Source organism: Haematobia irritans, chromosome 2 (assembly GCF_050003625.1).
Source record: "Haematobia irritans isolate KBUSLIRL chromosome 2, ASM5000362v1, whole genome shotgun sequence".
Taxonomy (NCBI): Eukaryota; Metazoa; Arthropoda; class Insecta; order Diptera; family Muscidae; genus Haematobia; species Haematobia irritans.
Genome location: NC_134398.1, coordinates 198188135 through 198260223, shown reverse-complemented (window position 1 = coordinate 198260223; position 72089 = coordinate 198188135). Strand labels below are relative to the sequence as shown.

At 32.4% G+C, this 72089-nt stretch overlaps 4 protein-coding genes across 4 annotated transcripts; 1 reads left to right on the top strand and 3 right to left on the bottom strand.

The window, feature by feature from the left end:
- The first annotated feature begins 30889 nt into the window (after positions 1 to 30889).
- Positions 30890 to 34926, top strand: LOC142225229 (trypsin-3-like). Its single transcript, XM_075295005.1, has 3 exons — positions 30890 to 31169; positions 31234 to 31507; positions 34558 to 34926. Exons 1-3 carry the CDS (start codon positions 30943 to 30945, stop codon positions 34924 to 34926), a joined length of 870 nt encoding a protein of 289 aa, XP_075151120.1. The 5' UTR covers positions 30890 to 30942.
- A 7913-nt stretch (positions 34927 to 42839) lies between these two features.
- LOC142224528 (uncharacterized) lies at positions 42840 to 51740 on the bottom strand. The gene is made up of 2 exons (XM_075294309.1): positions 51369 to 51740; positions 42840 to 43765 (listed from the first exon to the last, which is right to left on the bottom strand). Exon 2 carries the CDS (start codon positions 43756 to 43758, stop codon positions 42859 to 42861), a length of 900 nt encoding a protein of 299 aa, XP_075150424.1. The 5' UTR covers positions 43759 to 43765; positions 51369 to 51740; the 3' UTR covers positions 42840 to 42858.
- On the bottom strand, positions 43835 to 46957 carry LOC142225228 (uncharacterized). The gene has a single exon (XM_075295004.1). The coding sequence runs from the start codon at positions 46955 to 46957 to the stop codon at positions 43835 to 43837; it is 3123 nt and encodes a 1040-aa protein (XP_075151119.1).
- LOC142225227 (uncharacterized) lies at positions 47129 to 49102 on the bottom strand. Its single transcript, XM_075295003.1, has one exon. It carries the CDS (start codon positions 49100 to 49102, stop codon positions 47129 to 47131), a length of 1974 nt encoding a protein of 657 aa, XP_075151118.1.
- Positions 51741 to 72089: the final 20349 nt, after the last annotated feature.

Genomic DNA, 72089 nt, shown 5'->3' with positions numbered 1-72089 from the left:
TCCTGCTGAAACCACATATCGTCCACATCCATATCTTCCAATTCGGGACATAAAAAGTTCGTTATCATCTCACGATAGCGAACACCATTCACAGTAACTGCCTGACCGGCCTCATTTTGGAAAAAATACGGCCAGATGATGCCGCCAGCCCATAAACCGCACCAAACAGTCTCTCTTTGTGGGTGCATTGGTTTTTCGACAATCACTCTTGGATTCTCATTCGCCCAAATGCGGCAATTCTTTTTATTGACGAATCCACTGAGGTGAAAATGTGCCTCATCACTGAAGATGATTTTCTTCAAAAATTGATCATCCACTGTTGCAATTTCTTGGAACCATTCTGTCCATTCACAACGTCCATGGTGCAAATTGAGTAAGTCTGAAATAGAGAAATGTTAAATAAAATTCGGAAAAAACTTGGCGTTTAGGTGTGGTTCACATTCAACATCGGCCCTTACAATTTAACCATCCTTTATAAAGGAATCGCATTATCACGCTTGAATGGAATGCAAAGATCAAAATGCGTTAGTAAACTTCTAAACAATAAAATAAATTATAGCAGGACTAATTGTGTATGCTTTCAGAGAGCTACTTAGAAATGAAGTTGATTGCAATACACATCAACCAATTGAATGACCTTTATACATCGCTCTTCAACTTCCACTTCTACTTATACATGGAACTCCATTATGCTTCCGAATTCCTAATATTTGTAGATGTACATATATAAGACATCCAAGAGTACATGACATTAAATGATCAACTTCTTCTCTAATACAATGTATCCAAAATATAAAATTCCTTCAATTCCATTAAAGAGTAAGGTTTGTTGCTTTTCATTTTGGAAAATAAGCCAGCAACTGCTGCCATTGTAATTCCCATAAAATGGGAAAAAATGCATTTTAATTTTCTTGTTGCATGCAATATAAACGGACACTAGACAACAAACACATAGGGTCGACTATTTTGCCATTCTTCCACCATCTGTGGATATGTGTTACAATGTGTGTGTGAGTGTTTTTTTTACTCATGGATCAGTACTGGAATTTTCTTGTTGTTTTGCCTGAGTATTGAGTGTAACCTTTAAAAATCCACAAAGTTTTTCTATTATTAAAGTTCCAAACAGCGAATTGTTTCGTTTGTTGCTTTACAAAAAAAGTTTTTGAATTCGTTTGTTTACCTGGAATTGTGGCTCTTTTTGCCGTTACCAACTTGTTTTCCTGCTGTTTTTCCAGTTTTATGCGAAGCAAAAATAAGTTCATCTTTTGTGTTGTTTGATTCGCATCGTTTTCCCTTCTTTTATGTTGCAATAAAAATCTACAAAGGAAACTTTACACTACTCAAAATTGTCTTGCTATCGGCTTGGTGGATGAACTGTGGTATTCCGGGGCGAAGAGAATTAAATGTTCTATTGTTTTATTTTTAAAAAGCTCAAATTTCAATGAATTTTGAAGTATCCTAAACCACATAGTGATCATGGTATACAAAAATTTGAATTATATTTTAAAGAAGCTCAAATTTCAATGAATTTTGAAGTATCCTAAACTACATAGTGATCATGGTATACTAGCTTGAACATTCAGGAAAATGTGTCTATCAGATATATTAATTTAAGACCCCATGAAATATATGCCGATCAACTCAAAATTACCCCGTGAGCCAATGTATCTCGTAGTGTCGGGAGCATCCGTGGTGCAATGGTTAGCATGCCCGCCTTGTATACACAAGGTCGTGGGTTCGATTTCTGCTTCGACGGAACACCAAACAGTTTTTCAGCGGTGGATTATCCTACCTCAGTAATGCTGGTGACATTTCTGAAGGTTTCTAAGCTTCTCTAAGTGGTTTCAATGCAATGTGGAACACCGTTCGAACTCGGCTATAAAAAGAAGGTCCCTTGTCATTGAGCTTAACATGTAATCGGCCAGCACTCAGTAATACGAGAGAAGTTCACCAATGTGGTAACACAATGAACTGAATAGTCTAAATGAATCTGTTACATCGGGCTGCCACCTAACCTATCCTATATCGTAGTGTCTGTCGATGTATTTGTATTTCAAAACGATCTACTCATTTCCTGAGTTGCATGTCCTGAGCGTTTTTTTTTTTTTTTTCTATAACAAGTATATACGACCGTAAGTTCGACCAGGCCGAATCTTATGTACCCTCCACCATGGATTGCGTAGAAACTTCTACGAAAGTATGTCGTCCACAAATTTCAACTCACATTAATGTTAAATATCATATACTACCACCACGTACCAAATTTCAACCAGATCGGATGAATTTTGCTTCTCCAAAAGGCACCGGAGGTCAAATCTGGGGATCGGTTTATATGGGAGCTATATATGATTATGGACTGATAGGAATCAACTCCTGCATGGTTGTTGGGTACCCTATACTAACATCACGTACCAAATTTCAACCGAATGGGAAGAATTTTGCTCTTCCAAGGTGCTCCGGAGGTCAAATCTGGGAATCGGTTTATATGGGGCCTATATATAATTATGGACCGATATGGACTAATTTTTGTATGGGTGTTTGAGGCAATATATTAACATCACGTACCAAATTTCAACTGAATCAGATGAATTTTGGTCTTCCAAGAGGATCCGGAGTTCAAATCTGGTGATCAGTTTATATGGGGGCTATATATAATTATGGACCGATATGGACCAATTTTTGCATGGTTGTCAGAGACCATATACTAACATCATGTATCAAATTTCAGCAGGATCGGATGAAATTTGTTTCTTAGAGGCCTCGCAAGCCAAATTGGGGGTCCGTTTTTATGGGGGCTATACGTAAAAAGGGACCGATATGGCCCAATAGCAATACCATTCGACTTACATCAATAACAACTACTTGTGCCAAGTTTCAAGGCGATAGCTGGTTCCGTTCGGAAGTTAGCGTGATTTCAACAGACGGACGGACGGACGGACATGCTCAGATCGACTCAGAATTTCACCACGACCCAGAATGTATATACTTTATGGGGTCTTAGAGCAATATTTCGATGTGTCACAAATGGAATGTCAAAGTTAATATACTCCCATCCTATGGTGGAGGCTATACAAATATTGTCAATATTTTATTTCTATAGAAAATGTTGTCAACATTTTATTTCTATAGAATTTTTTGTCAAAATATAGAAAAATTTTGTAAAAAATTTATTACTATATCTATAGGGCTCTGCCCAAATAAATTTGACAAACATTCTTTTCCTCTGTTGGTTAAGCTACACTTGTAGTTTAGTCAATGCATGGTTTTAAGCTGAAATAAAAAAAATAAAAAAACAATTTTATTACTGTAGAAAATTTGTCAAGATATTACGAGTATTTCTACAGAAAATTTTGTGAAAATTTTATTTCTAAGAAAATTTTGTGAAAATTTTATTTAAAAAAAATTTTTGTGAAAATTTCATTTCTATAGAAAATTTTATGAAAATTTTATTTTTTTAGATAATTTTGCAAACATTATATTTCTATAGAAAATTTCGTGAAAATTTTCTTTCTATAGAAAATTTTGTGAAAATTTATTTGTTTCGAAAATTTAGTGAACATATTATTTCTATAGAACGTTTTGTCAAAATTTTTTCAAAGTTTTATTTCTACAGAAAGTTTCGTCAAAATGTAAGAAAAAATTTTGTACAAATGTTATTTCAGTAGAAAATTTTGTCGAAATATTATTTCTATAGAAAATTTCGTGAAAGTGTTATTTCTATTTTGTCGAAACATTATTTCTATAGAAATTTTGAAAATTTAGTAAACATTTTATTTCTATAGAAGGTTTTGTTAAAATTTTATTTCTATAGAAAGTTTTGTCAAAATGTAAAAAATAAAATTTGTAAAAATGTTACTTCAGTAGAAAATTTTGTTGAAACATTATTTCTATGGAACATTTTGTATTTTTTTTTCTGTAGAAAAATTTGTGAAAATTATTTTTTTTTCGAACATTTAATGAACATTTTATTTCTATAGAACGTTTTGTCAAAATTTTATTTCTATACAAAGTTTTCTCAAAATGTAAAAAAAATTGTAAAAATGTTATTTCAGTAGAAAATTCTGTATTTCTACAGAAAATTTTGTGAAAATTTTATTTCTAAGAAAATTTTGTGAAAATTTTATTTCTAAGAAAATTTTGTGAAAATTTTATTTAATAAAAATTTTTGTGAAAATTTCATTCCTATAGAAAATTTTGTGAATTTTTTTTTTTAGATAATTTTGCTAAAATTATATTTCTATAGAAAATTTCGTGAAAATTTTCTTTCTATAGAAAATTTTGTGAAATTTTTATTTCTGTAGAAAAATTTGTGAAAATTTATTTGTTTCGAAAATTTAGTGAACATATTATTTCTATAGAACGTTTTGTCAAAATTTTATTCCTATAGAAAATTTTTTCAAAGTTTTATTTCTACAGATAGTTTTGTCAACATGTAAGAAAAAATTTTGTACAAATGTTATTTCAGTAGAAAATTTTTTCAAAATATTATTTCTATAGAAAATTTTGTGATTTTTTTTCTGTAGAAAAATTCGTGAAAATTTAGTGAACATTTTATTTCTATAGAAAATTTTGTCAAAGTTTTATTTCTATAGAAAATTGTGTTAAAATGTAAAAAAAAATTTTAAAAATTTTATTTCAGTAGAAAATTTTGTCGAAACGTTATTTCAACAGAAATACAAATTTTTTTACAGAAATACAAAATTTTGTGAAAATTGTATTTCTGTAAAAAATTTATATTATTACTATAGAAAATTTTGTAAAAATTTTACTTCTGTAGAAAATTTTGTGAATTAAAAAAAAAAAAACTAACAAAAAAAATTGTGAAAATTTTATTTCTATAAAAAAATTTTGCCGAAATCTTATTTCTATAAGAAATTTTGTCAAAATTTTATTTCTATAGAAAGTTTTGTCAAAATTTTATTTAATATAAAATTTTGTCAAAATTTTATTTCAATAGAAAATTTATTGAAAATTTTATTTATATGGAAAATTGAGTGAAAATTTTATTTCTATAAAAAATTTTGTGAAAATTTTATTTCTATATGAAATTTCGTGAATATTTTTTTTCCATATGAAATTTCGTGAAAAATTTATTTCTATAGAAAATTTTGTTAAAATTTTATCATATCAGTCAAATTTGGCAGAATGTAATATTCTATAGTTCTAACTATAAATGCAAAAATCATCCAAATCTGTTCAGATTTTCCTAATTTTGGCATAGCACCCTTATTCATTTTAATAAAATTATTTGTGTTTTAATAAATCTGCTTAATTCTTTGTCGGTTTTATGTGGTATTTTACTTTTCCAGAAAGTAAAGATAGTATTTGTATTTTTGTTTTTTTCTTTTCAGCCAAAATGAAGAAAATTCGCTATTTTTATGTTCACTATTTCTAGAAAAAAAAATTAAATTTATTTTCGAATGGGCAAGTATGGGCAGAAAAACTTTTAAGCACCTAAAAGTATACATGCTCACGAACAAAAACAAACAAAGGTTTTGATTACCAATTGTTATAAACTCTAGTTCCATTCCTCGCAAATTTACGCACGTACTAAAATTTTCGCAAATACAAGTTCAAAAACAAAACAAAAATATTTTTTAATGTAATTGCAACATTTTGAACAACTTATCTTTCCTCTTAGAACCCCAATTTAAAAGTTTCCCTTATTCACTTTTATTGCGAAAAAATTAAGCCCGAAATTTTTAAATGTTTGCCTTCCTTGATTTCATGCAAATTATATATATTTTGGTAAGTATTTACAGGCTTTTGCCTATGAACAGGTTTGCCAAGTTTTGAATTTTTGTTTTTTTTTTTTTAATTTCCAAGATGTTGTAAAGTAATTTTAATTGGAACATAAGCTTTCATTTTGAAAATTTGAGCTGGTTTACAATTTCCACCCGAATTTCGAGTGCACTGAATTTGGAATTCAACCGATTTCAAATAAAGTGCTTTTCAATTCACTGTCTCATTAAATGCACTTTTTCTCTCTATCCTTCGACAAGCGTATGTATTTTTTTAACTTGGAATATGTGAATAAAAATGAAAACTAACAGAACATCCTTACACATTTTTATCGTCTTCGCATAGAGTATCATTTTCTATATTATTTTTTTCATACCCTATATCACTTTGTGGTCAGCATAAGTTTGTACAAAATTTGTCAAGCAAAGAATAGATCGAAGTGGATCCTGAGTGTGATTAGCAAACCTTTGCAATATCGGTTTCTGCTTCCAAATTTACAATTTAAACACAATTTAAAACCAAATTTATATTGTAAAGATCAATTTTGAAGTCAAGAGGACATAAAAAGAGCCTCTGGATCTACATGGATTGATTTATGTCGAGAATTTCAAATATTTAAAATTTTGTTGATATGGGTTCATTAGAAGATTATGTATCTTTTTGGTATATGTTATTTCCATTAAGTACTATGAGCGTCAAAAGTGTATCAACACCCACAAAGATTTTGCTTTTCGTAAGATTATACATATATAGGTTTTATTCAACCAAATATAAAGTTTTATTCAGCCTTATGAGGATGAAATTTGCTTTTCTTAGAGGATCCGCAAACCAAATCGATGGATCGGTTTATATGGAGGCTATATATAATTATGGACCGATATGGACCAATTTTTGCATGGTTGTTAGAGACCATATATTAACACCATGTACCAAATTTCAACCGGATCGGATGAAATTTGCTCCTCCAAGAGGCTACCAAAAGTGGACCGATATTGCCCATATGCAATACCATCCGACCTACATCAGTAACAACTACTTGTGCCAAGTTTCAAGTCGATAGCTTGTTTCGTTCGGAAGTTAGCGTGATTTCAACAGACGGACGGATGGACGGACATGCTCAGATCGACTCAGAATTTCACCACGACCGCAAATATATACTTTATGGGGTCTTCGAGCAATATTTCGATATGTTCCAAACGGAATGACAAAGTTAATATACCCCCCGTCCTATGGTGGAGGGTACAAAAAAAAATTCTATAGAAATAAAATATTGAAAAGCTTTTGTGTAGAAATAAAATTTTGACAAAATTTTCTATAGAAATAAAATGTTGACAAAATTTTCTATAGAAATAAAATGTTGACAAAATTTTCTATAGAAATAAAATTTTGACAAAATTTTCTATAGAAATAAAATTTTGACAAAATTTCCTACAGGAATAAAATTTTGACAAAATTTTCTATAGAAAAAGAATTTTGAGAAAATTTTCTATAGAAATAAAATTTTGACAAAATTTTCTATAGAAATAAAATTTTGACAAAATTTTCTATAGAAATAAAATTTTGAAAAGATTTTCCATAGAAATAAAATTTTGACAAAATTTTCTATAGAAATAAAATTTTGACAAAATTTTCTATAAAATAAAATGTTGACAAAATTTTCTATAGAAATAAAATGTTGACAAAATTTTCTATAGAAATAAAATTTTGACAAAATTTCCTACAAGAATAAAATTTTGACAACATTTTCTATAGAAATGAAATTTTGACAAAATTTTCTATAGAAATAAAATTTTGATAAAATTTTCCATGGAAATAAAATTTTGACAAAATTTTCTATAGAAATAAAATTTTGACAAAATATTCTATAGAAATAAAATTTTGACAAAATATTCTATAGAAATAAAATTTTGACAAAATTTTCTATAAAATAAAATGTTGACAAAATTTTCTATAGAAATGAAATTTTGACAAAATTTTCTATAGAAATTAAATTTTGACAAAATTTTCTATAGAAATAAAATTTTGATAAAATTTTCCATGGAAATAAAATTTTGACAAAATTTTCTATAGAAATAAAAATTTGAAAAAATTTTCTAAAGAAATAAAATGTTGACAAAATTTTCTATAAAATAAAATGTTGACAAAATTTTCTATAGAAATAAAATGTTGACAAAATTTTCTATAGAAATAAAATGTTGACAAAATTTTCTATAGAAACAAAATTTTAACAAAATTTCCTACAAGAATAAAATTTTGACAACATTTTCTATAGAAATGAAATTTTGACAAAATTTTCTATAGAAATGAAATTTTGACAAAATTTTCTATAGAAATAAAATTTTCCATGGAAATAAAACTTTGACAAAATTTTCTATAGAAATAAAATTTTGAAAAAATTTTCTAAAGAAATAAAATGTTGACAAAATTTTTAATAGGATTTGTGGTAAGATTTTCTTAAAATGTTGGTAGATTTTTTTGGCACGAGTGGTAACCTTGTTAAAGATCAAGCATGGTCGGCTTCTAATTTTCTCCCCTAGACCCACCAAAATATTAAAATTATTGAAAATTGTGTTGAGTGCAAAAGTCCCTACGTCGCTACAAGACGCTAAACATTAGAAAAAAACCTACATGCAGGAAATTTCTCCTACTTCTGGCAACATTGATGTATGTTTTTTTTTCCAGTGTATTTTAAATTTTTGCATAGTGTTCAGTGGTCGTAAATACATTGTTCTGCAAGTTTCGACGTCTTTTTATACAAGAGTGGTCCCCTAATAAATAAGACTCACACGTAATATGATGTAGGGTATAACACAGTCTTCACCATTCATATATAAATTTTTCTTACTGATTTAACTTTTTGCCATGCATCTCACCATGATGAAGAAAAGTATTCCCTGAGTATTTGCAAGGAAACCTTAGAGCTCATAGAGCAATTGCTCCATTGCGATGTGCATGGTTTAGTTTGTTCAACAATAAATTTTGAATTGCGGTTTAATTTGAAAGAAAAATTGCTTTGTTATTTATTTAAAATACTTATTCGAACACAGATTACATTTTGCCAAGGCTTGCAAAAGGACCAACAACGACCATCAACTGAATATTGAATGTTTATGTGAGTGTGTGTGTGTGTGTATGTTTGTGTTTGTTGACTTACGAAACGGAATAATTCCAAGCTTAGATGGACCACAGGAATTAACAATTGCGAAATGTGTTTCTCTATGGTTGAGACCGAGGGGTCATAAATTTATAAATAACAAATAAAGACATATGCCAAGTGCAAAGGCAATGCAATAGAATTTCCTATCTCTCTGGCTCTCTCTCTCTGTCTCTGAGAAACATTTGAAAGTAACTGCAAGTGGATGGAATTATTTAAACATTTATTACTGTTCCCTTTTGAATTAGAATTGTTATTTGCTTTAGACCACAGCTCGTAAATCTAGTTAAGTGTGAAAAACTGTCAAGTGATGTATTGGGACAGAAGAACAATTGCAATCAGACTGATATTAAGTTAAAATGACTTCAATTGTTTGTACATGGGCTATGGTAAAAAAAATATGTATATTATATATAGGTTCTTAAAGAAAGAGGTACAAAATATAAAATCGATTAGCTAAGCAAATTAGTCTAATAATTTAAAAATCGAATTTGGCGAGAAAACTAAGAGGCTTATAAAACGAACGAATATAAAACGAACTGCCTCATATCTCGAAAAATCTAGAATTTATTATATATAATATATTGCATTTTCCTAGTATCTCCTTAACCCTCTAATGCCCAATCCCGCCTTTAGGCGGGCTTCTTTAAATCAGGAAGCTTTTCGTAAAACACACTTTAAGACAACAAAAATGGGTAAAATAAATGATTTAGAGGCTTTGCACCATATACTGAATTTAACATATATATTTTTATACCCTCCACCATAGGATGGGGGTATATTAACTTTGTCATTCCGTTTGTAACACATCGAAATATTGCTCTAAGACCCCATGGTTAGGTTAGGTTAGATGGCAGACCGATGTGTCAGGCTCACTTAGACTATTCAGTGCATTGTGATACCACATTGGTGAACTTCTCTCTTATCCATTGGCGTAGCTAGGGGGGTGCTGGGGGGGGCTATGCCCCCCCCAGAATAGTTCTTGCCCCCCCCCCAGAATAATCAAAGCTACAGTTGATTTATATTTTAATTCAAGCTTTGCGATGTGTTTAATCCAATTAAGATTGTGGCAGAGAGAGTATGTTAAGCATATTTTTTAGTATTGATATTTACATTACAACTAAAAACACGTAATAAAAACACTAAAAGGAAACTTGAGACGCACATTTTCAAAAATAGTCAATTTATAACTACGTTGATTAAAATCATAAATCGTCACATGCCCAATTTACCATCTAAAATCGTCAAAATCACGAAAAATCCACAGAGTTGGCACCGCTGCTCTCGACAGTTGCTTCGTTGTATTCTGTTCTCAGAGAATTTCTAAAAACTAATCGAAGATAGAAGTTTTATAATATTCAATTTATTTTTTGCCTTTTATTTAATTTTTTATTCTTAGTATTTTTTATACACGATGAATATATTAAGTTTATGTTTTGCTTTATGATGTCTAGTCCTGTTTTAAAACACACATTTTAAATAAAATTTAAAAATCATATGTTTGTTGTCTTGAATTAAAAATAAATTACAAACAATATTTTTCAAACACATACTTAAAGCAATGCTTTAATTTTTTGTTATATTAAATAATGGTAAGTTGCTATTTGATTATTTATAGCGGCGTCGTGGAACCGGCTCCCACATACAATAAAATATTTTTTGTCTTCAACCATGAAATTAATTGATCTAATTAATTATACCCTTCACCACTACTGTGGTACAGGGTATAATAAGTTTGTGCATTTGTATATAACGCCAAGAAATAGTGGTCATAGACCCATCTTTTAGTATACCGATCGGGTAAGAATTAAAATCTGAGTCGATTTAGCGATGTCCGTCTGTCTGTCTGTCTGTCCGTCCGTCTGTCTGTATATGTAATTTTGTGCACAAAGTACAGCTCGCAATTTAAGTCCGATCGTCCTCAAATTTGGCATAGGGCCGTTTCTTGAGACAGAGACAATTGCTATTGGTTTTGGAAAAAATCGGTTCAGATTTAGATATAGCTGCCATATATATTTATCCCCGATCTGGTCATAATTGGCGTGTTTATCAACCGATGTTCTTCAAATTCAGTACATCCGAATATTTTATGAGTCTCAAAAAACTTGCAAAATATCAGCAAAATCAGTTCAGATTTAGATATAGCTCCCATATATATCTTTCGTCCGATTTAGACTCATATGACCACATAGGCCAAAGGTTACTACCGATTTTCGTGAAATTTTGCATAAAGAGTAGAATTGACATTCTACCAATGCTTGGTACACTTGATTGAAATCGGTTCAAATTTAGATATAGCTCCCATATATATCTTTCGTCCGATTTGAACTTATATGGCCACAAAAGCCAGAGATTTGCCGTGATTTGCTTCAAATTTTGCACAAGGGGTACGTTTAATAGTATCGTTAAGTGTGTCAAATTTTGTTAAAATCGGTTCAGATTTAGATATAGCTCCCATATATATCTTTCGTCCGATTGAACTTATATGGCCTCAAAATCCAGGGTTTTGCCGTGATTTGCTTCAAATTTCGCACAAGGAGTACGTTTAGTAGTATAGGTAATTGTGCCAAATTTGGTTGAAATCGATTCAGATTTAGATATGGCTCCCATATATATCTCCCGTCCGATTTGCACTCATATGACCAGGGGGGCCAAAGTTATACTCCCATTTACGTGAAATTTCGCATAGATAGCAGAATTATTATTCTAACTATACATGTCAAATTTATTCAAAATCGGTTCAGATTGTATATAGCTCCCATATATACGTACACCAGAGTTGGGGAAATATGGTCGACTGTTTCATATTTTAGACCCATTTTCAATGGGATTTTCCTCCAATTGACTGGATAGTTTCCACAGAGAATACAAATATGGCCAAAATTCTCACAGTTTACACAAAATTCTGTGATGATTTCCCCATATCCTACACACTGCAATGCCAAAATTTCCACAGAACGGATGAGTTTTAAATAAGGCTCCAAGTCGCCCTACACATATCTTGGCGAGATCTAACCAATATCCTTGTAAAATCGCCACTGCTGAGTAGCAAAAATTGTAAATATTACTCTAATTGTCCTATATCTCGAATACATATGCATCGCCTGAAAAATTAAAAATCTCTTTTGTACAATTGCATTAAAATTTCTCTCGCTTCATATTTCCCATATTTTTTACTAACATTGTGTATCATCCCAGGGCGTTAGCCGATTTAAATTTTAATTCTAGAGTTTTTGTAGAAGTACAAAAAATTGTTTCCATTAAAAGTATTTGTATCTGGAAATGCAAACCTTTATATAGCTCCCAGCAAATTTTAAGTAGTTGAGATGGTAACACAAATGTTTGTCTACATAGTGGTGAAGGGTATAATATAGTCGGCTCCGCCCGACTTTAGATTTTACTTACTTGTTTTTAATTGAAATGTATTCAATCAAAAAAAATGATAGTATCAATCATGTATAGTTTTATCAATAGGGGTAATTTATCGCTTCGGAAATTTCGACAAAATTTTGAAGGATGTCTGGGGGGGCATAGCCCCCCCCAGAGAAAATTTCTAGCTCCGCCAATGCTCTTATCACTGAGTGCTGCCCGATTCCATGTTAAGCACAATGACAAGGGACCTCCTTTTTATAGCCGAGTCCGAACGGCGTTCCACATTGCAGTGACACCACTTAGAGAAGCTTTGAAACCCTCAGAAATATCACCAGCATTACTGAGGTAAGATAATCCACCGCTGAAAAAATTTTTGGTGTTCGGTCGAAGCAGGAATCGAGGAATATGCAAGGTGGGCATGCTAACAATTGCACCACGGTGACTCCCCATAAAGTATTTATATTCTGGGTCGTAGTGAATTTCTGAGTCGATCTGAGCATGTCCGTCCGTCTGTTGAAATCACTCTAGATTCCGAGTGAAGAAAGCTATCGACTTGAAACTTGGCACAAGTAGTTGTTATTGATGTAGGTCGGATGGTATTGCAAATGGGCCATAACGGTTCACTTTTACGTACAGCCCCCATATAAACACATCCCCCGATTTGGCGCCTCTAAGAGAAGCAAATTTCATCCGATCTGGTTGAAAATTGGTACATGATGTCGGCATATGATCTATAACAACCATGCAAAAATTGGTCCACATCGGTTCATAATTATATATAGCCCTCATATAAACCGATCGCCCCGATTTTGCTTGCGGAGCCTCTTGGAAGACCAAAATTCATCTGATTCAGTTGAAATTTACTACGTGGTGTTAATATATGGCCTCAAACACCAATGCAAAAATTGGTCGAAATCGGTTCATAATTTTATATAGTCCCCATATAAACCGATCCCCAGATTTGACCTCCGGAGCCCCTTGGAAGAGCAAAATTCATCCGATTCAGTTGAAATTTGGTATGTGATGCTAGTATATGGTATCCAACAATCATGCAGGTATTGGTTCATATCGGTCCATAATTATATATAGCCCCCATATCCCCAGATTTGACCTCCGGTGCCTTTCGAAGAAGCAAAATTCATCCGATCCAGTTGAAATTTGGTACGTGGTAGTAGTATATGATATTTAATAACCATACCAAAAGTGGTCCATATCAGTCCATAAACATATATAGCCGCCATATAAACCGATTTCGAGATTTGGTTTTGGAGCCACTTGGAGGAGCAAATTTCTTCCGAGTCAGTTGAAATTTGGTACATTGTGCTAGGACCTAGTTAGGCCGTTAACAACCATGCCTAACTAGGTCCTTATTGGTCTATAGTTATATATAACCCTCAGATAAATCGATCCCCAATCACACAAAAATTGCTCCGTATCAAGTTCATAATTGTATATAGCTAACACATAAGCGACCCCCATATTTCAATTCTGGCTCTCTACGTATCGTGCAAAAGTCCATATCGATTCGTAATTATTTGTAGACCTATCTATACATACCTTTTTAGTCTAATATATACCACGTATGGACTAACTAACAATTTAGAAAACGATGTTAAGAAGTTTTAAGATACCACAACCCAATTAATTCGATTGTGGATGACAGTTGTTCGATTGTGGATGACAGTCTTTCGTGGAGGGTACATAAGCTTCGACCGGTCGTATATACTTGTTGTGGTCTTACATACTTAAGTAAGCATCCTAGGTCCTTGAACAGAATCTAAATTGATGACCAAATCCACAAAGTTTGAAATCCTATAAAAATGTTCAAAAGTTTTTAAATTTAAATGAAAAGCTATTTATATTTTCTTTAAATAGGCATTCATGGACTAACAGGGGCTAAATTCGTTACCACTCCATATGCTTCAATGTGCCATAGAATGATTAAATAAAACGAAAAAAAATATATAAAGGGTGATTCTTTTGAGGTTAGGATTTTCATGCATTAGTATTTGACAGATCACGTGGGATTTCAGACATGGTGTCAAAGAGAAAGATGCTCAGTATGCTTTGACATTTCATCATGAATAGACTTACTAACGAGCCACAACGTCGAATTTTCAGTGAATGGGCCCTAGAAAAGTTGGCAGAAAATCCGCTTTTTTATCGACAAATTTTGTTCAGCGATGAGGCTCATTTCTGGTTGAATGGCTACGTAAATAAGCAAAATTGCCGCATTTGGAGTGAAGAGCAACCAGAAGCCGTTCAAGAACTGCCCATGCATCCCGAAAAATGCACTGTTTTGTGTGGTTTGTACGCTGGTGGAATCATTGGACCGTATTTTTTCAAAGATGCTGTTGGACGCAACGTTACGGTGAATGGCGGTCGCTATCGTTCGATGCTAACAAACTTTTTGTTGCCAAAAATGGAAGAACTGAACTTGGTTGACATGTGGTTTCAACAAGATGGCGCTACATGCCACACAGCTCGCGATTCTATGGCCATTTTGAGGGAAAACTTCGGAGAACAATTCATCTCAAGAAATGGACCGGTAAGTTGGCCACCAAGATCATGCGATTTGACGCCTTTAGACTATTTTTTGTGGGGCTACGTCAAGTCTAAAGTCTACAGAAATAAGCCAGCAACTATTCCAGCTTTGGAAGACAACATTTCCGAAGAAATTCGGGCTATTCCGGCCGAAATGCTCGAAAAAGTTGCCCAAAATTGGACTTTCCGAATGGACCACCTAAGACGCAGCCGCGGTCAACATTTAAATGAAATTATCTTCAAAAAGTAAATGTCATGGACCAATCTAACGTTTCAAATAAAGAACCGATGAGATTTTGCAAATTTTATGCGTTTTTTTTTAAAAAAAAGTTATCAAGCTCTTAACAAATCACCCTTTATATAAAAATAGTAAAGTAGTAAAAAACAAACTAAGAAACGCTACAGAAATATACCAGAAATTATTTGCATAACAGACCAAAGGAAAAAAAGAACAGGACTTTTGAGCATATATTATGAGATCAACTCTAGAAGAATAGCAGGAAAGAAACTTACCGCATGAAACGGCATATTCTTTTTCTCTTCAAAACTCTTAAAATACTTGAGAGTCCCAATGGATTCCTTAGAAAAGATTTACTATGAAGTAAAACATATTTCTTTGTTCGTAAATTTCAACCGTGTAGCTTTTGCCAACACATACACACACAGAAATAAAATAAAAATGCAGACATTACTGTAGAGAAAAGAAACACAGAGAAAGGTAATAATAAATATTTTAAGGGTAATATAATCAGTCACAAACAGTGGACACTCTCCAATGTGGATTGAACTTTCAAGAAATTAAAAATCAAAAATCAATCAAAAAAAAAACAAGTATGTACGGCCGTAAGTTCGGCCAGGCCGAACCTTATGTACCTACGAACCTCCACCATGGATTGCGTAGGAACTTCTACTAAAGACGGTCATCCACAATTAAATTACTTGGGTTGCGGCTGATGGCAAGGCATATTAAATCTTCTTAACATCATCTTCTAAATTGTAAGTTAGTCCATGAGGGATATATAGTAGACAAAAGAAAATTCGAATAAATACGTATATATTCACTTCTTGACCGGTATATATAGGGAAGAAATAATTACGAACCGATATGAACTTTTGTGTGGTAATTATAGAGCCAGAATTGAAATATCGGGGTCGCTTTATATGGGGGCTATATACAATTATGAACACGAGTCTACCAAAAATGGCAGATTTTTTACTGTTTGGTAGATTGGTAGAATTCTTGATGTTTTGTAAGATTTTGCAAAATATTCCCCACCAACTAAAAGGTGCTTCATAAATTTTCTACAGAAATAAAATTTTGACAAATTTTTCTACAGAAATAAGATACTGTAGAAATAAAATTTTGACAAAATGTTCTAAAGAAATAAATTTTTGTAGAAACTATATTTTGACAAAATTTCCTAAAGACATAAAATGTTGACAAAATTTTCTATAGAAATAAAATTTTGACAAAATTTTCTATAGAAATAAAATTTTGACAAAATTTTCTATAGAAATAAAATTTTGACAACATTTTCTATAGAAATAAAATTTTGACAAAATTTTCCATAGAAATAAAATTTTGACAAAATTTTCTATAGAAATAAAATTTTGACAAAATTTTCTATAGAAATAAAATTTTGACAAAATTTTCTATAGAAATAAAATTTTGACAAAATTTTCTATAGAAATAAAATTTTGACAAAATTTTCTATAGAAATAAAATTTTGACAAAATTTTCTATAGAAATAAAATTTTGACAAAATTTTCTATAGAAATAAAATTTTGACAAAATATTCCATAGAAATAAAATTTTGACAAAATTTTCTATAGAAACATAGAATTTTGATAAAATTTTCTATGGCACTACCATTTTGGTAGACTTTTTTTGACTCGAGTGGAAATCGTGATTTTTCTGTGATTGACGATCGATTTATTTGGGGGCTATATATAATATAGATCGATACAGACCAATTTTGGCATGGTGGTTATCGGCCATATCCTAGCGAAATGTACCAAATTTCAACCGGATCGGATGAATTTTGCTCCTACAAGAGGCTTAAGAGGTTAAAATCTGGGGATCGGTTTATATGGGGTCTATATATAATTATGGACTCATATGAACCAATTCCGGCATGGTTGTTGGAGACCATATAGTAACACCACTTACCAAATTTCAGCCAGATCCGATGAAATCTGCTTCTCTTTGAGGCTCGGCAAGCCAAGTGAGCGTGATTTCAATAAAAGGACGGACGGACAACCCAGAATAACATATATATACTTTATAGGGTCTTAGAGCAATATCTCGATGTGTTACAAACGGAATGACAAACAGTCCCCATATATTAACTTGTTCAAAGACTATTCTACTTACTTCCCCATACTTCCGATATTAGAACTCGCAAATAGCGAAATTTTCGTTCGGCAAATTGAAATTTGATTGAAGTCCATCTCGAGTCGGGACTGTGTTTAATTCTTTAAATTAAGTTCCCACTGTTTTCTTTCATTGTAAATTTATGTTCATTGAATATTCATAAAGGTAGACATTCTTAGTTTAATTAGTTGTTGTGTTTTTTTATTTTTTTTTTTGTGATTTATTTTACTGTATCTCTTTCTTTTTTGTAAAAGGCAGCTATTTTTTAGTGGCACAGCATTTTAATTTGTTTCGTTAGTTTGCATTTTTTCCGAAATTATTTTAAATTTTTAATGCAGCTGCCGAGTAATAAAAATGCTTTTAATATTGCGAAATTTTTGTTGGAGGGTTAGTTGACATTAAAAAGTTTGGCAACAACTTTGAAATATGTTCAAGTGCATTAATGCAGGGTACAAAGGGGAGTTTTGTATATGGTTTTGTCATTTATTTTAGCGCTTCTGTAAGTTTCATTGGACTTTTTGTTTAACCACCCAAGTGTCACTCTAGAGGTTATTCCAAAGGACCACCAAAAAGGACCAAAAATTCTTTGCATAATGGTATGTACGAAAGTCAGCTCGATTTGCTGTAGTAAGAGTTTAGAAATTTTACTTCATTGGTCTTGGGTTGGTAATGGAGAGGGTGTCAAGAAACTTTTATTGACAAGTTCGTATTTTAAAGAATTTTTTCTAAAATGTACTTTTTTAGAAAAACCGATATCAAATTTCTATGTAATAAATTATGAGATAACGAGTTGTTTATGTGTAATGCGACAAAGTAAAGCGCTATATTTTTTCATTCCTTTTTATTCCCCCAACCATAGAATAATTAGAATAGGTTTGTAGCCACGGTTGCCACAGTTGGTAGAATTCTAGGAAAAATGGTAGATTTTTTACTGTTTGGTAGATTGGTAGAATTCTTGATCTTTAAGTAGATCTCTCTCCACTTAAGAGGCAATTCAATTTTCTATACAAATGGAATTTTCTATAAAAATAAAATTTTAAGAAAATTTTCTAAAGAAAATTTTCATAAAAATACAATTTTGGCAAAATTTCTATAGAAATAACATTTTGAGAAAATTTTCCAAAGAAATAAAATTTTAAAAAATTGTTCCATAAAACTAAAATTTTGAAAATATTTTGTATAGAAATAAAATTTTGAGAAATTTTTCTAGAGAAATAAAATTTTGAAAAAATTTTCGATAGGAATAAAATTTTAAGAAAATCTTCAATAGAAATAAAACTTAGAAAAATTTTTCTATAGAAATAAAATTTTGAGAAATGTTTCCATAGTAATGACATTTTGAGAAAATTTTCTATAGAAATAAAATTTTTAGAAATTTTTTTATGGAAATAAAATTTTACAAAATTTTCTATAGAAATAAAATTTTGAGTAAAATTTTGATAGGAATAAAATTTTAAGAAAATCTTCAATAGAAATAAACTTTTGAAAAAAGTTTCTATAGAAATGAAATTTTGAGAAAATTGTTATTAAAATAAAACATTGAGTAAATTTTCTATAGAAATAGAAGTTTGAAAACGTTTTCTATAGTAATAAATCTTTGAGAAAAATTTCTATAGGTATACAATTTTGAGAAATATTTCTATGGAAATACAATTTTTAAAAAATTTTCTATAGAAATAAAATTTTGAGAAAATTTTCTACCGACATAACTTTTTTTAATTTTTCTATGGAAACAATATTTTTAGAAAATTTTATATAGAAGTAAAACCTTGAGTAAATTTTCCATAGAAATAAAAGTTTGAATTAGTAATAATTTTTTGAGAAAACTTTCTATGGGAATAAAATTCTGAAAATTTTTTTATAATTCATTAGCTTTAATAATGTTCGTGTTATTTTATTCTATCAAAGTCCATTGTGAGTACGTTTTCCTTTTTTGTAGAAGTAGCAATTTTCACTTGATGTTGCAAGCCAAAATCGTTAAGAAAATCGTTATTGCTAATGTTAGGTATCATTCATTCATTCGAAGAAAAAAAAATTATTTCATACTAACCACAAAGATTTTATGAAAATTTTCAAAATAAGACTTTTTAATTTGGTAACTTGTGGTAATTTTTTTTTTCTCAAATATTGGCAGATTATTTTCGGCACGAGTGGCAACCGCGCCCAGGTGCCGATCCTGAGCATAATTGCCAAGGACACCATGTGCCCATCTCGTCTCCTTCTGAGTATTGCAAACATATGCTCTAACTTATAATGCCTTGTTCCACAGTTTGGCGCAGAGTATAAAAATCAGAATAATGCTCGAAAACATTATTTGAGTCACGGTTGCACAGTTGGTAGAATTCTACCAAAAATGGTAGATTTTTTACTGTTTGGTAGATTGGTAGAATTCTTGATGTATTGTTAGATTATGCAAATTATTCGTCCCAAACTGAGAGGTATTTCACGTAATAATAAAATTTTGTCAAAAATGTCTATAAAAACAAAATTTTGACAAAATTTGCTATAGAAATAAAATTTTGACAAAATTTTCTATAGAAATAAAATTTTGGCAAAATTTTCTATAGAAATAAAATCTTGACAAAATTTTCTATAGAAATAAAATTTAGACAAAATTTTCTATAGTAATAAAATTTTGACAAAATTTTCCATGGAAATAAAATTTTGACAAAATTTTCTATAGAAATAAAATATTGACAAAATTTTCTATAGAAATAAAATTTTGACAAAATTTTCTATAGTAATAACATTTTGACAAAATTTTCCATGGAAATAAAATTTTGACAAAATTTTCTATAGAAATTAAATTTTGACAAAATTTTCTATAGAAATTAAATTTTGACAAAATTTTCTATAGAAATAAAATTTTGACAAAATTTTCTATAGAAATAAAATATTGACAAAATTTTCTATAGAAATAAAATTTTGACAAAATTTTCTATAGACATAAAATTTTGACAAAATTGTCTATAGAAATAAAAAATTTAGACAAAATTTATATAGTAGTAAAATTTTGAAAAAATTTTCTATAGAAATAAAATTTTGAAAAAATTTTCCATAGAAATAAAATTTTGACAAAATTTTCTATAGAAATAAAATTTTGACAAAATTTTCTATAGAAATAAAATTTTGACAAAATTTTCTATAGAAATAAAATTTTGACAAAATTTTCTATAGAAATAAAATCTTGACAAAATTTTCTATAGGAATAAAATTTAGACAAAATTTTCCATGGAAATAAAATTTTGACAAAATTTTATAGAAATAAAATTTTGACAAAATTTTCTATAGAAATAAAATTTGTACAAAATTTTCTATAGAAATAAAATTTTTACAAAATTTTCTATATAAATAAAATTTTGACAAAATTTTCTATAGAAATAAAATTTTGACAAAATTTTCTATAGAAATACAATTTTGACAAAATTTTCTATACAAATAAAATTTTGATAAAATTTTCTATAGAAATAAAATTTTTAAAAAATTTTCTATAGAAATAAAATTTTGACAAAATTTTCTATAGAAATAAAATTTTGACAAAATTTTCTATAGAAATAAAATTTTAAAAAAATTTTCTATAGAAATAAAATTTTGACAAAATTTTCTATAGAAATAAAATTTTGACAAAATTTTCTATAGAAATACAATTTTGACAAAATTTTCTATACAAATAAAATTTTGACAAAATTTTCCATAGAAATAAAATTTTGACAAAATTTTCTATAGAAATAAAATTTTGACAAAATTTTCTATAGAAATAAAATTTTGACAAAATTTTCTATAGAAATAAAATTTTGACAAAATTTTCTATAGAAATAAAATTTTGAAAAAATTTTCTATAGAAATAAAATCTTGACAAAATTTTCTATAGAACTAAAATTTAGACAAAATTTTCTATAGTAATAAAATTTTGACAAAATTTTCCATGGAAATAAAATTTTGACAAAATTTTCTATAGAAATAAAATTTTGACAAAATTTTCTCTAGAAATAAAATTTTGACAAAATTTTCTATAGAAATAAAATTTTGACAAAATTTTCTATAGAAATAAAAAATTTAGACAAAATTTTCTATAGAAATAAAATTTTGACAAAATTTTCTATAGAAATACAATTTTGACAAAATTTTCTATGGAAATACAATTTTGACAAAATTTTCTATAGAAATACAATTTTGACAAAATTTTCTACAGAAATACAATTTTGACAAAATTTTCTATAGAAATACAATTTTGACAAAATTTTCTATACAAATAAAATTTTGACAAAATTTTCCATAGAAATAAAATTTTGACAAAATTTTCTATAGAAATAAAATTTTGACAAAATTTTCTATAGAAATAAAATTTTTAAAAAATTTTCTATAGAAATAAAATTTAGACAAAATTTTATATAGTAGTAAAATTTTGAAAAAAATTTCCATGGAAATAAAATTTTGACAAAATTTTCTATAGAAATAAAATTTAGACAAAATTTTATATAGTAGTTTTCCATGGAAATAAAATTTTGACAAAATTTTCTATAGAAATAAAATTTTGACAAAATTTTCTATAGAAATAAAATTTTGACAAAATTTTCTATAGAAATAAAATTTAGACAAAATTTTATATAGTAGTAAAATTTTGAAAAAATTTTCTATAGAAATAAAATTTTGAAAAAATTTTATATAGTAGTAAAATTTTGAAAAAATTTTCTATAGAAAAAAAATTTTGACAAAATTTTCCATAGAACTAAAATTTAGACATAGAACTAAAATTTAGACAAAATTTTCTATAGTAATAAAATTTTGACAAAATTTTCCATGGAAATAAAATTTTGACAAAATTTTCTATAGAAATAAAATTTTGACAAAATTTTCTATAGAAATAAAATTTTGACAAAATTTTCTATAGAAATAAAATTTTGACAAAATTTTCTATAGAAATAAAAAATTTAGACAAAATTTTCTATAGAAATAAAATTTTGACAAAATTTTCTATAGAAATACAATTTTGACAAAATTTTCTATAGAAATACAATTTTGACAAAATTTTCTATAGAAATACAATTTTGACAAAATTTTCTACAGAAATACAATTTTGACAAAATTTTCTATAGAAATACAATTTTGACAAAATTTTCTATACAAATAAAATTTTGACAAAATTTTCCATAGAAATAAAATTTTGACAAAATTTTCTATAGAAATAAAATTTTGACAAAATTTTCTATAGAAATAAAATTTAGACAAAATTTTATATAGTAGTAAAATTTTGAAAAAAATTTCCATGGAAATAAAATTTTGACAAAATTTTCTATAGAAATAAAATTTAGACAAAATTTTATATAGTAGTTTTCCATGGAAATAAAATTTTGACAAAATTTTCTATAGAAATAAAATTTTGACAAAATTTTCTATAGAAATAAAATTTTGACAAAATTTTCTATAGAAATAAAATTTAGACAAAATTGTATATAGTAGTAAAATTTTGAAAAAATTTTCTATAGAAATAAAATTTTGAAAAAATTTTATATAGTAGTAAAATTTTGAAAAAATTTTCTATAGAAAAAAAATTTTGACAAAATTTTCCATAGAAATAAAATTTTGACAAAATTGTCTATAGAAATAAGATTTTGACAAAATTTTCTATAGAAATAAAATTTTGACAAGATTTTCTGTAAAAGTAAAATGTTGACAAAATTTTCTATAGAAGTTAAATGTTGACCAAATTTTATTTGGAAAAAAAAAATGGAAAAATGAGATTTTTTGTTTGGTGGTATTTTGGTAAAATGTTCTTCAATTTTTGGTAGATTATTTTGGCGTCAAGTGACAACCGTGAGCTAGTCCCTATATTTTCATGTTTGAATTTCATGTCATATTTCACATATTGACCGTGACATCGCCTCAAATTTTCCATCCGCTTAGTCCAATTTTGACATACCATTGCCATAATATCGGCCCATACCTCACAAATGTTGTCTTCCAATGTGTCAATTGAAGTGGAATTGTCTGCATAGGAATGAGCTTCACAAATTTATCAAGCATGTAAAACTTTTGCATTTTGGATAAAAAAAAGTTGGATATCGTCTCGAGCTAGCGCTCACCATTCACTACTACGATTCGCTTAATCTTTGAAGAAGTACTGTTCAAGGATACCGTTCAAGGATCTTGTCAGAATGCTTTGGCAGCTTCCGCAATACTTCTGGCTGATGATGTTCACTCCAAAAATGAAAATTCTGCTTATTTACGTACCCGTTCAACCAAAAATGACGTTCGCTGCTGAACACAAGAAGAGCGCGATGAAATTTCTTAACTGAGCACGCATTCAGATAATGAAATTCAATAGTTTGCAAGCGCCGTTCGTTTGTAAGACTGCATGACTATATTATAGACCAAACTGAAGATGTTTGCCAGTGAAGCAAAACACGAAAATAGATAATATTTAAAAAATCACCCTTTGCCATTCATTGAAGTCACAATTTTCACCCAACTTGCCAGAAATGTCTCATATAGATAAGCATAGGATTTCATACAAATAGTCTTCACGTCTTGAATATAGGATTGTCACCCGATTTTTTTGTAGGTTGGTTCTTGCTGAGTCTGATATTTTCCTGTCAATTTCTTTAGTTAACGCTCACTTTAAAATTCTAAATTCACAACATTTTCAGCCAAATTCACTTGAACAATGTCCATAATAACAATCGTGTTGTGGCAGTATGGATGAGTGGTAAATATGTCTGTCCTTTGGCTCTTAAGTCATGTAACAACTGCTATGGATGTCAACTAAAGGCAATATTTGCGAATATTGTCAAAAAAGAACTAACGAACGAGCACAAAGAGTCATGAGCCATGCCATGGGCCTTCGTACACAAATTCTCACAAATGCAAACATACGGTGGCATTTAAAAATAGCCCTTGTGGTAAGGATTTCAAATGAAAAATAGTCGACAAACAAATAACGTTCCAAATAAACTTCAGTCGACCTCCAATGCCACAATCATCCAACAAACCATTTTACATATCCCCACTGGCCCCATCACCACTCTCCGCACTGAATGCAAAATTTAAGCAAGAACAAATAAAAAGGCCAACAGGGAAACGACAACGCCAACATTCTACACTTCTTTGCTCCCACAAGCAAGAGGAGGAGGACAACGACGACAAAAGAAAGAAATAAAAAAAAACAACTGAAAGGATATCAGTGTGATATTTGGAATTTCGCGGATAGGCCTTAAAAACGTTACGCGGTCAATGCTTCAATGAGTTTATGGTGCGTGGGGGCGGAGCAAATATCACAGGCATGGCTATTGTTTAGCCGAAAATGTATTGGGACTATTTGTTATTGGGGATTTGAGAATGAAAAGGAATTTGAAGAATGCAAATATTTCATTGAGGGTATTATTGGAGGAGTTATTTACAAAAGGTCATTACAATTATATATATTTGTTGTTGTTGTTATACTAAATCCCTTAAAGCAAATTCAATTAAAAGAGAAGATGAAAAAAAATGTTATGCGAATCCACTTTTAATGGGCTCAAATTACCACAACATTTTGGACTGATATAAATAAAACGACTAAAATTTATCAAATGAACAAGAAAGAGAGGTACTTTCTGCCGAACTAATTAATGCCAAGTAAATGATAAACTAAAAAATCGACCAAAAATTACTTTCATTTATTTTGCTCATATTTAATTAAATATGCATCGTAGAGCGAAACATAGGTTCTTAAAAAAATATCAATTGTTTTACGAAAAACTTATTTTATATAACTTCCAAAATATGCGTCCCAAATTGAAAAGGACCTTAACTCGTGGGCCCAAAAATCAAAATTTTGATTAAATTTCCCGAAAAATTGAACTTTTTATATGAAAAATTTATTTTGGTCATATCTCCTTAAATACGCGTCCTGTTGAGAAAAGGACCTTAATTCGTGACAACCTCTAAAAAAATCAAAATTTTGATTAAAATTCCCAAAAAAATCAAATTTTTATATGGAAAACTTACTATGGCCATATATCCTTAAATATGCGTCCTACAGCGAAAAGGACCTTAATTCGTGACCAGCTCCAAAAAATCAAAATATCAATGAAAATCCATGAAGAATTAAAATTTTTATATGAAAAACTTATTACGGCAATATCTCATTAAATATGCGTCCTAGGGCGAAAAGGGCGATAATTCGTAGCCACTCCCAAAAAACTAAAATTTCCATGAAAATTCTCGAAAAATTCAAATTTTTATATGAAAAATTTATGTTGGCCATATGCGCCCTAGAGCTAAAAGTAAGTTAATTGGTGAACACCCCCAAAACTCAAAATTTTGATGAAAATCCTTAAAAAAATTAAATTTTAAAAATTTAAATATGCGTCCTAACGCGAAAAGGGCGATAATTCGTGGCCACTCCCAAAAACTCAAAATTTCGATGCAAATCTTCAAAAAATAAAAATTTTTATGAAAATTTGATTTTGGCCATATCTGCTTAAACATGCGCCCTAGAGCTAAAAGGAAGTTAATTGGTGAACACCCCCAAAAACCAAAATTTTTATGAAAATCCTCAAAAAATTTATTTTGGCCATATCAACTTAAATATGCGTCCTAGAGCGAAAATGTCGATAATTCGTGACGAATTTTGATGAAAATCCTCAAAAAAAAAAAAAAAAATTTATATGAAAACTTATTTTGGCCATATCTCCTTAAATATGAGTCCTAAAGCGAAAAGGACGATAATTCGTGATCACCCCTCATAAATCAAAATTTTGATGAAAATCCTTGAAAAATTGAAATTTTTATATGAAGAACTTATGTTGGCCATATCTCCTTAAATATGCATCCTACAGCGAAAAGGATGATAATTCGTGACCACCCCTCAAAAATTAAAATTTTGATGAAATACCTCAAAAAATGAAAAATTTATTTTGGCCATATCTCCTTAAATATGCGTCCTAGAGCGAAAATGACGACAATTCGTGACCAGCCCTCACAAATCAAAATTTTGAAGAAAATCCTCAAAAAAAAAATAAAATTTTTATATGAAAACTTATTTTGGCCATATCTCCTAGAACGAAAAGGACGATTATTCGTGACCACCCCTCAAAAATTAAAATTTTGGTGAAAATACTTGAGAAATTGAAAATTTTATATGAAAAACTTATTTTGGCCATAATCCTTGAAGAACTAATATGCGTCCTAGAGCGAAAAGGATGATAATTCGTTACCACCCCTCAAAAATCAAAATTTTGATGAAAATCCTCAAAAAATTTAATTTTTATATGAAAAACTGATTTTGGCCATATCTCCTTAAATATGCGTCCTAGAGCGAAATTGACGTTAATACGAGACCACCTGCAAAAATCAAAATATTGATTAAAATCTTAAAAAATTTAAATTTTTATATGAAAATCTTACGTTGGCCATATCTCCTTAAATATGCGTCCTAGAGCGGAAAGAACCTGAATTCGTGACCATCGTCCAAAAAATACAATTTTGGTGAGAATCCTAAAAACTTCAATTGTTTATATTAAAAACGTATTTTCGCCACATTTCTTTAAATACGCATTTTAAAGCGAAAAAGGCCTTAATTCATGACCACCTGACGTGACAAAAAATTAACATTTCCACGAAAAAACAATTTTTTTATATAAAAACATATGTAGGCCGTACCTCCTTAAATATTAGTCCTAGAGCGAATATGACGTTAATTCGTTACCAATCCCCAAAAATATAAAATTTTGATGAAAATCCTTGAAAAATTGAAATTTTTATATGAAAAATTTATTTTGGCCATATCTACTTAAATATGCGTCCTAGAGCGAAAATGACTTTAATTGGTGACCACCCTCTAAAAAAATAAAATTTTGTGAGAATCCTAAAAAAAATCCTAAAACTAATTTTATAATATATAATATAAAACAAGTAAGGAAAGTCTAAAGTCGGGCGGGGCCGACTATATTATACCCTGCACCACTTTGTAGATCTAAATTTTCGATACCATATCACATCCGTCAATGCTAATTCTACTCCCTGTGCAAAATTTCAACTAAATCGGAGCAAAAAATTGGCCTCTGTGGTCATATGAGTGTAAATCGGCCGAAAGCTATATACTGGAGCTATATCTAAATCTGAACCGATTTCAACCAACTTTGGCACGCATAGCTACAATGCTAATTCTACTCCCTGTGCAAAATTTCAACTAAATCGGAGTTAAAAATTGGCCTCTGTGGTCATATGAGTGTAAATCGGGCGAAAGATATATATGGGAGCTATATCTAAATCTGAACCGATTTCAATCAAATTTTGTACACTTGACTATACTACTAATTGTACTCCGAGTGCAAAATTTCAACCAAATTCGGCCAAAAATCTGGCTTCTGAGGCCATATAAGTCCATATCGGGCGAAAGATATATATGGGAGCTATATCTAAATCTGTACCGATTTCAATCAAATTTTGCACACTTGACTATATATATATATATATATATATATATATATATATATATATATATATATATATATATATATATATATATATATATATATATATATATATATATATATATATATATATATATATATATATATATATATATATATATATATATATATATATATATATATATATATATATATATATATATATATATATATATATATATATATATATATATATATATATATATATATATATATATATATATATATATATATATATATATATATATATATATATATATATATATATATATATATACCTTTCGCCCCATATGCACTAATATGGACCCAGCAGCCGGAGTTTTATACCGATTTGCTTGAAATTTTGTTCAAACAGAACACTTAGTCCTATAGTCAAGTGTGCAAAATTTGATTGAAATCGGTTCAGATTTACATATAGCTCCCATATATATCTTTCGCCCCATATATATCTTTGGCGACATTTTGCATTTTGGGTCATTTTGAGTTTTTAATACCAATTGTTGTTTTTAGGTACATTTGAACAAGCTCTTCACTTGTATGTTAACATTTTTGCATTTTACACAAGGACTATTCAGAAAATTACGAAATAAAACAGACAAAAATTCCACATCTCCATTTGAATTTGCATGACAGTGTTACCACATTGACAATTATGTACTTTGCCTGAGTTCACTGCACTGGTAATACTAAACTACTGTTGCGTACATGTGGCATTGTTTCATTAAAATATTGAATACAGGGTGCTTCATAATAAATTAATTGTATTTTCTGATGGCGGTAAAATTCTATACTGGATGTATCATAACAGTACGATTATTTCAATCGTTAGACGTCACTGCGTTGGCTCAGTCGTTGGTGCAGTGTGCTAAGGCGAACGCTAATACGTGTAAAACAGAATACTCGGGTTCAAGTCATGGTGGAGAAAATAATTTTAGATAAATAAATGATTATTTTGTATTTTAAATTTATTGTAAAAATTAAAACATGTAAAATAGTGTGCACAACATGATTACTGTGAAGAGTTTACAAAAACGAAATTTATTTTATTTTTATACCCTCCACCATAGGGTGTATTAACTTTGTCATTCCGTTGGTAACACATCGAAATATTGCTCTAAGACCCCATAAAGTATATATATTCTGGGTTGTGGTGAAATTCTGAGTCGATCAAAGAATTCCCGTCCGTCTGTTGAAATCACGCTAACTTCCGAACGAAACAAGCTATCGTCTTGAAACTTTTCACAAGTAGTTGTTATTGATGTAGGTCGGATGGTATTGAAAATGGCCATATCGGACCACTTTTACGTATAGCCCCCATATCAACGAATCCCCAGATTTGACCTCCGGAGCCTAGGAGGAGCAAAAATCAACCGATTAGTTTGGAATTTGGTACGTGGTGTTAAAAACCATGCAAAAATTGGTCTATATCGGTCCATATTATATATAGCCCCCATATAAACCGACCCTCAGATTTGATCTCCAGAACCTCTTGAAGGATCAAAATACATCCGGTCCACAATTACATATAGCCGCCATATAGATCGATCCCCAGATTTGACATCCGGAAACTCTTGGAGGAGCACAATTCGTTTGAAATTTGGTACATTGTGTTAGTATATGGCCGCTAAAAGCTATGCAAAAATTGGTCCTTATCGGTGTTCAGTTATATATAGCCGATGGCCAATCACACAAAAATTGGTCCATATCGCTAAAAATAATCTACCAAAACTTTATTTCTATAGAAAATTATGTCAAAATTTTTTACTATAGAAAATTTTTTAAAAATTGTATACTATAGAAAGTTGTCAAAATTTTATTTCCATAGAAAACTTTGTCAAAATTTTATTTCTATAGAAAATTTTGTCAACATGTTATTTATATAGAAAATTTTGTCAAAATTTTATTTCTATACATTTTTTTCCAAGTTTTATTTCTATAGAAAATTTTGTCCAAGTTTTATTTCTATAGGAAATTTTGTCAATATTGTATTTCTATAGAATATTTTATCAAAATTTTATTACTATAGAAAGTTTTGTCAAAATTTTATTTCTATAGAAATTTTTGTCAAAATTTTGTTTCTCTAGAAAATTTTGTCAAAATGTTATTTATATAGAAAATTTTGTCAAAATTTTATTTCTATAAATTTTTTTTCCAAGTTTTCTTTCTATAAGAAATTTTGCCCAAGTTTTATTTCTATAAGAAATTTTTTTTCAAAATTTTATTTCTATAGAAAACTTTGTCAAAATTTTATTTCTATAGAAAACTTTGTCAAAATTTTATTTCTATAGAAAATTTTGTCAAAATTTTATTTCTACAGAAAATGTTGTCAAGATTTTATTTCTATAGAAAATGTTGTCAAAATTTTATTACTATAGAAAGTTTTGTCAAAATTTTATTTCTATAGAAAACTTTGTCAAAATTTTATTTCTACAGAAAATGTTGTCAAAATTTTATTTCTATAGAAAATTTTGTCAAAATTTTATTACTATAGAAAGTTTTGTCAAAATTTTATTTCTATAGAAAACTTTGTCAAAATTATATTTCTACAGAAAATTTTGTCTCTCTCTCTCTCTCTCTATATATATATATATATATATATATATATATATATATATATATATATATATATATATATATATATATATATATATATATATATATATATATATATATATATATATATATATATATATATATATATATATATATATATATATATATATATATATATATATATATATATATATATATATATATATATATATATATATATATATATATATATATATATATATATATATATATATATATATATATATATCTAGCTATATCTAAATCTGAACCGATTTCTTCCAAAATCAATAGAGCAAAAATGACGTTAATTCGTGACCACTCCTTAAAAATAGAAATTTGCTAGATACGGCAATGTTTAATTGACAGTAGTGACTAATAATATAATAAAAACTCAAAATAAAATTATTTTATACCAAAAATTTTGAAATATTGAATTTCTTTTAAACTTATGACAGAAAAGTGTCGAAACAAATGGTCCTCAATTGATGGTAAGAATTACTTGAATTATCTTTGCAAACCGTAACACATTTCCTCACATTTAAAATCATACATAATAACTACCTTACTAAATATGCCTTCATACACAAACATATATTTCAAATGTCAATTTTGTGTATTTATAAGTTCCAAACAAAAAAAGTCAAACAATAATGTCATTAATTTTTAAATCGGCAATATTGTGTTCATTTTTATATTTAGTTTGTTGCTTTGCTAGAATTTACAATAACATGTCGTTGGATGATATGTTGCAATTTGAAATGGATGATCCTGAAACAGAATTCACCTTCCTAATAGTGGGTGGAATGCGAAATCCAATAGTAATAAAAAAATATCTACCATATATGGTATCAATCAGATCGAGAAATCCACAAAAGTATTTTGGTGATAATCATTTTTGTGCCGGCACCATATTTGCCAAGGATATGGTGTTGACCACGGCACATTGTGTTATGGAGTAAGAATGAAATGAAGTTTTTAAATATGAAGACAAAAGAAATAATAGAAATATTTAATTCTAGTAAACGCCGAGTGTTAACCAAACCTCGTCGCCTGCTTTTGGTTGCAGGTACTCCAAATCGTATTGAACCTTCCAACACCACGATGCAATATCCAGTTCGATCTCTTACGGCGAATACAAATTTTGTTCGTAAAAATCAAAATGATATAGCGATTATAAGACTGAAAGGTGAAATACCAGAAAATAGTGAACATATTAAAGCCATCAAGCTACCCAATGGACCTCCTCCCTATGGGGAATATTGTATCATTCTGGGATGGGGTAGATTGTGTAGGGTAAGTTAAATAGCTTGGAAATATTGCTAAATAGCAAAATTTATTTCTGCAATTCATTCTAAGATTTTGCTCTGCCCAATTTTGTTTCGTGAGTGTGCGTGAGCGTGATTAACAAACCAAATATCGTGCGTGAGTGTGAGTCACGAAAATAGTTTATTCGTGAGTAACGAATTTCGGAAAAATACGCTCATGAAAATAATCGCGCACACGAACATAAAACGCTTACGAGTTGAATTAAATTACAATTTTATTGACTCCTGGGATGATAAGAGTTTAATAACGCTCTCGAATTTAATCATGCTCATGTTTTCAGACACGTCGCTAAGGTAAATTACTCATAAAATTATTCGTAAGTCACGGCATCCTGCGTGAGTCACGGTATTTTTAGTGGGTCACGACATTTTCGTGAGTGAGTATGCGTGAGTACAAAATTTCCTTTCGTGAGTGTGCGTGAGCGTGATTCCTGCCAAACAATATCGTGTGAGAGTGTACGTGAGTAAGACTTTCCGTCGTGAGTGGGCGTGAGTAAAATACTACTCACGTGCACACCTCTAATTTATTTTGACGGTCGATGAGCCACCGTGGTGCAATGGTGAGCATACCCTCCTTGCATACACAAGGTCGTGGGTTCGATTCCTGCTTCGACCGAACACCAAAAAGTTTTTCATCGGTGGATTATCCCACCTCAGTAATGGTGGTGACATTTCTGAGGTTTTCAAAGCTTCCCTAAGTGGTTTCACTGCAATGTGGAACACCGTTCGGACTCGGCTATAAAAAGGAGGTCCCTTGTCATTGAGCTTAACATGGAATCGGGCTGCACTCAGTGATAAGAGAGAAGTTCACCAATGTGGTATAACAATGGACTGAATAGTCTAAGTGAGCCCGATACATCGGGCTGCCACCTAACCTAACCTATGACCATATGCAAGGAGCGATCACGGTTGCCATCGAGCCCAAAATAATCTACCAAAATTTGAGGACAATTTTAACAAAAGAAGTACTCAACAAAAAGCTTTAGGTTAGGTTAGGTTAGGTTAAAGTGGCAGCCCGATTAAGATTCAGGCTCACTTAGACTATTCAGTCCATTGACTGAATAGTCTAACTAAAAGTACCTATTACATATGGGCACTTCTAGTTTTAACCGCTGAACCTTCTTGATTATTTTTCTTTGTTGAACCAACCAGATTGTTCCAAAAATATTAGCAGACTGCTTAAGTTAACGTTTTGCAGATCCGCCAGTAATCTGAAGCTATATGCTCCTAAAAGTTGCTTGCGCTTTACACAAAATGCAGGACACTCACACAAGAGGTGTTTAATTGATTCTTTTTCCTCCGCATCATGACAGCTCATACAAAAAGCTTTACTTCTATAGATAATTTTATCCAAATTTTATTTCTATAGAAAATTTTGCCCAAATTTTATTTTTATTGAAAATTTTGTCAACATTTTATTTCTATAGAAAATGTTGTCAAAATTTTATTTCTATAGAAAATTTTTTATTTCTATAGAAAATTTTGTCAAAATTTTATTTTGATCGAAAATTTTTGTCAAAAATTTATTTCTACAGAAAATTTTTGAAAATTTTATTTTGATAGAAAATTTCGTCAAAATTTTATCTACATAGCAAATTTTGTCAAAATTTTAGTTCTATACAAGATTTTGTCAACATTTAATTTGTATAGAAAATTTTGTTGAAATTTTATTTCAGTAGAAATTTTTTTTGAAATGTTATTTCTACAGAAAATTTTGTCAATATTTTCTTTCTATAAAAAATTTCGTCAAGATTTTATTTCTATAGAAAATTTTGTTAAAATTTTATTTCTGTAGCAAATTTTGTCAAAATTCTATTTCTAGAGAAAATTTTGTCAAAGTTTTATTTCTATAGAAAATTTTTTCAAAATTTTATCTCTATAGAAAATCTTGTTAAAATATTACTTCTATAGAAAATTTTGTCAAAATTTTATTCCTATAGAAAATTTTGTCAACATTTTATTTCTATAGAAAATTTTGTCAACATTTTATTTGTGTAGAAAATTTTGTTGAAATTTTATTTCAGTAGATTTTTTTTTTTTTGAAATATTATTTCTAGAGAAAATTTTGTCAATATTTTATTTCTATAAAAAATTTCGTCAATATTTTATTTCTATAGAAAATTTTATCAAAATTTTATTTCTATAGAAAATTTTATCAAAATTTTATCTCTATAGAAAATTTTGTCAATGTTTTATTTCTATAGAAAATTTTTTCAAAATTTTATCTCTATAGAAAACTTTGTTTAAATATTTTTTCTATAGAAAATTTTCTCAAAATTTTATTTCCATAGAAAATTTTGTCAAAATTTTATTTCCATAGAAAATTTTGTCAAAATTGTATTTCTATAGAAAATTTTCTAAAAATTTTATTCCCATAAAAAATTTTGTTTAAATTTTATTTCTATACAAAATTTTATCAAAATTTTATTTTTAAGAAAATTTTGTCAATTTTTTTTATGGAAATATTTGTTAAAATTCTATTTCTAAGGCTCTACCGGTAGCTTTTTTTTGATTTTTCTGCCATATATAAAGCAGTCAGACTTCGACGCTTGAATTCAGTTAAGAATGACTTCAAATCTGAATCCATTAGATCAAAATTCTTTAATAAGCATGTAAACAATAAAATCGCTGGAATAAATTTGTCGGTAGTCGGACAAACGGTTTGGCAATGATAGGAAGTTTGTTTTAATACATATCAGCCATCCTGTATATTCTTGTTCGTTGTGATATGCTGAGTCGATCTAGCGATGTGCGTCCATCCGTCAATCCGTCCGTCCGTCAGAAATAATTGTAACTCCAATTATTGATGGATGGATTATTCTCTAATCCCTATTGAAATCGATCCCACCATTTGAATAGAGCATCCGGAAGCCAACGTTGGCAACCGATTTGGTTGAAGCTCGATATCCAATTTCTAAAACCTTTTGTTGTGTTTGTAATTTTTTCTCTCAAAATTGTTTAAGTCTAATATATGCTAGGAATTTTTATGTTGGCTCTCTGTATTTTATTTTCCTTTAGGATGGTCCTTTATCAGGAATGCCAACTCATCTCAGAGTAAAATTATATACTCCTGAGGAATGTAAACAAAAGTTGCCGGATCATTATAGAGAAGGAATGCTTTGTGCTGGCGAGGATAGACCTTTTAAACAGGATCCATGTCGTGGCGATAGCGGCGGTCCTTTGATTTGTAATCATACCCTTACTGGAATCATATCGTGGACTATAGGATGTGGAAGTATTTATACGGCAAGTTTGTATACAGATGTCTGGTATAATCGTCAATGGATTGATGAACATATGCGCGATGCGGCCAATTATTTACAGGCTTCTAATTATTCTATTGGATACGTTTTAATTTTATGGATATTAAAAAGTGTTTTGTTTTGAAAAAGAAAATATTTGGTTTATATTGTAAGTTTCAAAATGCATACAAATCCCATAATCATATGTCATGTAGTGGGTATTCGTAAAAGTCTGTCCTATGAATACAAAGTCTAAATTCGACCTTTCCACTAATCGACGTTTTGTCAAATAAAAGTCGAGCCTTTTGAAATCGTCAAAATTTTATATATCATAATTTAATTTTTGCATTTAATCTCTCTTTACCTTCATGTACCATATGATAGAATTGTTATAAAAGCCAAACAAATTTACTTCATTACAAAAACGAAATGCTATCACAATCATCATCAACTGCAACTGCAACAGTAACAATAACGAGACCAATGTCACCGCTATCACCATTGCCATTTTCAGTGGTGATACAATTTTCTCTTTGACTGTCCAATCCGTCTGTCCATAGACAATAAATTGCAATGAGTCCAATCCGCAATTGTCTACCCAATAGTATCTCTTTGACGGGTATTGCTATTTTGTCTATTGCAAAAACGAGGAAATAGGGGAATCCAGTAAATATACATTAGGGAGGGGCTTCTTTTAAGAATACATGGTTAATTTTTATACCCTCCACCATAGGATGGGGGTATATTATCTTTGTCATTCCGTTTGTAACACATCGAAATATTGCTCTAAGACCCCACAAAGTATATATATTCTGTGTCGTGGTGAAATTCTGAGTCGATCTGAGCATGTCCATCCGTCCGTCTGTTAAAATTACGCTAACTTCGGAACGAAACAAGCTATCGACATGAAACTTGGCGCAAGTAGTTGTTATTGATGTAGGTCGGATGGTATTGCAAATTGGCCATACCCCCAAATTTGGCTTGCGATTGCTCTAAGAGAAGCAAAATTCATCCGATCCGGCTGAAATTTGGTACTGGTGTAAGTATATGGTCTGTAACAACCATGCAAAAATTGGTTAACATCGGTCCATAATTATATATAGCCCCCATATAAACCGATCCCCCGATTTGGCTTGCGGAGCCTCTAAGAGAAGCAAATTTCATCCGATCCGGCTGAAATTTGGTACATGGTGTTAATATATGGTCTCTAACAATCATGCAAAAATTGATGCACATCGGTCCATAATTACATATAGACCCCATATAAATCGATCCCCCGATTTGACATCCGGAGCCTCTTGGAAGACCAAAATTCATCTCATTCAGTTGAAATTTTAGTACTAGGTGTTAATATATGGCTTCAAACACCCATGCAAAAATTGGTCGAAATCGGTCAATAATTATATATAGACCTCATATAAACCGATCCCCAGATTTGACCTCCGGGGCCCCTTGGAAGAGCAAAATTCATCCGATTCGGTTGAAATTTGGTACGTGATGTTAATATATGGTATCCAACAACCATGCAGGAATTGGTTCATATCAGTATATAATTATATATAGCCCCCATATAAACCGATCCCCAGACTTGACCTCTGGTGCCTTTTGGAGAAGCAAAATTCATCCGATCTGGTTGAAATTTGGTACGTGGTGGTAGTATATGATGTTTAACAACCATGCCCAAAGTGGCCCATATCTGTCCATAATCAGATATAGCCCCCATATAAACCGATCCCGAGATTTGGTTTTGGAGCCTCTTGGAGGAGCACATTTGATCCGAGGCAGTTGAAATTTGGTACATTGTGCGAGTATATGGCCGTTAACTACCATGTCTAACTAGGTCCATATCGGTATATAGTTATATATAATCCTCAGATAAATCGATCCCCGATCACACAAAAATTGGTCCATATCAAATTCATAATTGTATATAGCCCCCATATAAGCGACCCTCATATTTAAATTCTGGCTCTCTACGTATCGTGCAAAAAGTCCTCATCGATTACTTGTAGACTTACCTATACATAACTTTTTTGTCTAATATATACCACTTATGGACTAACTCACAATTTAGAAAACCATGTTAAGAAGTTTTAAGATATCACAACCCAAGTAATTCGATTGTGGATGACAGTCTTTCGTAGAAGTTTCTACGCAATCCATGGTGGAGAGTACATAAGTTTCGGCCTGGCCGAGCTTACGGCTGTATACACTTGTTAGTATTTTTATACCCTCCATCATAGGATGGGGGTATATTAACTTTGTCATTCCGCTTGTAACACATCGAAATATTGCTCTAAGACCCCATAAAGTATATATATTCTGGGTCGTGGTGAAATTCTGAGTCGATCTAAGCATGTCCGTCCGTCCATCTGTTGAAATCACGCTAACTTCCGAACGAAACAAGCTATCGACTTGAAACTTTACACAAGTAGTTGTTATCGATGGATGGTATTGAAAATGGGCCATATCGGTCCACTTTTACGTATAGCCCCCATATAAAGGGACCCTCAGATTTGGCTTGTGGAGCTTCTAACAGAAGCATATTTCATCCGATCCGGCTGAAATTTTGTATATGGTGTTGGTATATGGTCTTTAACAACCACGCAAAAATTGGTCCACATCGGTCCATAATTATATATAGCCCCCATATAAACCGATCCCCAGATTTGGCTTGCGGAGCCTCAAAGAGAAGCAAATTTCATCCGATCCGGCTGACATTTTGTACATGATGTTGGTATATGGTCTCTAACAACCGTGCAAAAATTGGTCCACATCGGTCCATAATTATATATAGACCCCATATAAACCGATCTCCAGATTTGTCTTGCGAAGCCTCAAAGAGGAGCAAATTGCATCCGATCCGGCTGAAATTTGGTACATGCTATTGGTATATGGTCTCTAACAATCATGCAAAAATTGGTCCACATCGGTCCATAATTATATATGGCGCCCATATAAACCGATCTCCAGATTTGTCTTGCGAAGCCTCAAAGAGGAGCATATTGCATCCGATCCGGCTGAAATTTGGTACATGGTATTGGTATATGGTCTCTAACAATCATGCAAAAATTGGTTCACATCGGTTCATAATTATATATAGCCCCCATATAAACCGATCATCAGATTTGGCTTGCGAAGTCTCCAAGAGAAGCAAATTTCATCCAATCAGGTTGTAGTTTGGAACATGGTGTTAGTATATGATCTTTAACAACCGTGCCAGAATTGGTCCATATCGGTCCATAATTATATAAAGCCCCCATATAAAACATTCTCCAGATTTGACCTCCGGAGCCTCTTGGAGGATCAAAATTCATCCGATCCGGTTCAAATTAGGCACGTGGTGTTAGTATATTGTCGCTAACAACCATACCAAAATTGGTCCAATCACACAAAAATTGGTCCATATCGGTTCACAATCATGGTTGCCACTAGAGCCAAAAATATTATACCAAAATTTTATTTCCATAGAAAATTTTGTCAAAATTTTATTTCTATAGAAAATTTTGTCAAAATTTTATTTCTAGAGAAAATTTTGTTAAAATTTTATTCGGTTCATAATAATATTTTCAACATTGTCAAAATTTTATTTTTATAGAAAATTTTGTCAAAAGTTTATTTCTATAGAAAATTTTGTTAAAATTTTATTTCTATAGAAATTTTTGTCAAAATTTTCTTTCTATAGAAAATTTTGTCAACATTTTTATTTCTATAGAAAATTTTGTGAAAATTTTATTTCTATAGAAAATTTTGTTAAAATTTTATTTCTGTAGAAAATTTTGTCAAAATTTTATAACATAATATTGTGGTAAGGTACAATGAAATTAAATTGCCAAAATTCATCTTAAATTGTATGATAGATTTCTGTTTTTAAATGAGAAATTTACCTAATTTACAATACCAACTTCTTACTTAATGTCCGCATACGACAAATGGTCATTAGAAAAGCTTATAAAGGGTGATTTGTTAAGAGCTTGATAACTTTTTTTTTAAAAAAACGCATAAAATTTGCAAAATCTCATCGGTTCTTTATTTGAAACGTTAGATTGGTCCATGACATTTACTTTTTGAAGATAATTTCATTTAAATGTTGACCGCGGCTGCGTCTTAGGTGGTCCATTCGGAAAGTCCAATTTTGGGCAACTTTTTCGAGCATTTCGGCCGGAATAGCCCGAATTTCTTCGGAAATGTTGTCTTCCAAAGCTGTAATAGTTGCTGGCTTATTTCTGTAGACTTTAGACTTGACGTAGCCCCACAAAAAATAGTCTAAAGGCGTCAAATCGCATGATCTTGGTGGCCAACTTACCGGTCCATTTCTTGAGATGAATTGTTCTCCGAAGTTTTCCCTCAAAATGGCCATAGAATCGCGAGCTGTGTGGCATGTAGCGCCATCTTGTTGAAACCACATGTCAACCAAGTTCAGTTCTTCAATTTTTGGCAACAAAAAGTTTGTTAGCATCGAACGATAGCGATCGCCATTCACCGTAACGTTGCGTCCAACAGCATCTTTGAAAAAATACGGTCCAATGATTCCACCAGCGTACAAACCACACCAAACAGTGCATTTTTCGGGATGCATGGGCAGCTCTTGAACGGCTTCTGGTTGCTCTTCACTCCAAATGCGGCAATTTTGCTTATTTACGTAGCCATTCAACCAGAAATGAGCCTCATCGCTGAACAAAATTTGTCGATAAAAAAGTGGATTTTCTGCCAACTTTTCTAGGGCCCATTCACTGAAAATTCGACGTTGTGGCTCGTTAGTAAGTCTATTCATGATGAAATGTCAAAGCATACTGAGCATCTTTCTCTTTGACACCATGTCTGAAATCCCACGTGTTCTGTCAAATACTAATGCATGAAAATCCTAACCTCAAAAGAATCACCCTTTATTTGAAACGATTGTTTAACGAACAATGATTTGAGTATGGAAACTGCGTAGGTTGCACTATTGAGAATAAATGTGAGATAGACAATGACGTTACATACGAACACATGCATACAACATACACCACGAAACAACTGCAACAATCACTTTATGGGGAAGGATTTTGAGTATGAAAGAGTGTGAGAGAGAGAAAGAGGTTATGGTTTTAAGTGAGTGAATGACAGGCCCATTACAAGCACATGGATTCCCACACAAAAGAGCCAGAGAGTTAAGTTTTTGTTATGGAAATTTCGTGTATGTCCAAGTGTGTGTGTATGTTAGTAAAACATTGAACGGTGTCTCTGTACAACACCATGAAACTCTGTACTACTGAGTTGTAAACACATTTCTACACACATATACATCGACATTGCACATTGTACGTTATTGCATCAATACTTGTCGGTTACACACAAGCATTCATACATCATTCAAACATACCGCATGCCAATGCAACAAAACCAACAAAACAACTGATACTGCATCAATTGCATATGGATGAAAGTGTACCTAAGCATACACACAACCATTCAAACAAATATATTTGCATAGAAATTGTGCGGCAGTCCAGTAAGACAGCAGCACAGTGGTTTAAAGCTATGAAACATCACAAAGCCAGGAAGAAATTGGAAGAATCGTGTCCAAGTAAATGTCGCAAAATAAGAAGAAGAAACATTCACACAATTCTTTCTCTAAAAAAATGTATTTCGTTCTTTTGATAATGGCTGGAATTTTTAGGCTCAGAAATGGGAATCCACGAGAGGAAAATCAGCATTTTGATAATTTGTTTTTCAATATTGCCCTTCAAGAGCTTGAATTGGAGCTCCTTCAGCATCCACTGTACTCCTCCGCTCTTTGGCAAACCAAGGTTTTATTTTTAATAAACATCCTATTTGGTATTCTACCTATTATTATACACTCCACCATAGGATTGTGGGTATATTAACTTTGTTATTCCGTTTGTAGCACATCGAAATATTGGTCTAAGACCCCATAAAGTATATACACAAGGTTGGCTGATAAGTCCCCGGTCTGACACATAGATGGCGTCGCTAGTATTAAATGCATATTATTTTTATATAGTACCAACCTTCAAATGATTCGTGTCAAAATTTGACGTCTGTAAGTCAATTAGTTTGTGAGATAGAGCGTCTTTTGTGAAGCAACTTTTATTATTGTAAAAAAATGAAAAAAAAGGAATTTCGTGTTTTGATAAAATACTGTTTTCTGAAGGGGAAAAATACGGTGGAAGCAAAAACTTGGCTTGATAATGAGTTTCCGGACTCTGCCCCAGGGAAATCAACAATAATTGATTGGTATCCAATATTCAAACGTGGTGAAATGAGCACGAAGGACGGTGACCGCAGTGTACGCCCAAAAGAGGTGGTTACCGACGAAAACATCAATCCACAAAGTGATATTGAATGACCGTAAAATGAAGTTGATCGAGATAGCAGAGGCCTTAAATATATCAAAGGAACGTGTAGGTCATATCATTCATCAATATTTGGACATGCGGAAGCTCTGTGCACAATGGGTGCCGCGCGAGCTCACATTTGACCAAAAACAACAACGTGTTGATGATTCTGAGCGGTGTTTGCAGCTGTTAACTCGTAATACACCCGAGTTTTTCCGTCGATATGTGACAATGGATGAAACATGGCTCCATCACTACACTCCTGAGTCCAATCGACAGTCGGCAGAGTGGACAGCGACCGGTGAACCGTCTCCGCAAAGTAATGGGCTCTGTTTTTTGGGATGCGCATGGAATAATTTTTATCGATTATCTTGAGAAGGGAAAAACCATCAACAGTGACTATTATATGGCGTTATTGGAGCGTTTGAAGGTCCAAATCGCGGCAAAACGGCCCCATATGAAGAAGAAAAAAGTGTTGTTCCACCAAGACAACGCACCGTGCCAGAAGTCATTGAGAACGATGGCAAAAATTCATGAATTGGGCTTCGAATTGCTTCCCCACTCACCGTATTCTCCAGATCTGGCCCCAGTGACTTTTTCTTGTTCTCAGACCTCAAAACGATGCTCGCAGGGAAAAAAATTGGCTGCAATGAAGAGGTGATCGCCGAAACTTAGGCCTATTTTGAGGCAAAGCCGAAGGAGTACTACCAAAATGGTATCAAAAAATTGGAAGGTCGTTATAATCGTTGTATCGCTCTTGAAGGTAACTATGTTGAATAATAACAAGTATATACGGCCGTAAGTTCGGCCAGGCCGAATCTTATGTACCCATTGGATTGCGTAGAAACTTCTGCACAATCGAATTACTTGCGTTGTGGTAATACCTACCGATGACAAGGTATCTTAACACTTCTTAACATCGTTTTCTAAATTGTGAGTTAGTCCATACATGGTGTTTGTATGCGGGAGTGCAGTCAACCTGTTGGAAGAGTATTTCTCGTGAGCCGAAACAAATTCCACTATTGCAATAATAGTTGGGATTTGTACTCCAGATGAGATTACAGGAAAGAAACAACCAATATCAAAACGATGGAATGGAAAAAAGAACAAAACGATTTGGTTTTAGATGGATGATATTATTAGGGATTTATTTCTTTTCTGAAACAACGCCTTACCAGTAGATATGATGATTTCAAACAGAGTAGTGTCACTTAAAATTATTGCGGAAGCTGTGTTTTTGACATGGCTTGACAGTTTTGTAGGTTTTTAGTTGTCATTTGTAATTATAATTTATCGATTTGTGTGGATTTGTATCTGGATAAGTAATTGGGTATTCTAAGAATCCCAGTAGGGATTTCAGTGTTGGAGAAATTAGTATTTTAGACGAGCTTTTCAATTGTTTATGTGACATAAACATTAGCGGCCCCCTTGCAGTATGTCTGCAATAAGCTGATACAAAAATGTCAAACCACATCTGGTGCTATTATTAAATAAAAATTAAACTAATATGAAAAAATTCATTAATTCGGGTGTTGTAGTTCTGGTATTACAATTTAACACAATTCAATATATTATTTCTATATTAAAGCATTTTTTGTAGTATTGAGATACAAATATATTTAAGTGCTTATATAAGAACATTTGTGGAAGTTCACGTTTTCATAAATTTTCAATATTTCATTGCTTAAGTGTGGATTTTAATTCGAAAGAAAAAGTGTTGAGATACGAAAAATACATTAGTTAGTGCACGTTCCATAAATAGACCAACCAAAAATCGTGTTTTGGGCTGTTGGCAGCCCAGCCCTGTTGAGAAATCCCTCGCTTATTACACGTGAATATACGTCAATTCCTAAAATAATCGAAATTGGAGCAGACTTGTAGAACTCTTTATCGGCTAAAAGCATGTTTGAAAAATGTCGAGCATAAGATGGTGATAACGATTTGCTAGGCGTATGAATAGCAATCCGATTGTTAACTTTCAGGACGGTTTCGATGTAAATTTCCGAGTTGTATGTAGACATCAATGTGAGTGGGCAGATAGTTTCGTCGTCCAACGTAAGAGTAGTCAAATTAAGTTTATCTGCTACTTTGGAGGATATACAACTGGATTTCGATCCAGAGTCCAACAGACATCTTATGGTACAATTTCCGTTTTTTGTGTTGACGGACACGACTACTGTCGGAAGCAAGGTTATAGCATTGTGCTTTAAAATAGCCGAAAGTGTTGTATTCGCCGAGTTAAATGATGATGAAGTAGTCGTCGATGTTGAGGACGATTGTGTCTTGGAAGTTGACGCTGGAGATTTAGCTGAAGTTTTAGCTGAAGCCTTCTGTTTCTTTCGTTTCTTAGATTCCAACCGGGCATGGGTGTGTAGAAGACTATGATGAGCTTTTTTACAATATCGACAACCAGTTGTAGTGAAGCATGTGTTGCCAGAATGCTCATGCGCTAGGCAATTGGTGCAATATCCGTATTTGCGTACTATTTCTTGACGTTTCAAGATATTCATATCCAAGAAACGCTTACATTTCCGTAAAGGATGAGACTGTCTACACAAACGACAAATGTACGATTGGTTTGTACTCCGTTTATTACGATTTTGGTGGGAATGTGATGTGGATTTATTATCACGCATTTTGGAACTATAAGAGAAAATAATAATATTCGTTTGGAAATCTGGAATGACTTAAGTACTTATTATGCAGTACTGGCTAAACTGTATCTTCGATAGGAAGAACTACGAGTTTTGTAATCGGTCGGGTAACAATGCCTTTTTGCGTAATAATTTCAGCGACTCTAACTCGGTTATCAGCCCCAGTATATACCTTTTTTATTCTCCCAAGGCGCCAACAGTTTGGTGGCAAATTTTCTTCACGTATGACCACCATGGTATTTTCTTGTAAATTATCGGTTGCCCGTTTCCACTTATGGCGCTTGTGTAATTCTTTAAGGTACTCTTCTTTCCAACGGAAACAAAAATGTTGGTGGATCACTTTAAGCCGTTGCCAGCGGTTTACAATGGATAATGGACTGTCTTTTATTGGAGGATCAATGGGAGCTAAAAGTGGAGTTCCTATTAAGAAATGTCCTGGGGTCAAAGCAGAAAGATCTGATGGTTCTTGAGAGCACGGGGATAAAGGACGCGAGTTTAGACACGCCTCAATTTTTGCAAGGAGAGTCTGAAATTCTTCAAATGTATGCTTGAAGTTTGCCGCAACCTTTTTAAAATGAGCCTTAAAGCTCTTGACCCCAGCCTCCCAAAGCCCACCCATATGTGGCGCACCTGGAGGAATGAAATGCCACGTCACATTTTGGTGGGCATAATTGGAACTTAATAACTGATTGGAAGTCAGTAAGAATTCTTTTGCTAATGTTCTGGATGCACCAACAAAATTTGTACCATTGTCCGAATACAGATGCAATGGACAACCACGGCGGGAAACAAATCGACTGAAAGCTGCTAGGAATGCAGACGTTGATAGCTCGGAAGTGGCTTCCAGATGGATCGCCTTGGTGGAGAAACAAACGAAGACGCAAGTGTATCCCTTCGAAATTCGACATGATCGGCCGGAGTATGACTTAATGTCAAAAGGACCAGCGAAATCAAGGCCCGTGTGAGTAAAGGGCCGAGAAAATTCTGACCGTTGAGGTGGTAATGCAGACATTAATTGTGTCTGACATCTATGCTTGTAAAGAATGCATGGTTTGCATTTATTTATGGTCGTTTTAATAAGATTTTTGGCCTTGGGTATCCAGTATTGTTCTCTAATCAACCTCAATACCAACTGATTACCGCCATGGAGACAGATTTCATGAATAAATTTCACGAGAAGACGTGAATATTGGCAATTGTATGGTATAATAATTGGGTGTCTTTCATTGTACCTTAACGCAGGCGAAGCTGAAAGACGACCACAGATACGCATTATGCCTTCACTATCTATAAACGGATTCAAACTCAATAAGGAACTAGACGATGCAATATTTTTCTTTGCGGAGAGTGCGTGGTATTCATTAGGATAATGTACCTTTTGACACATGACTTGACGCTTAGTATGGATTGAAAGAACTTCAAAAGTGGAAATATCTTTCATGGGACTGTAAAAATTGGACTTGTACTTTGGATGGGTTCGATACAGAAACCGGTACATGTAAGCTATTACTCGAATAGCCCTTGGAAGCGATGAAAATCTATCCAAAACATCGTCAAATTGTGCGAAATAGGTAAAATTTACCTTTATTGGCTTTCTCTCTAAATCGATATCTTCGTGATCGAAAATTGGCCAATTAGGTTCTGAACTTCGAAGGAATGGTGGTCCTTGCCACCAAAGTTCATTTTCAATTAATTCGCGTGGAGTCAGACCACGACTTGCTAAGTCTGAGGGATTAAGTTCAGACGAAACATGGTGCCATCTGTGAGGTGGAATAATTTGAGTAATTTTAGATACTCTATTGGCCACAAACGTACCCCAATAGCAAGGAGGTTTGGAAAGCCAGGATAAAACAATTGTGGAGTCAGTCCAGCAATCCACAGTAAATTCATTTAATCTCAATTGGGGAACAATATGGTCGATCATTTCGGCTAGTAAAGTTGCCCCACATAACTCTAGTCTTGGAATCGATAAGGTTTTTATTGGGGCAACTTTGGTTTTAGAAGCAACCAAATGAGTGGATATGAAGTTTGTGCCCCTTATACGAATATATAATGCAGCGGCGTATGCCTTTTCTGAGGCATCGCTAAACCCATGCAACTGTACCTCACTATCTGGAGAATAGTTGAACCATCTAGGGATTTTTATTGAATTGACATACGGATAGTTACTTTGGAAAGTAGTCCACTTTTTCAAGGACTCTGGAGTTATCCTTTCATCCCAGCCTGTACCATCAACCCATATTTGCTGCATTATTATTTTTGCAACTATGAGGCATGGTGCTAGCCAACCAGCTGGATCGAAAAGCTTTGAAATCTGGGATAATACTTCCCTCTTCGTATATGTAGATGAAGTGGGGAAATCTTGAACAATGAAGAAAAACGAATCCGATAAGGCATTCCAGCGAATGCCTAGAGCTTTAGCAGTACTGGAGTCATCGAATTCTAAAAATTCGGCATGAAGTAAATCGGATGACGGGATATCGGATAAAATTGATTTGGAATTAGATGTCCATTTTCTCATTTCGAAGCCAGCGGATTTTAAAGCCAAAATAAGTTGATTTCTAGCCTCAATTGCTTCCGAAATAGTATGAGAACCAGCTAATGCATCGTCCACATACATGAAATTTCTAAGAATTTCGCTAGCCTTTGGATACTTATGTTGGACATCATCTGCCAATTGAAGCATGGTGCGAATTGCCAGATAAGGCGCACAATTGACTCCAAAAGTGACAGTTTTAAGTTCAAAATCCTCTAAAGGATTTTGAGGATTTTTTCTAAAAAGAATTCGTTGAAAAGATCTTTGGCTGGGATTTACAAGAATTTGGCGATACATTTTGGTTATGTCGCCGTTGAAAACATACTGGAAAAGTCGCCAATTTAGGATGAGCACAATGAGCTCATTTTGTAAGATGGGACCTGTATGTAACACATCATTTAGGCTTACCCCATTGGAAGTTGGGGCCGAAGCATTAAATACCACTCGGACTTTGGTAGTAACACTTTCGGGCCTTATAACTGCATGATGTGGCAGATAATAGCACTTGGAGTAATTTGGAATTGAATTAGGGCTAACTAGACTCATATGATCTAGAGTTATATATTCCGCAAGGACGTTATCATATTCCTCCTTAAAAGCAGGAGTGCGGATTAGGCGGGCTTCGTTGCGAAAATATTGGGCCATGGCAATCTTTTTTGATTGGCCGAGATCAACATCATTCGGATAAGACTCCTTGAATGGAAGAGAAACAATGTATCTCCCTTCATTATTTCTTGTCGTCGTGCGGACATAAAAATCTTCGCAAAATTGATCCGAAGCGGAAATGAACTTTTTCCGAGGAAGATCTTCTATCTCCTAAAATCGTGAAATCTCTTTATCCAGTGAGATTTCACAGAAGTATGATACTATATTGGGAGAAATATCCCCGGAAGTATCTGGAATGGGTCCGGTCAATATCCATCCAAATATTGTTTCCTGAGCCATTAAGGATCCACAAATATCGCGCTTAAGGCCAGGAAGCATAATGGATGGTAAAATGTCCCCTCCTAAAAGGACATCAATTGTGGAACTTTCATAAAATCTAGGATCAGCGAAAGGAATGTTGGGAAGTTTCGAAAGTGATTCAATTTCAAAGGTCCTAGAGGGAAGATTTCCCGAAAGGTGTGGAACCACTAGTGCCGTAGTGAAAATTGCAATATTTTCATCCGTATTGGACCCTAATACAAAAGAACATTCTTTCTGTACAGCAGCCGACACAGTGTTGTTCAATCCTGATATGTTGGCACTAGTGCGTCTAAATGGCAATTTCAAAATATTAAAAAGCTTTTGGGAAACAAAAGTTCCCTCGGATCCCGAATCGACCAAAGCTCGAGCAGTATATGTCAACCCACTGTGACAGATCTTCACCAAAGCAGTTCCTAACAAAACACCACGAGAGCTGGTCGAAAAGCATGAATGGACAGTTTCATTTCTAGAAGTGGACTGTATAGATGATGAAGTGGATGGAAAAACCGCTGCACTCGGATTGAGTTCGGTGCTATTAGGTTTTTCGTTTTGTGGCTTATGGAGTAGAGTGTTGTGCTTTTTGTTACAAAAGCGGCAAGAATATTTGCTGTTACAACTCTTGACTGTATGAACTTTAGAAAAACAATTTATGCACATACCATTAGCTTTAATTTCTGAAAATCGTTGACTCGGATCCATTTTTAAAAATTTTGGACACTTGCGAATGATATGGAATTCTTTGGGGCATAATGTGCATTTTGGTTCAGAAATATTATTCTGAAATGTTTTCACATTCGACGGATTTCCCCGATTAGTGGATTTTCCAGTTGGGAGCTTTAAACGACTCGTGGCATTCGGTTCCTGTTTCCGGATTTCGGACACTGACTCTAAAGTCTTATGACGATTTGTCAGAAATGTGTCCAATTCAGACCACTTAGGAATCGCTGTTTTATCCGACAGGGTCTGTTCCCACAACGTGAGCGTGGAATCGGGTAAACGATTGGAGCAAATAAAAGTAAAAATTGGGTCCCATGTTTCAATTTCGATGCCGTACTGTTTAAGCAGTGAGATACTAGAATTCATATCTCTTTGAAGCTTCTTCAAAGTGGCTCCAGATTCAGCAGTAATCACCGGAAGACTAAATAAGTTCTTGAGTTGTATGTTCACGAGAACTCTTTTATTCTCGTAACGAGCACAAAGACTCTTCCAAGCCATCTCGAAATTATCGTTAGTGAGGGGGAATTTACTAACGATGTCATGGGGCTCGCCTTGGGTCCTTCGGGTGAGGTGAAACAATTTTTCAACGGAGCTCAATCTAGGATTATTCAAACAAACAGCTTTGAATATATCCCGGAAAGTTGGCCAAGTTGAGAAGTCACCCTTAAATGTTGGGATTTCGCACGGTGGCAACTTGAAGCCGTTCGGAGCTTCTGGAATTGGGATGTGTACCGCATGCGAAGTGACAGACTGAGGATTTGGATTCACCCTGGGTGAAAAGTGGTCAGATAAAATGTCTTTCAGTCGGGCATTGCAACGGCAGTATGTCGTGTATGCACTGCGATACTTCCCCTTGACGGTCTCTAATTCGGATGCTTTTTCCGGATTTATGCCCTCTTTACCCCCCTCTTGATCATCTTCATCATCACCGTCGGCCTCAATGTCCTGAAGGCCATAGGAGAGCTTAATTTCCTCCCACAGTGCTTTCAGTTCTTCCATATGCGACTCGACTAAGTATGATGACGATAGAGGGGTGTTTTTATCATTAAGGTTGGCTTCAAATTCAACCAACCTGTCTGAAACACGGATAAATCGGTTAAGAGACATATTGAATCTAATGGACTGAGGTAATATTACAATCACGTAGTGGAGATAGAAGATCTTCAACCGTAAATTGTAAACGAATTCCCGAAACAAAAAATCTAGTATTTCATACACAGATTAATAGGATATCCCAAATTATGGACAATGTATGAATTTTAATGAAAATATATACCACTTATCGTATTGGTAGGATTAAAAAATATGGAAAAATTCTTACTATTTATTTAGTACTTATTAAATGATTTAAAACCATAATAAAGTATGATATTAAATCAGATAGGTACTAACGACAAAGGGTTTCGACAAAAAAAATTGTTATATTCGTGTTAAGTTATTCTCAAAAAATTCACAATGACAACTCATAAATTCTTTGGAAATAAATACAGTTTCCCGAACCCCATATAATTCACCAAAATTGTGCCCAAAACTAAAGAATAAACACGCTTCGACAACCCTACTTTATTTTTATGAAAGAATTTTACGTACTCAATAGATATTTTGTATCTATCGCATTCGATAAACAGAAATTACAAACACTTTTACCAAATCAACTGTTTTGTATGCAACCAAGGGTTCTCTGCATAGATCAAAAAATACATTCCACAAGAGTAAAGAGATAATGGAGTTTAAGAGAACGAGAGTACACCGATTACGCCCACACAGAAACAACCAAAATTGTACAAGTGATGAAGAGGTATAGTGGGCAGAAAAAAAAATATGGAAAGGGGGGTCGGAGTACAACGAAAATATCTCTGAGAGTAATTGCGAACTTTGGTTAGCACACGTAAATAAAACCCAATGCGATTATGATGAGTATTAAACTGGCAGAATAAAGAAAAGGTAATTGTGGGCAACGAGCGTTGGTAGTCAAAAAGTTTACAGAGCAACCTCGATGGCTGTAGTGTTATATTTCAGTTTTATGTAAAGGGGAACTTTTTTTTATATACACGAATGGTTTATGTGTAGTAACAATTTCTTACTTTTCACAAGTACACAGAAAAAATTAGTCTTTACATTAAAAGCATTCTTTCAGTTTAACTAATATTTATTTAAAATTTTCGAAAAATATTTATAGTGTAATTTTACTTTTAATTTGATATATTCAATAATCCAATTTATAGAATATATATGACAATTAATTATTTCCGAACATTTTTTTTAGTTAAATTTAAATTATTTATTATTTATTTATTTATTTTAACTTGTAAGTTATATGTTTAATTTAAATAATTAATATTTATTTTAACTTTTTGAAAAGTAATCTTCAATTTACTTTTTAATTGGAAATATTTGTTTTTTTTTTCTGTGTAAATGTATACTATGTTTTGATTTTATGACAAAAAACTTTTTGTTTAATTATGAATGTATAAGAATGATTATTAATTAATTATTTGAAGAAAAAATATCGTATCAAAAATGAAAAGTAGAATAAATAAATAAAAAGTAGAATAGTTTGAATAATAATTGTGCTATACGTGGTAGCAGAGGTTGTACTGTAGCTGATGGTACGATCAGCACATACATGGAATTTGACATGAACAAGAGGGGCGATGTATGGAGTCGTGGACGTCAGCTAATGCTGGTAGAGAAATAAATCGCTCAAGTGATAAGAATTGGAGGGACTCTTATACTGAATGAGTGTATGAAGTGGAGGAGAGAAGCGTATGTGTGGTTTGGCGGGAAAAGGAGAATAGATTGCTGAGCGACAAATGAGAAATTAGAAATATGTATGGGTGTTGGAGAAGTGTAGAAGGATGAGGGAAGGGTACATCTGTAAAGCAAACAATTATCATTGGCATATCTTCATAGCAGAGCCATGTTAAACATTACAACAGGCTTCTGTTATGAGCATAGAATTTCATATTGGTGACCCAGTGAAACACGTGGGTTAGCATACATATGGACGATTTTGTTTTCTATTGAAGATTTAAGACTCACCACAATATCTTAGAAATTAAAAAATCTTCCTCTTCAATTTTTATACCTCGCCTCAGACATCAATAGCCTTGATTCTTAGCTTCTATGGTCTCCATACGCAGATTTTCCAATTAGGTTCACAATATTTCCTTTTTCATAAATTCTCAATATTTTCCCAATAGTAGAATGCTTGTTTCATCAAATTCAAATATATAACAATTGTTCCCTTTTTCTTTTCACTTTATAAAATTTGATTTCTCGAATATTTCATTCTAATATTTAACAAAGTTGTTACCACACCGAAATTCAAATGAGCAATGAAATATAGCAAAAGACGAAAACGTAAACTAACCTGTTTGGAGCGATGCTGGCGTTGAGTGGATGCTGTGGATTCTGTGGAGTTGATTTCTCTGAGAGCTCTTGTCACAGTGTTGTTGGAATCTGGCTCGAAGTGGACCAAAATGTTTGTATGCGGGAGTGCAGTCAACCTGTTGGAAGAGTATTTCTCGTGAGCCGAAACAAATTCCACTATTGCAATAATAGTTGGGATTTGTACTCCAGATGAGATTACAGGAAAGAAACAACCAATATCAAAACGATGGAATGGAAAAAAGAACAAAACGATTTGGTTTTAGATGGATGATATTATTAGGGATTTATTTCTTTTCTGAAACAACGCCTTACCAGTAGATATGATGATTTCAAACAGAGTAGTGTCACTTAAAATTATTGCGGAAGCTGTGTTTTTGACATGGCTTGACAGTTTTGTAGGTTTTTAGTTGTCATTTGTAATTATAATTTATCGATTTGTGTGGATTTGTATCTGGATAAGTAATTGGGTATTCTAAGAATCCCAGTAGGGATTTCAGTGTTGGAGAAATTAGTATTTTAGACGGGAAAAGCTTTTCAATTGTTTATGTGACATAAACACATGGCATACATCAAAGTTATGTATAGGTAAGTCTACAAATAATTACGAATCGATATGGACTTTTGCGCGGTACGTGGAGAGCCAGAATTGAAATATGGGGATCGCTTATATGGGGGCTACAATTATGAACTTGATATGGACCAAATTTTGTGTGATTGGGATCGATTTATCTGAGGGCTATATATAACTATAGACCAATATGGACCTAGTTAGGCATGGTTGTTAACGGCCATATACTAGCACAATGTACCAAATTTCAAGTGACTCGGATGAAATTTGCTCCTCCAAGAGGCTCCAAAACCAAATCTCGGAATCGGTTTATATGGGGGCTATATATAATTATGGACTGATATGGACCAAAGCCTGCATGGTTGTTAGATACCATATACTAACATCACGTACCAAATTTTAACGGAATCGGATGAATTTTGCTCTTCCAAGGGGCTCCGGAGGTCAAATCTAGGGTTTATATGGGGGCTATATATAATTATGGACCGATTTCGACCAATTTTTGCATGGGTGTTTGAGACCGTATATTAACATCACGTACCAAATTTCAACTGAATCAGATGGTCTTCCAAGAGGCTCCGGAGGTCAAATCTGGCGATCGGTTTATATGGGGGCTATATATAATTAAGGACCGATGTTGACCAATTTTTGCATAGTTATTAGAGACCATAACTAACACCATGTACCAAATTTTAGCCGGATCGGATGAAATTTGCTTCTCTTAGAGGCTCCGAAAGCCAAATCGGGGTATCGGTTTATATGGGGCCGACCAAGAATACTTTATGGGGTCTTAGAGCAATATTTCGATGTGTTACAAACGGAATGACAATGTTAATATACCCCCATCCTATGGTGGAGGGTATAAAAACGAATTTTGACAAAAAATGTGTTTTTCGTTGTTAGACCGGGGACTTATCAGCCAACCTGTTATTCTGGGTCGTGGTGAAATTCTGAGTCGATTTAGCTACGTTCGTTCGTCTGTGGAAATCATGCTAACTTCCGAACAAAACAAGCTATCGACTTGAAACTTGGCACAAGTAGTTGGTATTGATGTAGGTCGGATGTTATTGCAAACGAGCCATATCGTACCATGTTTACGTATAGCCTCCCTATAAACCGACCCAGACTTGATTTTCGGAGGCTTTAGGAGGAGCAAATTTCATCAGATCTGTTTGAAATTCGGTACGTGGTGTTAGTATATAACCTCTAACATCTATGCCAAAATTGGTTCACATCGATCTATAATTATGTATATCGCCCCCATATAATACTATCCCAAGATTTTGCGGATCCTCTTGGAGGAGCAAATTTCGTCTGATTCGGTTAAAATTGTGTACGTTATATTCGTTATATATGGTCTCTAAAAACCGTGCAAAACTTGGTCCATATCGGTCCACAATTATACGTAGCCCCCATATCAACCAATCCGCAGATTTTACCTCGGGAGCTTCTTGGAATTTTCTATGTTATCTAAGTATATGTCCACTAACAACTAAGCAAAGATTTATCCATATGTTAATTATATATAACCCCATATAAGGCGATTCTTAGATTTGACTTCCAGAGCATCTTGGAGGAGCGAATTCCGTCCGATTCGATTAAAATGTTGTACATTATATTGGTACAGGGTCTCTAACAACCATGCAAAAATTGGTTCATATCGGTCTATAATTACCCAGCAAAAAAAGCGTCGCCAAAATAGTAATGCAAATGTTCTTTTTTGATCCGGAAGTGGGCAAAATTGACGCAGAAGCGATGAATTTAACATGGGCTTGTCATAGGACGGAAGTCATCCATTTCAACAGCTGGTGCACTGAATTTGCATCACTTCTTTAGGTGTGATCCGAATTCAATGTTTTGGATGTAAATTAAAAAATTATGTGCCATTTTGTCAAATAAATAATTTTTATAATTTTTTATAATATTTAACGGATTCTAACGGTTGTCTGAAACGTTCGATCTCAAATATTTTCAAAAATTCACAATTTTTTTTCAAATTGGATTTAGCATTTTTCGACAAAATGTTAATAATTTTATGAATTCTTAAACTGTTTTTAACCAATTCGAAACAAAAAAAGTTAAAATTACCCATTAAAAATATGAAAAAAGCATTGTATAAAAAATTGAATGAAAAGAACTTCCTGTGTAGTTAAAATAAAGAACATCATTGGGAGTACATCTTCTGGAAGTGCTTTTAAAGTTGTGCCTTTGGAAGAACTTCCAAATTTTTTTGCTGGGTATATATAGCCCCCATATAAACCCATCCCCAGATTTTACCTCGGGAGCCTCTTGGAAGAGCAAATTTCTTGGAGGTACGTTGTGTTAGTATATGGTCGTTAACAACCATTCCAAACGTGGTCCAACCGGTCCCCAGATTGTTCTTCTTCCTGGATAAGCACATTTCATTTGATCTTGCTAAAATTTAGTCTTAATCACTAAAAATTGGACCATATGGGTTCATAGTTGTATGTAGCTCCCATATAAGCCGACCTCCATATTTTACTTCTGCCTCTCTTTCAGCTCGCAAAAATTGATACCGGTCGAGGATTGAATTATATAGAATTTTAATCTGCCATTTTGTGATAATCGATTCTATGTTAAGCTCAATGACAAGGCCGAGTCCGAAAGGCGTTTCACATTGCTGTGAAACCACACAGAGAAGCTTTGAAACACTCAGAAATGTCACCAGCATTACTGAGGTGGGTTAATAAATCAACCGCTGGAAAACTTTTTGGTGTTCGGTCGAAGCAGGTATCCAACCCCCGACCTTGTGTATGCAAGGCGGGTATACTAACCATTGTACCACGGTGTATCCCTAATAAAGGAAGGTTTTCTCAGGTTTACTGACTCAAAGTCGACAAAAAAATTCGACTTTGATTTTTAAGTCGAGCAGCAAATTTTCGAATTTTGTACAGCTAATACCACGAGATTGTCACAATATTTCTCAGAATTACCCGATTTTGGTCAACAAAAAGTTTAATCAGTCGATTTGATATGATTTGCAAACAAAAAACAGAAATCGATTAGTCGAATTAGACGGCTGAAACGAGTTGTCATCGAGCGTTTGTGTTAGAAGAAAGTTAATTGCGCATATTTTTTTTTTTTGCATTTCACCACTGTAAAGCTGTACAAAGAACATACCTATACACATACACACACACACAACAGATAAAATGGAAAAACACATTCATCCACATACTCTCTCGGCCCACTCATTTACTCCATAGTTAACCGCCCCCGCCCCTAAAAATTTGCATCACGTAGAGATATATATGCACTTGCAATTGTATACGTGTACAGAAGAGCCTCGAAACAAAAAAAGCAACAAAAAACTTTGAATGCCCAAAAGACCGACAATAAAGACAAAATAACTGAAATTTGACTGGACTTTAATTGCTTGGGGTTTTGTCGGGGCTAACCATTGTGTCTGTGTCTATAACCGTAGTACTCTGCCACGGATGTCATTGTGAAGGAGTGAGAGTGAGTTTGTTTTACATTTCGATTCTTTATGCAGTTTTCACGTGAAACTCTTTTATTTTCATGTATGAAGTCAGTTTTGCCATGCCACTTTTCTTTTTGGTGGATAAAAGAATCTTAAATTTTGTTTTACACATTCATGTATTCAAGGAAAAGCTCGAAGGGATCGATTTGGGATCAAAGATTGTATAAGCAATGCCAGGGTTATATGATTGTATGACTTTTGAAGAAAAACAAAGAGTATTTGAAATTAGGTTTTTTATTTGAAAGTGGAGCGGAGAATTGAAATAAGGCTATTTTTAAGACACAATTTTCTTTTAAATTTGAGTTTTGCTGAGAACAAAATTTGAATTCATTCATCTTCTCGTCCTTTTTCTTCATGAGCTATCATATACTTCCAAAACCAATTGTTTCATTAGAAACACTGGGATCACTAAGATTTTTCTTTGCAAGTAGTGGGTAGTATAGAAAAAATCAAAATCATTGACACACAGAAGGACAGTAATGGAAAAAGCAGAGTCAAATCTGCGAGCCGTTTTTACGTGTGAAGATAGGTTAATAAATGAAGACATTGTGGTCAAAAATAAGATTATGAGGGGCAGATTTTTGAAAATCGGGTGCTACATATATATTGGAGCTATATCTAAATCTGAACCGATTTCCATGAAATTTTGCACAATGAATACGAATTTGACGCCGATCGGTTAGTAAAGGAGCGCCATCTGACCCCATTTATCGAAATCGGGCGATACATTTATATGGGAGCTATATCCAAATTTGATCAGTTTTTTCTAAATTCAAAGCGCTCGACCATGTGCGAAAAAACGCCATATACCAAATTTCATCAAAATCGATTAATAATTGCGACCGGAATTCTGCAAACAACAAATACATGGACTGACGGAGGGACACCAAAACCTAGCTCGGCTTAGGAAGTGATTCTAGGCAAATCAGTTTGTATTTTACTGAGTATAAATACAAATATGAACAAGTATATACAGTAGTAAGTTCGGCCGGGCCGAATCTTAAATACGCATCACCATGGACTGAATAGTCTAAGTGAGCCTGAATCTTAATCGGGATGCCACTTTAACCTAACCTAACCATCACCATGAATCAAATATAATAGTTTCCTTTGAAAACTTCAGGGGGGTTTGATGACAGATATTTTCCCAAGCAGATCAGTTCAACCAATACGCCAGTAAATGTAAAGATTTTACTTATAAAGACTACATCAGATTCTGAATTTATAAGAACCATTTTTTTGTTTGAGTTTTAGAGGAATCGTTAGCATTGTTCGACTGTTCACCACTTAGGTGAATTCTAACAAATTAGCTTTCTAGAAATAAATTTCGTGTTGTTGCATTACTATGTAACAAAACGAAATAAAAATAAGATTAAGGGACTTGAAAGTTATATGAAAAGATGATGTACAGTGGGAGAAAAGATGATTCAATTTGTAAGAGGAAATTTCCCAAATGTTTTCTCCATAAGGAGTTAGCATAAAGGGCCCAAAATTGAGTTATCTCTCCCAGCCAGATCTATACTAAAGGCTGTGGAAAGGTACATTCGCCCGAACCGAAACATGTACAGTCCAGGCGTGTATAGATTTGTATCTGGCGTTTTCTTTTCAATGGCTCTATTAACCATGTTCCTTAATCTATATCTGTCCATAAAGCTCGAAAAATAATTGTATAATTGTATAATTAGGAATCGTAAATATCTTTTATAAGTGCAAGAAAATGATGAAATAACGCCTTGATTTGAAATCTAAAATCTGTGAATTTTCATCCCAATTATTTAAATGACTACGAGAAGTAAAATCTGGAAATTTTGCATTCAGTTTCACGCAATTTTCATGATCAGTGCGCCTTCTATACCCTCAATAGGTAAAATCGGTCTATATGGAGGCCTTACCAAATGGATCGATAAAACTAAATCATATACACTTTGTTATGGGTCTAAAATGCCAGTATATTTTCAATTTGTGGCAAATCGGATAAAAACTACAATTTCTAGAAACCATAGGAGTTAAATCGGGAGTTCGGTGTAATGGGGGCTATAGCAAAACATTAAGGGATACACACAGTATGCATCACATTTAATTGTAGTTCTAGAATCTAGACCCCAAGTCGGAGGGCCGGTTTATAAGAGGGCTATATCAAAAACTGTACCGATACTCAATATATTCGGTACACCCCTTTATGGTCCTAGAATACCTCTAGGTTTCCAATTTCAGGCAAATTGGGTAAAAACTACGGATTCTAGAAGCCCAAGAAGTAAAATCGGCAGATCGGTCTATATGGGGGATATATCAAAACAAAGACCGATAATCACCATTTTCGGCACATCTCTTTATTTTCCTATAATACATCTAGATTTACAATTTGAGGCAAAATGGGTAAAAATTACGGATTCTAGAAGACCAAGAACTAAAATCGGGAAATCGGTATATATGGGGGCTATATCAAAACATCGCCCGATACTCACCATTTCCGGCACACCTCTTTAATGTCCTAGAATACCTCCAGATTTCCGATTTCAGGCAAATTGGACAAAAATTACGGATTCTAGAAGACCAAGAAGTAAAATCGGTCCATATGGGGGCTATACCAAAACATGGACCGATAGGCACCATTTTCGGTACAAATCGGGAAATCGGTATATATGGGGGCTATATCAAAACATCGCCCGATACACACCATTTCCGGCACACCTCTTTAATGTCCTAGAATACCTCCAGATTTCCGATTTCAGGCAAATTGGACAAAAATTACGGATTCTAGAAGACCAAGAAGTAAAATCGGTCCATATGGGGGCTATACCAGAACATGGACCGATAGGCACCATTTTCGGTACACTTTTTGATGGTCCTAAAATACCTCTAGATTTCCAATTTCAGGCAAATTGGATAAAAATTACAGTTTTTTTAAGCCCAAGGTCGGTTTATATAGGGACTATATTAAAAGTTGGACCGATATGGCCCATTTTCGAACTTGACCTGCCTGCAAACAAAAAACGAATCTGTACCAAATTTCAGGACAATAGCGTCATTATTGAAGGCTGTAGCGGGATTACAACAGACAGACAGACATGCTTATATCGTCTTAGAATTTCTCCCTGATCAAGAATATATATACTTTATATAGTCGGAAATCGATATTTCGATGTGTTACAAATGGAATGACAAACTTCCCCCGTCACCATTCTATGGTGGGTATAAAAATTCGAGTTTCATTAAAAGAACTTCCTGTGTAGTTAGAAACAAGTATATACGGCCGTAAGTTCGGCCAGGCCGAATCTTATGTACCTTCCACCATGGATTACGTAGAAACTTCTACGAAAGACAGTCATCCACAAATTTCAACTCACATGGTTGTTAAATATCTTATACTACCAGCACGTACCAAATTTCAACCAGATCGGATGAATTTTGCTTCTCCAAAAGGCACCGGAGGTCAAATCTGGGGATCGGTTTATATGGGAGCTATATATAATAATGGATTGATAGGAACCAATTCCTGCATGGTTGATGGATACCCTATACTAACATCACGTCACAAATTTCAACCGAATGGGAAGAATTTTGCTGTTCCAAGGTGCTCCGGAGGTGCTCTGGGGATCGGTTTATATGGGACCTATATGGGAGTTTGGGGCCATATATTAAAATCAAGTACCAAATTTCAACTGAATCAGATGAATTTTGGTCTTCCTAGAGGCTCCGGAGGTCAAACCTGGTGATCGGTTTATATGGGGCTATATATAATTAAGGACCGATATGGACCAATGTTTGCATGGTTGTTAGAGACCATATACTAACACCATGTACGAAATTTCAGCCGGATCGGATGAAAAATGTTTCTCTTAGAGGCCTCGCAAACCAAATTTGGGGGTCCGTTTATATGGGGCCTATACGTAAAAGTGGACCGATATGGCCCATTTGCAATACCATCCGACCTACAGCAATAACAACTACAGCAATAACAACTACTACCAAGTTTCAAGTCGATAGCTTGTTTCGTTCGGAAGTTAGCGTGATTTCAACAGACGGACGGACGGACATGGTCAGATCGACTCAGAGCAATATTTCGATGTGTTACAAACGGAATGACAAAGTTAATATAGCCCCCATCCTATGGTGAAGGGTATAAAAAAAGTGTTGTTCCACCAAGACAACGCACCGTGCCACAAGTCATTGAGAACGATGGCAACAATTCATGAATTGGGCTTCGAATTGCTTCCCCACCCACCGTATTCTCCAGATCTGGCCCCCAGCGACTTTTTTTTTGTTCTCAGACCTCAAAAGGATGCTCGCAAGGAAAAAATTTGGCTGCAATGAAGAGGTGATCGCCGAAACTGTGGCCTATTTTGAGGCAAAACCGAAGGAGTAATACCAAAATTGTATCAAAAAATTGGAAGGTCGTTATAATCGTTGTATCGCTCTTGAAGGTAACTATGTTGAATAATAAAAACGAATTTTTTTTATTTGTTAGACCGGGGACTTATCAGCCAACCTGTTACGGTGAAGGGTATAAAAATCGAATTAATTCTATCTAGATGGACTAAAATCTCCCTATTAAAAAAAAACTCCTTTGGCAGCATTATCCCAAAAATCGAATATTTCAAAGTGTTAACCACCACCCATATTGTGCGGATGAGGACATTGTATAAAATAAAATTTTCCAGATGGATAAAATTTTCCATGTTCGCAGTACTGGTTATTAAATCAACGTAAATCGTTGTCGTGGCCATGCATTTTAATCTTTTGGCCACATACCTCACTACGGATAAAAGTCGTGGGTGGTAACGTTCATTGATTTGAATATTGATTGGTCGTGATTGAAACCATTATAAAAACAACAAACATAAGCTTAAAATATTTGACAATTTCTCTTGTTTTTTTTATCTATCAGAAAGCATTAAGTAAAATACATCGTTTCTGTTGTTGTTGTTGTTTTTTTAATTATTTAACTTCCGGCTATCATTGAAAAGCAATTCTGTGGTAAATAAACCACAATGTCATCTCACGCCAATCCATATTCTGTAAAGGATATTTTTTTGTTGATTTTGCTTTAACTTGCAACTGGAGTTTGTGAGACATATCGTCCATGAACATGTTTAGAATTTTTGATTAAAAATAATGGAACAATGACACAGATATAAAAAAAAGGACCGAAAACCAAACGTCCAAACTGAAAATACAAGACATGACAATGTTTTTTGAAAGATGTTTTAACTATTTGTTCTATCTATCGACCACATTTTTTTTTGTCATGTTTTGTATTTCCATCAACTACACAAATTTATGCAAAATAGGTAGAAAGCTCGTTATTTAGGTAGAAAATTTGGCAGTTTCACTCCTTAAGGCTTAAATTCTGGAATATCATAAAATATAAGAAATCGACATGGAGTAAGAAGAAGACTAACATGTTTATGCACTTAAACAAGAGTTTAAGGTGTATGGATCTCATTAATAAAGAGACAATATCGATTATAGATAAAATGAAAAATTTCAGTTCTTGAAATATTGGCCCATAGCCAACACTGCTTGTCCGTCCATCCATTGGTCTGTCAATCTAATTATTGTTACCAAATACAATGTGGTTGATATGTATTTGCAACTTCAAGTTGATATAATTTCTAAACCGCTCGTCTGAAAAATTTGTTCAAGATACAACTCATTATATTATTTACAAGCTTATGAAATCATCTTGATTTAATGCATTCAGAAATAAAGGTTTTGGGAGATGGAATTAAAGCGTGATAGTGTAATTGCTTTATGCATGACTGGAAAACCACAAGTGGCTGTCATGAGAGTCCTCGAGCATTTAAAATAGTGGACGCAAAAACGACACCAGAAATGATCCGACAATTGATGGTCAGATTTGATCGAAATCCACACCGCAGTGATAAGAAACTTGCTAGTGAGCTGAGCATATGGCGAGAATGGACACAACACCTATTGAACAATTAGCTCGGATTCAAATCATTGAAGTCCCAAAAAGTGCAAGAGTTCTCCGATGCACAAAAAAGGTTAGGCTGGAAAGAGCCAATGAGTTGTTTCGCCTGCACAAAAGCCGAAAATGTACACGTTCTAATGGCCACCAGAACTCAAGCGCTGGCGATGGTAATGGCGTGGACCGCCGTAAGCGCTGAAAGTCGCTTCCCCCTCGTATTTATCGACCGTGGAGTCAAATAAATACCGAATATTATGGGGGGAAATGTCCTAAAGACAGTATTGAGGACAGACCATAGACCTTCCAAAAGAACTCAGCCATCACACGTGTCAAACAAGAATGACTTAAAAATGTCACGGTCTATGAATACGACCGGTGAATATTTTGGCCGTAGACCATGGATATTCCAATATTACATAGGACCATCATCACGCATCAAGGGATGTTCAAAGCTTGATTTCAACCGTACAATGGCCACCTCACAAAATCTCAGGATCTTAAGCCATTGGACTCATGTGCCTGGGGCATTTTGGGGTGTCGAACATCTCCAGACGGCGCTTTGCCGGCAATGGATCAAAATACCACAGATCCACTTTCGTATAGCGTGTGATGGCTTAGTCGGCCATAAAATCTATATATTCTGGATCGTGATGAAATTCTTAGTCGATCTAATGATGTCCATCCATCTGTTGATGTAGGTCGGATGGTCTTGCAATATCTGACCATGGTTAGCTAAAGCTTCATATAAACCTACCAGCCGGTTTCAATTGCAGATCCTCCTGGAAGAGCAAATTTTATCCGATCCGGTTGAAATCTGGTGCGTAATGTTAGTATATGCCCTCAAACAAATATGGAAAAATTGGTCTGTATCGGTCTATAATAATATAGCCCCCATATTTTGCTTGCGGAATCTCTTGAAGGATGTTAGTCGAAGACATCTAACAATTATGCCAAAATTGGACGAAATCGTTTCATAATTATATGTTGCCCTCATATAACCAATTCCCCGATTTGACTTTCCAAGTCTTTAGGTAGCGAAAATTTTCATTCGATATCCGTAATATTTGGTCCGCGATGTTAGTACATGCTCCCATATAAACAGATACCCAGATTTGACTGACTTGGAAGCCTGTTGGAAGAGAAAATTTCATCCGATCCGGTATTCGACGTTAGTCCATAATTATAAAGCGTGTTTTTCTAAGAGCTTGCTGATTTGAAATTTAAATAAAATTATGCCTAAGTATGAAATGGCAAAAAAAAAAAAAAAAACAAGTATATACGGCCGTAAGTTCGGCCAGGCAGAAGCTTATGTACCCTCCATCATGGATTGCGTAGAAACTTCTTCTAAACACTGCCATCCACAATCGAATTACTTAAGTTGCGGTAACGCTTGCCGATGGCAAGGTATCTTAAATCCTCCTAACACCATCTTCTAAATTGTATGTAAGTCCATACGTGTTATATATTAAATCAAAAAAGATCGATCCAATACGTATATAATTCAGTTTGACAAAGTAAACATAAAATTTTGACAAAATTTTCTACAGAAATAAAATTTTAACAAAATTTTCTATAGAAATAAAATTTTCACAAAATTTTCTATAGAAATAAAAATTTTGCAAAATATTCTATAGAAAGAAAATTTTGACAAAAATTTCTACAGAAATAAAATTTTAACAAAATTTTCTATAGAAATAAACTTTTGACAAAATTTTCTATAGAAATAAAATCTTGGTAGATTATTTGTGGCTCGAGTGGCACCCATGATTATGAATCGTTATGGACCAATTTTTGTGTGATTGGACCAATTTTGGTATGGTTGTTAGCGACCATATACTAACACCATGTTCCTAATTTGAACCGGATCGGATGAATTTTGCTCCTCCAAGTGGCTCCGGAGGTCAAATCTGGAGAACGTTTTATATGGGGGCTATATATAATTATGGACCGATATGGACCAATTCTGGCACGGTTGTTAAAGCCCATATACTAACACCATGTTCCAAATAACAACCGGCTTGGATGAAATTTGTTTGTCTTGGAGACTTCGCAAGCCAAATCTGGGGATCGGTTTATATGGGGGCTATATATAATTATGGACCGATGTGGACCAATTTTTGCATGGTTGTTAGAGACCATATACCAACACCATGTACCAAATTTCAGCCGGATCGGATGAAATTTGCTTCTCTTTTAGGCTCCGCAAGCCAAATCTGGGGATCGGTTTATATGGGGGCTATATATAATTATGGACCGATGTGGACCAATTTTTGCATGGTTGTTAGAGACCATATACCAACACCATGTACCAAATTTCAGCCGGATCGGATGAAATATGCTTCTGTTAGAGGCTCCACAAGCCAAATCTGAGGGTCCCTTTATATAGTGGACCGATATGGCCCATTTTCAATACCATCCGACCTACATCGAAACAACTACTTGTGCCAAGTTTCAAGTCGATAGCTTGTTTCGTTCGGAAGTTAGCGTGATTTCAACAGACGGACGGACGGACGGACGGACATGCTTAGATCGACTCAGAATTTCACCACGACCCAGAATATATATACTTTATGGGGTCTTAGAGCAATATTTCGATGTGTTACAAACGGAATGACAAAGTTAATATACCCCCATCCTATGATGGAGGGTATAAAAATATATATTTGATAGATAATTTCTTGTCATTTAACATTTAAATATAATTTCGGGCATATGGCCACCACGACTATTTTGTCCAAAGGTCATTCTGGAGGTCCTTTATACTGTCACTTTATACTGTCACAATAGACAGACAACCGAGTGATTCTTATTAAAAAAAAAAAAAAAAAAACCATAAGAAAACACCCCATACAAATTGGTATTTTTCCTTCCGAAGCCTTTTGAAAGAGCAAATTTCATCGGATCCTTATGAAACGTACGATAACAACAACCCTAACAACCATGAAAAACTTGTCGATATCGGTCCATAATTATGTATAGCTTCCATATAAACCGACCCCCAGAATTGACTTTCGAACACGGTTGCCACTCGAGTCAAAAAAAAAAAAAAAACAAAATTTGTAGAAAATTTTACCAAAATTGTTCCAAACAAAAAAAAAAAATTGTCAAAATTTTATTTTTATAGAAAATTTTGCAGAGTTTTATTGTTAAACAAATTTTTGCAAAATTTTATTGCTGTAGAAAATTTTATCTCTATAAGAAATTTTTACAAAATTTTATTGCTATTCAACATTTTTAAAAAATTTTAATTCTATTGAAAATTTTTGCAATGTTTTTTTCTATGCAAAATTGTATATCTATAGAAAATTTTTACAAAATTTTATTTCTATAGAAAATTTTTGCAAAATTTTATCTCTTTTGTTTTTTTTTTTTTGTTAATTTTGCAAAATTGTATTTCTATAGAAAATTTTTGCAAAATATTATCTCTATAATAAATTTTTGTAAAATGTTATCTCTATAGAAAAATTTTTTAAAATTGTATCTGTACTAAAAATTTTTGCAAAATTGTATCTCTGTAAACAATTTTGGGGAAATTGTATCTCCATAGAAAATATTTGCAAAATTTTATCTATAGAAAATTTTGCCAAAATTTTATTGTTATACAAAATTTTATCTGTATAGAAAATTTTTGCAAACTTTTATCTCTATTGAAAATTTTTGCAAAATTTTTTTCCTATAGAAAATTTTTGGAAAATTGTATCTCTATAGAAAATTTGTACAAAATTTTTGAAAAATTTTATTTTTATAGAAAATTTTTGAAAAATTTTATCGCTATAGAAAATTTTTGCAAAATGTTATCTCTATAGAAAATTTTGGCAAAGATTTTTTTGCTTATTTTGCAAAATTGTATTTCTATAGAAAATGTTTGCAAAATATTATCTCTATAGTAAATTTTTGTAAAATGTTATCTCTATAGATCTTTTTTTGCAAAATTTTATCTCTATAAAAAACTTTTGTAAAATTTTATCTGTACTGAAAATTTTAGCAAAATTGTTTCTCTGTAAAAAATTTTGGCAAAATTGTATCTCCATAGCAAATATTTGCAAAATTTTATCTCTATAGAAAATTTTCCCAAAATTTTATTGTTATACGAAATTTTATCTGTATAGAAAATTTTTGCAAAATTTTATTTCTATAGTAAATTTTGTCAATATTGGTATAGACAATTTTTGCAAAATTTTATCTTTATAGTAAATTTTGTCAACAGTGCTACACAATTTTTGAAAAATTTTTTCCTATACAAATTTTTTGTAAAATTGTATCTCTATAGAAAATTTTGTCAAAATTTTATCTCAATAGAAAATGTTTGCAAAATTTTATCTCTATACAAAATGTTTGCAAAATTTTATCTCTATAGAAAATTTTGCCAAAATTTTATTGTTATAGAAGATTTTATAGAAAAATTTTTGAAAAATTTATAGAAAAATTTCTGTAAAAATTTTTGGCAAAAATTTTATCTCCATAGCAAATATTTGCAAAATTTTATCTCTATAGAAAATTTTGCCAAAATATTATTGTTATACAAAATTTTATCTGTATAGAAAATGTTTGCAAAATTTTATATCTATAGTAAATTTTGTCAACAGTGCTATACAATTTTTGAAAACTTTTATCTCTATAAAAAATTTTTGCAAAAATTTTTTCCTATACAAAATTTTTGCAAAATTGTATCTCTATAGAAAATTTTTGCAAAATTTTATCTCAATAGAAAATGTTTGCAAAATTTTATCTCTATATTTTCTATAGAGAATTTTATTGTTATAGAAAATTTTATCTGTATAGAAAATTTGTACAAAATTTTATTTCTATAGAAAATTTTTGAAAAATTTTATTTCTATAGAAAATTTTTGAAAAATTTTATCGCTATAGAAAATTTTTGCAAAATTTTATCTCTACAGAAAATTTTATTTCTATAGAAAATGTTTGCAAACTTTTATTTCTATAGAAAATTTTTGCAAAATTGTATCTCTATAAAAAATTTTTGCAAAATTGTATCTCAAAAAAAATTGTTGGCAAAATTTTATCTCTATAGAATTTTTTTGCAAAATTTTATCACTATAGAAAATTTTTGCAAAATTGTATCTCTTTTTTTGTGCTATAAAAATTTTTTCAAAATTCTATCTCTATAAAAAAAAAAAATTGTTATTTCTATTTCTACTTATTGTTATTTCTATTCGACTTAGAGAGGAATATTTTGGAAAATCTATCAAAACATTCAAGAAATCTACTCAACAGTAAAAAATCTACCATTCTACCAACTGTGGCAACCGTGCCTTATGGTCCCTTCAAAGAGTAAATTTCATCTTTATAAACCGACCAAGGGCTAAAGAGGCGTGTGTATTTATTCTTTCTTTTTTATCTAACATAGACTCCATATAAAATATCTTACACTTACACAGAAGCCAATACCACATATATATGGTGGAGGTTCGGCCTGGCGGAACATTCGGACGTATGTACTTGCTAATAAAATATTCTATTTAAAACAAAAGTATTTCATTTGAAGTGACATACAGCCTCCTAGTCCATTTCAACCGAACGTCCTTGTGTAGTACATTGACGTCAACAGTGCAAACCAAACATCACTTACAGATTTCGTATTTTTCTTGTCATTTTATTGTCAATGAAATGACTGATGAATATTGTTTTCTTTTCGAAAGGAAAAACCTCATAAAGAATTTAGTGAATGTTTTGGACAAAGGCTTTTACCGAAATGTCACCCAGTTTAAATCAAATTGTGGCAGCAGCCTTCATTTCAATCCTATTAAGTATTCGTTCTTGAAAAATGCAAAAAAAAAAAAATATTAAATGCTAAAAATTATTCAAAAATTATAAACACGTTTTCGATTATAATAAAATAACCAGAAACCATAAGATGCACCACATCCAATCATCCACAAGTCAAAGGCACGCACAGCATATCTGACTCCAATACCGTGGAATGTAATGGCGACCACGTTCGTCCTCACATAAAATTAAGGAGTGTGTTTTTTTTTTTTGCTATCGCTTTTTCATATTGAAAATAGAAATATATATATGTGAAATTTGTATTGTTATGATAAAAAATTATTATACGAATGTAAAGTATACATTAAGTGATACATTTAAAAATTTCGAACAGGTCCTAATACCATCTGAAGGCTTCGCATCTAACTTTATTCTATTCCGATCGAAGTTTACCCCCATTTACTAATTTCTAGAGTAAACCTTAAATATGCCTGGCCTATTTACACAATTCACCTTTGGCTTTTGGTTTGTTAAATTACCCACAATTCAGGACACCTTTACCGGCAGTGCCAATCACTTGAATGTTTTACTTTTCATTTCCGCCCAGAGGTTACAATCTAGACAGTTTTTCTATTAACATTTGCTTCCCCGCCACTCCAAAAGATTTCTAACATTTTCCTTTTCAATACACCATGTATTGATGACGGGATTTCCTTAGATATGTTGTCCGTGAAGCCTTACGCATCCTTTCGTTAGGGCGTCTTTGGCAAAAGGAACACAAATGCGTTGGTTGTGTTTGGCAGACACGGTGCAAATAATCACCGCTTTCCACAAATTTTTTGACATTTGACAATGGCAAGCACCTTGGCCACCTTATAGCAACAAATTATAGAAACGACGACATTCGATAAAAATGGATAAGAAGATATAGACGAGAAGTTTTAGACCACATTGATGGTGAAGGAGAAGAAATATAAGGGATAAGAATATATTGGGAAGGCCTTTTTGAGAGAAGAGATATATTCAAATTAACGCAACGATTAGTCATAGAAAAATGCTATGAGAGAATTATCTGAAACAAAATGTTATTCCTATTTCCGGAAGTAGAGCAAACTGGGATCATCTCCAATTAATTTTGCATGGGCTTCTCAGGGGACGGATGTTTTTGGATCATTTGCATTGCTTTAGAAGTTGTCCCTAGGAAGATCATGTGAATGAAAAAAACAAATATATACGGCCAGGCCGAATCTTATGTACCATCCACCATGGATTGTGTAGAAACTTCTTCTAAAGATTGTCACCACAATCGAATTACTTGGGTTGCGGTAACATTTGCCGATGGCAAGGTATCTCAAAACTTCCTAACACCGTCTTCTAAATTGTAAGGTAGTCCATAAAAAATGGCCGGTTGACGTATATAATTCAGTTTGACAAAATTTTCTAAGAAATAAAATTTTTAAAAAATTTTCTATAGCAATAAAATTTTGACAACTTTTTGTATAGACATAAAATTTTGACAAAATTTTGTATACACATAAAATTTTGACAACATTTTGTATACAAATAAAATATTGACAAAATTTTCTATAGAAATAAAATTTTGACAAAACTTTCTATAGAAATAAAATTTTGACAAAACTTTCTATAGAAATAAAATTTTTACAAAATTTTCTATAGAAATAAAATTTTGAGAAAATTTTCTATAGAAATAGAATATTAAGAAAATTTTTTATAGAAATAGAATTTTGACAAAATTTTCTATAGATATACAATTTTGACAAAATTTTATATAGCAATAAAATTTTGACACAATTTTCTATAAAAAAAAAATTTTAACATAATTTTCTATAGAAATAAAATGTTGACAAAATTTTGTATAGAAATAGAATACTGACAAAATGTTCTATAAAAATAGAATTTTTAGAAAATTTTCTATAGAAATAGAATTTTGACAAAATTTTCTATACAAACAAGATGTTGACAAAACTTTCTATAGAAATAAAATTTTGACAACATTTTGTACTAAATAAAATATTGACAAAATATTATATAGAAATTAAATTTTGACTAAACTTTCAATAGAAATAAAATTTTGACAAAATTTTCTATAGAAATAAAATTTTGACAAAATTTTCGATAGAAATAAAATTTTGACAAAATTTTCGATAGAATAAAATGTTGACAAAATTTTCTATAAAAATAAAATTTTGACAAAATTTTCTATGTAAATAAAATTTTGACAACATTTTCTGTAGAAATAAAATTTTGACAACATTTTCTATAGAAATAAAATTTTGACAAAATTTTCTATAGAAATAAAATTTTGACAGCATTTTCTAAGAAATAAAATTTTAACAAAATTTTGCATAGAAATAGAATTTTAAGAAAATTTTCTATAGAAATAGAATTTTGACAAAATTTTTTATAGAAATAAAATTTTACGTATTTTTGTGTGTTGTTGACCTATTTTATGATTATTCCGATTATTAATATTGTTCGGCTTGAGGTCATAGAAACAATCGATTATTGATTTGTTTTAATAGTTATTTCCAATATTTCGGTTAGTGCCACTAACCATCTTCTGGGATTTTGTATTTGAGTTCTTGTGCTGCTGTTTGTTTCGCAATTCACCGTACACTGTACATTTTAACAACATTTTTTATAGAATTTTGACAAAAATTGCTATAGAAACAAAATCTTGAGAAATTTTTCTATAAAAATAAATTATTTTGGTTCGAGTGGCATCCAATATTTTGAACCGATATGGACCAATTTTTGTGCGATTGGGTATTTGCTATATATAACTAAAGACCTATATGGACCAATTTTGGCGTGAATGTTAGCGATATATACCACACGTCAATTCATGTGTTTGTAATATGATCGTAATATGACATTACGTCATAACATTGTAACTACTTCTCGAGATGTTCTTCACCAGCGGAAAATATGTTTATCAAATATTTTTTCAAAAGATTGTTTTTTATGTTGTACATCGAGTTTATTTTTTTTTTGGCGCATATTTTTGTAGAAAAATATTTTTTCCATGTAAAGCCAATAAAAAATTTAAAACTCCCATTAGTTACAAAAGCTTCTCAAAAAATCTTCTATGGATTCGAATCCCCGTGGGTGTGAAATTTTTTATTTCTTGTTTTTTTTTTTTATTTTTTGTGACATTGAATTGTCCAAAATTAAAGTTTTGTCTTTAAACCTCCAAATAGCGTATTTGCTAAATGTGGTTCGAAAGAACTTCATCGGAAGTGGAAAAGAATTGATGGGGGATCCCGGGATGCTCTTAAAAAGAAATGTTCCATTTTTTTTTTTTTTTTGTTTGGTATGTTTCCAATACCCAGAAACAGACGAGTTAAGCACATGGTGTCTTTGGCAATAATGCTCAGGGCTGGTCCTTAAGTCGATCAGCTAGTTTTATTTAAATTTTGTACAAGGAATACAACTGAGAGCGTACAGTGCGTCAAATTTGCTTGAAATCGGGTCCGATTTAGATATGGTACCTATATACCTTTTGCTCATATGACAAAGAGGTCAAAATTTTACTGCGTTTTGTGTGACTTAACATTCTTACTTTATAGGCCAAATTTGGCTGGAATCGATTCAGAGTTAGATATAGCTCCTATCGCCCGATTTACACTCATAGTTTTTCCCAACCAACAAAACCGACAAATTTGAGATGGTATGGAAATTGTGGATGAAGAATATGATACAGGGTAAAATCTAGTCATCCCCTCCAAACTTTAGACTTTCCTTACATATTTGATAATAGAGAAGTGTGGCATTACATTGGACTGAATAGTCTACGAAAAGTGGGACGCAGTAGTAGAAAACTTCCACGTGAGCTAAATATATCGTGAGAACGGATGCAACACATATTGAAAAATTAGCTTGGACTAAAGCCATGTATGTTATGTTCCAAAAAGTGCAATAACTCACCGATGCACTAAAGTGAAAAGAGCCACGAAAATGCTTCACTAGCACAAAATGATCAGGTTTACTTGTCAAAGAGGCCACCTTCGATTGGCCACCAGAACTGAAGCGACGCTGGTGGTAATCGTGTTGGCCGCAGATGGCCGTTCCCCGCTCGTATTCATCTACCGTTGTGTTAAATTAAGAATATTTTAGGGAAATGGTTCTAATATTGAAGGCAATTATTTTAGCTGCAGACCATTCCAACAGAGCTCAGCACCATCCCGGCCTTGCTTCGAGCTATAAAATAATAATAATAAAAATAAATAAATAAATAAATAAATAAATGACGGTAGCCAATCCGAACAAATCCAAATTGATTCTAAAATTTGATGTTATTTTTCGTCATTTTTGCTTTTGAAAAATAAAATTAAAGAAGAAAAAGAAAACAGGGTAGCTGTTTTCAAATGGACCAAAAAAGAGGAAAATTATAGACAAATAAAACACAAAAGATTTACTTAATTCGTATTTTCCACAATATATTAAATTTTGTAAAATTTGCCCATGTGCTTCCTTCAGTACATTCAAATTTGGACTCTAACCTGAACCGAATTTACTCAAATTCGGGTGAATAATTCGACCGGAATCTTGAGAACAACAACGGACAGACACCAAGGGCTACATTGACTCAGAAGATGATTATAAGTCCACCGGTATTTATTTTGTGGGATGTAAAATCAATATTTCTGGTAGACACATTTTCTTGCTGATTAAAGTTGATTGTACCGTGTGGATTATTATATAAAAAGTGAAAAAATTCCTTGGAAAAGAAAGAAAGAAATCTACCCATTTGTGATTTTCGAAATGTATGGAATCAAATGATTCTATGGCCCACTCATAGGCTCAGTAAAATATCGGAAATTCTCCACTGCGTTATAAGGCCTGTAACCACCGAAACTTTACCCGAGATCATCTGATTGGTCCTACTTTAATACTTTCCCCTTTAATTCATTTGATAAATTGTTACAAATAAATTTTACCTTTATACCAA

Excerpts from the sequence above, each read along its gene's own strand:
- LOC142225229 (XM_075295005.1), top strand. The coding sequence starts at position 30,943 with ATGTCGTTGGATGATATGTTGCAATTTGAAATGGATGATCCTGAAACA. Across the intron at positions 31,170-31,233 it reads ACGGCACATTGTGTTATGGA|TAAACGCCGAGTGTTAACCA; the intron begins GTAAGAATGAAA and ends ATTTAATTCTAG. Across the intron at positions 31,508-34,557 it reads GATGGGGTAGATTGTGTAGG|GATGGTCCTTTATCAGGAAT; the intron begins GTAAGTTAAATA and ends ATTTTCCTTTAG.
- LOC142224528 (XM_075294309.1), bottom strand. The coding sequence starts at position 43,758 with ATGCGTGATAATAAATCCACATCACATTCCCACCAAAATCGTAATAAA.
- LOC142225228 (XM_075295004.1), bottom strand. The coding sequence starts at position 46,957 with ATGGCCCAATATTTTCGCAACGAAGCCCGCCTAATCCGCACTCCTGCT.
- LOC142225227 (XM_075295003.1), bottom strand. The coding sequence starts at position 49,102 with ATGTCTCTTAACCGATTTATCCGTGTTTCAGACAGGTTGGTTGAATTT.